Here is a 69,731-nt window from a genome sequence, read left to right as displayed (position 1 = left end):
CACTGCAGGATTCAGGTTGTTATTTTAACCGAAATAATTGAATTAATCTGAGATTCCATAATTGTTCCTTTTGTGGAGATAAACACATTTAATCTGAGCACACCAGCGTCTGCTCCTTAACGCGGAAGCCCTTGGTTTTCGCCCGTGCCTCGCGGTGGCTTTCGGCGAGGCGTCCGCCCAGCCCTGCCGCCCGCGCTGCCGCCCGCGCTGCCCCGATGCCGCGGCGCCCAGGGACCGCTGCCACCTCCAGCAGCCGGGTTTGGCATCCGCGGGGTTGGAGCTGGTTTGTGGGGACTGCACTACCCGACTGGCACCGTCACACTGCCCCGGCGAGAAGCGCGATGCTAGAAGGCCTCGCTGACGGGGACGTGCTGCGCTGGCGTCCGGGAAGGGCGCTGGGGGGGTGCTTTGGCGGTGCTGGTTGTTTTGGCCGTACGCTGGCTGGACCGCGACGGACGAGACGGCGAGCGCCAGCGTTTTGTTCTGTGGCTGCCGAGCCTGCGAGCTCCTGGCGAGCGGGTCCACAGGACGAGCAGAGCGGGCCCCGGCGTCCCCGCCGGGCGCTGCTCCCACGGCTGCCGGGGGCGGCAGCGCGGGAGCTGGGCGCTTGTCTGCGAGCTGCGCGGGTGCCACGGCCGCGGGGACAGATGTGCCGCAAGAGAGAAATTCTCACTGTCCTTCTTTAGAAGCGTTTTTAAAAATTCTTCTGCGTTTTGCATGATGCGCAGGCAGCTCCTCGGGTCCCTCGGAGCCCGGCGCGGCTGCAGGCCTTCCTGCAGAGCAGGAGCTCTGCTTTGAAGCTTGATTTTTCCTCCCGCGTCACGTGGGAGAAACCCCACGGCCGAGGCGGATGCCCGCGCGGGGGGACGAGGGAGCGCAGGGACTTGCTGCCGCGCTGTGCCCCGCCGCCCGCTCTCTTCCCCGCGTGCCGACCCGCGACCCGGGCGCTCGGCACGCACCGTGCCTCGCTCCATGCTCCCGTACGTTTGCGTCTGTGTTTTGACTGTTAGCAGCGTGCGTCTGCTCCCTGTTCCCATTTCTCCTGTAAGTGCATCGGCGCTGGAGCTTCGTGGGGCTCCGCTACGGAAGAAATGTTTTTATCTTAACAGCCTGTGACCCGGGAGGTTTATATATATGGGAGGACACTAACCTTTGGTCTAAATGTTTCATCCTTGTTCTCAGCTCAGAGAGGGCTTTTTATTTTCCTCTAAACCTCTGTGAAATACTTCTTGGACGTTTTAAGAGTCATTCACACATGGGATTTGAGAAGACACTTCCTTCTCCGGCAGTAGTGTTTCAGGTGCTTTTATACAAAAAGTACCATCAGGTGATTGTTTTTGTCCTTTCTAATTACATCTGTGCTGGGATGAAGCGCACGGGCAGCGGGGCTGGTCCTGCCTCCCAGGCGCGTGCCCTCCTCCCCGGCGAGCTGGGCCGGCTCGTGCCCACGCGCTCGGCCTCCGGGGAGCCCTCCAAACTGCATTTCTCGGCAGGAGGGGTGGAGAGGGTTTTCCCTCCCGGCCTCCCCGCAGGCTTTTCCCCTCAAATAGAGCACAGTTCAGCGGTCGCGACACCCCAATACACACGACACTCGGGCGGAAGGGGACAACCCAGGTGTCCCTCACCCTTAACCACCAGGTCTCTCTGGGAAAGAGACACAGCCCTTCTCCTCTGGCTGTGCAGAAAGGCAGCAGAGACCCGACAGAGCAGGCAAGGCCAGGGCTTGTCTATGGAGAAAGCACAGTAGCGGGAAGAGCATCCACTTCTTGCATCTCGAGAGGTTTGGATGCGAGAAGTGGCGACCTGCTGAACCTGGCCGCACCAGGGGACCTCCTGGCAGCGGGGAGCTCCAGGCCCCGCGGGAACTTGAATTTTGAGAGTGAAGCTTAAGCACCTCGGAAATTAAACTGCAGCCAGGTGGTGCTTTTGAGGATTGTACTTCTGAAATCAGGAACTTGAATTTCACCTGAGCTGCTCTTTGGGTCAAACTTGTCGCAGCTTCTGCCAAATGTTACATATAGTTTCAATCTATTAATTTGATGGGGTTTCCACCTGATTTGAGAGCTTCATTTTGTAGGAATGGGTATAAGCACATGCTTAAAAAATAAGCATATGCACAGATGCTCCTTTGAACTCGGGACCCCGAGAATATGTCACGAACTTTCCCCTAACTTGACCTGTGCCAACAGGAACAGCAGAAGCGTCATCTCCTAACCGTTACTCTATGCAATAATTTTGCTTATTGCTTTCCTTTTGCTTAAAGCTGCGTTGTAGCCAACAACCCAGAAAATTCCCAAGCCATTAGCACATCCCAAGGAGGAGAGCAATGACCACCTGCAGCCAAGGGGCAGGAGCCAGCCCACACTGCCAGGTCCCTTGCGAGCCAGCCCCAGGGATGCAGGGCTGGCAGTTGCCTGTATCACTGCCGAACGGAATACTAATTTCATGAGGGATTTATTGGAAACAAGACTTCAGATTGAATTATGGTGTAATTATGAACTGTTTTTGTGCGTGCTACAAGCCTGGGCAGCTTGCCACTGGGCACAATCCGCAGTGCATCAAGCAACCGCCGGAGAACCTGCCAGGGCTGCCAGCCCGCCCTGCTCCCTCAATTAAACACTCCTCCTGACTGCCAGTTACACAAATTAAACTGTTTTAGCCTCATTTACAATATCATAAGTGAAGAGCGACAGGCTGAAACCATCAAACACCCTCAGCTTTCAGCAGCCTTGTTCCTGCAACGACCATATGCTTGCGCACAGTTGTCTTTCTCAGCTGATCTGATACAGAATTAATTGACACCCAGATTTTAGCCTTAACATACCAGCTGTTAGCTGTAAAGCAACAATCAGCACAGTTCTTTAATCAGAAAATGGACTAGCTACCTTAAGGGTCTAATCTTTTTGACAGCTATGAGCGATTGCTTATGCTTACATGATCCAGACACAATTTTAGACGAAGTTGAAACACGACTAAATGTGCTGCTGGAAACATAAATCCCACTTCTTTTTCTTTTTGCATGGATGATGTTTGAGAGTTGGCCGAGAGGCAGATGTGGAGTCGGGAAATAAAGGACGGTGGCGAAAGCCGATGGCTCGGACTCTCAGCCGTGTGAACCCAGACCCCTCCACGGCCCACCCCGGTCCGGGTCCCGGTCCGGGTCCCACTGGCAAGCACCCTCCAGCCTTATATTTCTGTGAATGTTTGGGAAACCTTCCTGGACAGATCCTCGGGTGGTACGACACAGCACGAATGACTCAGCCCAGCTGGAAGACTGGGCTTGAGTTTGGCAAATGCATTTAACAAAGAATTACTGCTTTTAAAAAGCAATTGTATCACAGGATAAACTAAGCTGTAACGGCATAAATCTGAAAGGGAAACTGGCTTTCATAGTACTTGGACATCTGACATGGGGAGCTGATTTCTAAATTTGGACACCCAAGTCTTGACATATTTAGAAATATGATATTTCTTCTCTCCTTTTGTTTTTGCTGATCTTTTGTATTGCTTAGAATTATATTTTTTCCTTGAGTTCTAATAAAATGAGTTAAATAATTAATGCCACAATCCAATAACTGATTATAGAATTTTTTAAAAAATTGCATGTAGCACCGTTCACATACTAAATCTTTTTGATTAACGATTTTAAAGAAGGCTTGTTAAATCCATAATGTAAAAAGCACAGAGATGTAAGCCACTGAAGTAAAATGCTAAATTCTTTTTATGAGTAGTAATTTATTTTATAAACTTGATTCTTGATGTGTATATAGGAAATATTAACAACGAAAAATATTCTAAAGAAACTGCAAATAGAAACCTCCTCTTCCATACCCCCCTGAAATCTAGTTTATGTCCATAGGTGAATTGCTGCTGTGAAGCCACTGCAATTTGACTTTGTACAAAAAGGGTCATTGAACAGAAGGTCAGGCAGCTGGCCATTTCCATTTCAAAGATGCTATCAAAAGGGCAAGAGGCAGTTCATCCAGCAGCCCTTTAGCAAACAAGATTTTCTCCTTTCTCATTTATGATATTTTTTATGCTAAAATAGTTTATAGGCTACTGAGAGAAGGTCCTTGATTCATTTTCTTCGGAAGGAAAGTGGACTAAGTAGAGCTTGGAAAGGACTTTGGTTCAAGAAATCAGAGGAGCTTTTGAGTAATGAGGAGCCATTTGGTGTCCACTTATCAAGAGCCTGGCAGTAAGGCAATAAATCATTACGGGGACTCTGCGCTTCAGCTGAAGACAATTGGAAAGGTAGCTCTTTTATTACAAATTATGGCTTATCGCCTCTTTAATGGCAGGCCTCAGCTTTATGAATACCTGAACTTATTAATCAAGATAAACCAAACAAGTTTAGCGAAGTTTGGGGAAGGCGCGTGCCGACGCACCGCTGCGGGAAGCCCCCGGCGAGGTTGCCGCGCGGCCGGTGGCCGGAGGCACCGCGGCTCCCGCCGGCCACTTGCTGACAGCTCGAGTGATGCCGCTTCTTGAGGGAGCAGGGAATTGCCTCTCACCAGTGAGCAGCTAAAATTCGCCCATTAGAGCGGTTTAAGAAGAGGCCGTTCCTCTCCCCGCATTGGGTACGCTTGCACCGACGGGAAGCCCCGGGCCGGAGGCTCTGGCTGACAGCTTGCCCCGGCCGGCGGCTCTCGTGAGAGGGTCCCTGCTCGTAGCACGGCCGGTCGCTTCAAGAAAAATAGATGTATTTCTTACTCTCAGCCAAATATATTTATATATATATTTAAAATGATTTAAGCCCCAGGTTTTATGCTGCGTACCACTCTGCCTGCTGTCCCTAGCAAAAGTAAAGTACCTTCACACTGCAGCTTTGGGGTTTATTGCACAGAGTACATGAGGGAAGAAGGCTGTTCTAGTGATGTGCTTCGGAGCCAGAAATGCCGTCCTGCTGGTGTCCGTCACCCGCGGACGGGAAGCAGGAACACCCGCCTCCAGCACGCCGGCCTTGGCAGCGGCAAAATATAAATACTGAAATTTCAGAAAAGCAAATAAAACAACTTTTCTGTACAGATCAATGCGAGAATTTTAAGCTTCAGTAACTCACTATTTATCAATGGATAGAACAAAGCATGATTTATTTATAGGGCAAATTTCGAAAATGGGTTCCCACTGTAAATAGACTTCTGACCCATGCTTGGGCTCACACACGCAAAACAACTGATAACAGCCCTGAGCGCCAGCAAATCTCTGGTCGTGCTCCCAGTCCTGGCCGTGTCAGAGATAACGGAGTAAGCCTGCAGCTTTCCCCCTCACACAATATGCTCAAAAGTATGTCAGTGCAAGTTTAAAATATGTCACTGTAAAATGTTTGCCCAACACAGACCTGAGGCCCCATCGAGGTATCTGTGCTGTACCACTGCGCCCTGGTAATACGGGTGCTTCGTCACAGCAGGTCAGTCGTTACTGGGGCAAATCGGCCTCTCGCCCATGCGGAAATGCAGGTGCCTGTTGCCTGAAATTGGATGAGCTGTATATTCGATTATACAAACTAGTAAGTGAAGGCTTGAACTGCTGTAAAATGACATCACTCCACTGAGCTCAACAGGGCTTCATCCATTTCCATGAGATACATCTGGTCTGAAATGCCCTGGGACAACTCGGCCGGACACAGATGGTGCTGCAAGCGCCGTGGTTGCACGCCGTGGTGCTGCAGCAGCCACAGAGGTGCCACAAGCGTCTCCAGCGGGGCATTGCATTGCTTTGCATTGAGTTGCATTGTGCTGGGTCGTGTTGCGTTGGGTTGCATTGGGTTGCGTTGGGTTGGGTTGGGTTGGGTTGCATTGCGTTGGGTTGTGTTGCGTTGGGTTGTGCTGCCTTACGTTGCCTGGGCAGGGCTGCCGCGGGAGCCGCGGGGAGCACCCAGCGCCACACGGGACTCCTTGCACAGCCCCAAGCACAGCCAGCTACGGCCTGGCAGCAAGGTGCTGCCTTATCCGCGGGTGGAGGAGATCCGCGCTTCGGTAACGGAGGGCTGGGAAGATGGCAGAGAGAGAAATGAGTACATTTTTTGTGTTAGCCCTCTCTAGTCTTATGCCTGTTAACAACATTGACTGTGGAAAGTGAAGGTGAAGTATAGGATTTTAAATGCAGCTGTTGCAAGCCGTAATTCACGTAAGTAAATTTCAAACGTGTCTGCAGCGTGGCAGCAGTGATCAGCAGCGTGGGGCCATGTGGAAGTATGGCCACTAACCACCTTCAGAGAAGCAAAAGGCAAATTGCCAGTGAAATGGGAGCTGGAGAGGCGCCGCAGCCCCCGCGGGCTCCCCCGGCAGCCCGGCGTGAGCACGGTCGCGGTGCCGGCGGCGGAGGAAGGGCGCTTCGTGGGTCGTGTCTCCAGCCGCGCGGCGGCTGTCACCGCGGGCTTCGGCCCCAAAGGTTACGGTGAGACCAGACGCGGTGCTGGAGGGCGGACGCGGCCCTTCCCTGGAGGTAGCCTGCCCGCGCCGCTAATGATGCCGGCTCTTCTCCCAGGCAGGGGAGCAGCTGATGCTGCTATTGTTTCTCTGACAATAATACAGATTTTAGACTTACTGGTCACAGGCACATTTTTCTTCCTCTCTTCCTAACACAGCGTAAGCTACTTTGCCACCCCAGGGACCGGCTTAGCCGCAGCTCGCGGATGGGCTTGGTAGCCGAGTCGGTGAACCTGTGACCCTGGGTACTGCTGCAAACGCTCAAGTAAATTCAGAGGGGCCTCTGAGACCGCAGGTAATGCTGGGGCTCGGCGCTTCCCCTTGTCTCCGCTCCATTGTCACCGGCAACCTCTGTGCCTTGCGCCGAGCTCTTGCGCCTGCCTGCCAGGAAGGGAAAACGCCGGGATCCACAAGCCTCATTAGACCTGGGGGTGCTTTTTCCTTTATGGGGGTGAAGAACAAGGCACCTCCGGGATTGCTTCACAGCAATTATAAAATGAACTGTGTGAAAAATCCCTCGAGTAACTCATCAGCCCTCCTTTGACTTCGATTCGCACTGTGCAAGCACTGGAAATTGTTCTTCAGAGAGGCCTTCAGAGAGGCTTCCTGATCTCCCCAAGTTTTGACTCGTTGCCTTAAGGGGCATCTGCCTGGCATTGAGGTAAACCACCGGCATTTCCAGAGCCAAAGGTGCTGTGAACATCTAACTGCTCCTTTTGAGGCCTAGTAAAGTTTTACTCTTGAAGTTCCCCCACGGTTTGCTTTGGCACCCATCAAAGTCAATAGGAGTTTTGTAGACTGAACCATGCCCATGTGAAGGTGTTACTAGCCTGAAGAGGCAATCATTTTGAGGTTTCGTATTTTTAAAATATAAAACAAAAAGATCTTCCTCTCTGCAAAGCAATGACACGTCAGAGAACCATGGACGTATAACCAAGGATCTAAACCAAAAGTCTGTAAAGGAGAAAGCTAACAAGAGGCTGTAAAAAAGGGTCGATGAAGCTGTACAAAAGGGTAAATATTCTGATGGTTTCCTCTCTCGAATGCCTTGATATTAGGTTCAAAAAGAATTCTCCTGGTACATCTGGTGTTCAGAGTTTTCCAAGTAAATATTGCTTACCTCTGCGGTTAATCCAACATAGCATACTGGCTGCAGGTCTGAGCAGTTTGTGAAATTTCACCCCAAAATTTCAATCTTTTTCAGTGTGAATTCATGCAAGCTGCAGAGCTGGAACGATTGCTATTTCATTATATAAAATGAGAACATTAAACTTGACAGCAATTCCAGGGCATAAAATTTCAACAGGGCTGTGGAAGTGGTGCAGCAGCTATCTTCGACCTTTGATCCATCATAAATGAGGAAAGGGATGTTTGTCTGAGAGGGAAGAATGCCCGGTGTTTCTGGAGGCTGTTGCTGCCTTCATTAGCACAGCAGGCTCCTCGTCAGCTCTCCTCCTCCAGCACTGACTGTTGGGGCTCACGCACCCAACGAGGAGGTGTACCAAGAGGCACAAGGGCTAGCGTATGTCTGGTTTTGGGGTAGATATCTTCTCTTTTCACTTGGGAATCCCAGGCTGGAAAATTCGTGGAAAGCACGTGCCTTTCCAGGGCTGCACAAGCCCATGAGGAGGGGAGATGTGGGGTGGTGCAGGAATACTAAATACATCTGCATCAAGTCCTCTTGGGCAAGACGCATAGGACAAGCAGCAGGTTTACCAGATACACTGAGGAATCAGCCTGGTACGCTGGAGGGCAGCTGCAAACAGGACTGAGGAGGGATTCGCCCTGCGTGAGCACCAGTGCTAAGCCAAAGGCTCACTAAGTGCTACCTTGGAGTCCTGCTTCGCAGAGAGACACTTTTCAGAGCCTGGAGGAACTTGGCACCAAAAGCGTTAAGGAAACACAAAGTGCCAGGCACTTCAGATTTAGCTGAGAGCTGACGTAGGTCCAAGTTTCAGGGCATAAGTAACAAAGAAAGATCTAAATCTTTAATGTCCTCTGAAGTCCTCTTTTTTTCTAGTAGCTGGAGAAGCTACTCTGATAATGCTTCACCTGTGCTGATCAAAACCTTGTGGTACTCCATCCTCATTCTCTTGTCTGTTGTTCTCCAAAAGGCACCCATTTTGCTACCCCATGCCAAGCATCTAAACAGCTCGTCCCACAGACGTCACAGTCAGCAGTGTCATGACACTATATTTCCATTTGCCCTTTCAGAGCATCCCACTGGCAGGAATTCATTTTTCTTGGGTGATGGGCGACCGTTCCCCTCCCCATACTCACTGCAGTCGGAAATGTGGTGCTCCTATCACTGTTCAACAGGTATGTTGTGATACAAATGGAGAAAATAGCTCCAATGGTTTTGCTGTCTTTGCAAGGAGAGAGTGGGGAGAGGCATGAGGGTCTCGCACTGGAAGTGAGGCCAAGCCAGACAGCAGAGCTGCAGCCTCAGAAGAGCAGGCAGAGTTTATGGGACCTGTTCCCAGCTCCTAGGAGACTGGATCCGCAGACTGCAGTCACCCACGGTCACGTGCAGGCAGGAGGGACTGTGCAGAGATGCCGGTGGAAACACCCCAGGAAACACCTCCACGGTCTCTGGGGAAGGACTTGGCCCTGGCCAGGTGGTCTGCTGTGTCCCCTGCTCGCCCGCAGCTCTGCCCACCCGGCTCCACACTCACGGCTAACCACGCGCAAGGATGACTTCCTCCTCTTCATCCCTTCATCCTGCCAAGCAAAGATAACCACCTTCCCACAGACGCAGTGTTTCACCTCTCCGGCACCGCAGTGGGAATGAACCAAACCGTGTGAGGTGGCTTCAGGCACATCAGGGTGACTTGGTGGCACCTGTAGAGGGAAAGCAAGGGAAATTAGTTAAAATGGATTTAATGCTGGGTTTTGCCAGCAGGCCTGCTTTTGAGGATCTATAATCTAGCTCCTTGTGTTCATGCAAATTCTGTGAGCCTTGAAGTAGCTGAATTTGAAACATTTTTAATATCGCATCAAATATTTTACACGGTGCTAATGACAGATGTAATATCACAGTTAAAATAAATAATTGGCACTTTTAGAAGCACTATGTTATTTCAACTGTGTTCTTATGGTTCAGATATTTCTATGGAATAGTCATATTTTCTTCTGACACATTTACAAGTTGGGTTCAAAACGTATCATTACGAAATATGGTCAGCTGCATTAAAATTATAATTAAAAAATTGCTTTTCACCCTGACATGAAAAATTTAAAGCTGGTACCCAGGAACAAAGTACTTTAACCTATTGGATAAAAGGAAAGCAATGTATTATTTTAAAAGTGAATTATTTTTCAAGAGTTTATATTATAATGGTATAATGACATTTGTGGACCTTAAAGCAGAAATATTAATCCTCACAGTTAATTAGCTCTTAGAGGGGTTTTTACCTACACATACGTTACGAGTTGTAACTGTCCATTTCTGGGTTCACTGTGGGGGCACCTGAGGGAACGGGGGATCCAGCAGCCCCGAAATCGTCCCCGGCAGGGCCGAGGGCAGCGGCAGGTCGGCCCAGCCCCATGGGCGTCGAGGCCGGCCGGCTCCCTCCGGCCCCCGCCAGCCCTTCGTGGGGTCCCTCACTCCCATCTCACTGGTTTTGGGGTAACCCTCTCTAGCAGGACAGCCAGAACTATATAAAATGTGCAAAGTCCATTTTGGGTTGGTTTTTTTTTCCCATAATCACCAACTAAAAAATAAGAAAGGGGATTTTGCTCAAAAAAGGTTGCACAGAAAGGTTAATTGTGCGGGGACTTGGTGGGGAAATTACCCGTTTCAAGGGCAGTTCTCCTCGGGAGCTGCAAGCAGGAGGCAACGGTGGCCGAGCGCGGCCAGGGACCTCCAGCACCGGCTCGCGGGAAGTCTGGAAATGGAAATAAGCATGGAATTAGCCCAGCTGCTGCTGCTTAGTTAGCAAGTAAACTGCCAAGAGGGAGGGACTAGCGTTGTGAAAAGCTCAGGAAGAAGCTGCCGACTCCCGCCCTCGGGAGCTTTGCCACAGGCGGACAACACCAGCCAGACACAAGACGTGCCATCACACTGTGCGCATGCCAGCAGCCTCTGTACAGTAATTATAGAGATGTCTAGAAGTGTCATAATTACTGAGAGCTGTCAGAGCTTCCATTACAATCCCCTCTGTGCGCGAAGGGAGTCTGCGCTGCCTCGAGCAGCGGCGGGCTGCAAGGCTGCGTGCAAACTGCCGGGGCAGCTCTCTCGGTCGCGTCCACTCGGCCGCTTTCCGCTCTCGCTGGCCGCCGAGGTACCTCTAAAGCACCCGTTACGGCTGTGTTTGTTCGCTGAGAGAGTGGGAAAACAATTAGCTCTTCCAAATGGTATCTCGATGCTATACTCAGGTCTTGCAGACCTCCAAATGAATTGTAACAGGAAAGCCATTTCCAGAGGGCAACGGCGTGACGTTTGGGACATCACCAGATTCAATCTTAGCTGCTGGGTTTGAGAGCTCCAACTGCCTGCTCCACACAAACAGCGGGGCAATGTGTGACAGTCTGTGAACAGGGCTGGTCTTATAGCAGCAATTGTCGTTGGTGGAAAATATTTTTAGAGCTTTTACTTTTTTTTCCAAATTTCTTGAAAATTTTTTTCAGTTCAGAAATTTCAGGGGTAAATGCAAAAACTCCAGCAAACCTTCTTCCTGCTCTTTGTCATAAACTTTCATTACTGGCACACAAGAATATTTTCCAAGAAAAAAGCCTCCTGGTTCACTCAGGCGGGGCTGGTTGGGCTGTGGACTGCGCTCCCCCTCCTCTGACCTGGCGCTTGCCCATTTCACCACCTTCTTCCAAGGGCAGAAACGTTCTATCACAATTTATTCAGAGATAATTCTAGTGGCGCAAAGGGTTGTTTGAACGTGGGACAGTGTGCAATGTTTTTATGACAGTATCATACAAGCAGAAGAACTGGAGATAGTGGGTGAAAATAGAAGGTTTTTCTTGTAGGACTTCATGTTTCTATTCCTGTTCCATTACAGATCACACTTGGGTAAATACCATTTGATGCATGCTACCTTATGAGACTAGTATTTTAAACCATATGTTCAAACAGATTTATAGGACTCGGTTAAATCCATAAAAGTAAAAAGGAAATCTGATTTAAGGTTCTTGCTCCAGGTTTATTCCTCCAGTGTGTCTAAATAGAGCTTTCTTTCCATAGCAGTTTGCACTGATAGCAAAGCCCATTTCTGGGAGGAAAAGGCTCAATACATTGAATACTCTAGGACAATACGTGGCAAATAAGAGTCTGTTGAAGCTGACAAGTATGTTACATACTATGGAGACATAAGTAAAAACCATAGGCCATTTTCCTTTCTGGTCCACAGGAGAGTCACAAGCACAGCGAAGATCTAAAGACTCTTCAGCGCCTCTGGGAGCATCACATGAACGTCAGTGTTGACACTCACCATCAGGTATTTGCTGTCCTCTAAGCAGACTTTTGTTGGTCACTTCAATAAGCTCAAAATTAACTTTCAGATTAACAGCTGATAACCAAAAGGCATCAGTCTAAAGGTTTAGGGAAAAAAAACTAATGTTAGAGATCCCTTCCAGGTTACCTAGGGAGAAAAGGAGTGGGTGTTTGCTTGTGCTTTGTGGTGCCGTGTTGGTTTTTGGAGACGGTGTATTTGTCCCTGGTGAACGACTGTCCCAGCAGCGTGATGCCCCTCCGGCAGCGCTGCTGGCGGTGTCAGGATCCGGCCCTGCTGCTCACGGGGCTATTCCTGCCCAGGGCAGAGCTGGCCCAGGTGTCTCTCCCTGGCGGAGGTAGTTTGTCTCTGGCCTCAGAGAGGTGCTGGGTCCACACAAGCGGAGGTGAAGGGATCTTCGTGCTTGTTTACCGCGGGCTCTCGCCAGGCCCCGCGTGGGGAATTTAGAGGCAAAGGCATCCCGCAAGTGTCCGTTTCAACTCAGCCTAATTGGCTGTGGCCTTTCAATCAGGCACTTCATGAGGACACTTAGGAGTGTGCCTGCTCTTCTTCTACATGGGCAAACGGGAAATGATGTGAGCCACAGGTTGCGGAGGGACGGGCCACCGCGCTGCCATCATCAGCCCTCATCAATCACGGCGTCCAGCTCCGACACCGGCGAGCCGAAGCGCGGCTAACAAGGCTTGGCCGGTTAAAGGCCAGAACGGAGGGTATCACGAGTGTTAAAACACCCTGTTCGCTACACGTGAAGGTAAAGCAATCTCTATCCCAGTCGCCGGAGTCACTCAAGGCTTGCCTGTTGCTGACAAATGTGGACGGGCAGATATGTAAAGATGATGCGTCACGAGCCCTGCTCATGAGTTTACAGCAGAAGCCTCTGAAATCACATCAAACGTGTCAAGGGGTGACAGAACTACATCACACCAACTCTGGCAGTTTAATTTGGTGTCAGCTATTAGTGTTGACTTTCAGCGCTATTGCCGCTCAGTGTTTCTGCCAGCAAGGTGACATAGCCTCACAGACTGCTAAATTTCTTTGTTGTAAGAAATAGGGTTTGCTCACTGCACCGAAGTCCTCTAGTAGAGGAAATCCAGAAGGTCAGAAAACTGTTTTTCCAGGCTGCAGCGCTCCGTTTTGTGACCCAGACTTTTTGTTACATTATTTTTGGTTAAGTATTTGATTGTGTCACTACATGGAGAAAATGCCTATGTCAGAGTGCTGTTAGTTTCTTAATTATTCTCAGTTGTTTGGAAAGGTCGTCTGAGAGCTGAGTTTTCCGTTCGAAACCTTTTTCATGGCAGAATGGCATTTTTAAAATACTATTTTCAACAAACGCTTTCTTTGGAAACGGTTTGGGGACTGGCAATAAGTCCAAAATGGAAACGGAGGGCAGAAAGAACATCTGCATCTTCTAGAAGGAGTTAAAATGGCTGTTAGCAAACTAAATCTCTTTAAAAGTTTTCCATGCGAGCACCCACGTGTGAAGGTACCCGTCCGTACCCAGACACCCAGGAGCCTCTGCCCAGGGCGGAAACGGCCCGGAGGTACCCGGCGATGAGGAAAGTCAGAAGCGGTTAAAAGCACCCAGCGGAGGAGGGACAGGGATATCAAGATTTGGGATACTTCATTAACCCCCTGTTCGGGCGTCCTTCTGGTCATCACCGTCCTCCTGGCTGAGCAGCACTAGGCAGCCGGGAAGCAAATCCCACCGCCGCCGGCAGCGAAAGGCACAGCTGGTGGCCCCGCGAGCTGCGCCGGGAGCCCGAGCCGGCCAGCGCGTCCCGGTCCCCATGCGCGCGGCAGGACACACGCGTGCCCGCACGGGGCCACCTGCGCCCGCGCCCACTCCCACGGGCCGCTGCACGGCTTAATGCCAGCTTCAGGAAACGGGGCTGCTATTTGTCCTAGCAACCCCAAAATTGAGATGTCTAGATTTCAGCTTAACGTGAACTCCAGTAACAGCATGCTAAGCGGTGTCCTGGTTAGCAGCAGCCTGAAATCGAGGACCAGCACAGTGTGTGCCGGGCAAAGGCCCCGTCTCTGCCCCCTTTCCCGTCCGCGAAGGAGACTCGTCGGACCACGGAGGTCCCGCTAACGCAGGTGCCTCAGGGCGCAGGACCTCGCCGCCTCCCCGGGCAGTGCTGCTGCTGAAGGCTGGGGGGACGCACGCAGGTGTAAAGACAGCCACCATCAGCCTGGCTCAGACCCAAGCCTCTCTTTGCACCACGTCTTACACTGAGAGCGATTTTACTTTAAAATCAGGCTTACTCTTTCTCGTCAGTTCACTTAAAGCCAGCAGCTGACTCGAGCACGGAAAAGCTGGAGGAAGGCGCTGGTGGGTGACTCGGCTGGCGGCAGACCCCACCTCGGCCCGCTGCCGAAGCGCCCCTTCCCCTTGCTGGGTTACGGGCCGGTCCTGCCGGAAGCCCGGAGACCCGTGGGGGGGCCGGCGGGACCTAGGGACGCCCCAGCGCCGCCGCGGGGACGTGCGACCAGCACCGAACTCACCGAAGTCCTTCCTGCCGCGACTAGCCCACAGACTGCCTCGTGTCCCCGGGGGGCCGAGCGCCCGGGGCCAGCTCTCCCCCAGCGCTTCCTCGCGGTCGTCGCGACGGTCGCTTTAGGCTGGCTGCGGCCCTCCCAAAGCGGGAGAGGAGAAAGCCCAGCGCCGGCTGCGATGAGGTTGTTTAACGCACACTCTCTATCGTTCACAGCGTCCGCCTAAGCAGCACATAAGCCGCTGTGACACAGCAATACATCATTCAAAGCCAAAAGCCGCGCGCTCTGCACAGGGCAGGGGCGGACGGACGGCTCGCCGGGCGGGGAGAGAGCGTTTCCTCAGCTGCCTGTCGCCGGGTGAGGACAACAACGCTCTCAGCGCAGAGCGCACAGCCGAGAGCGATGAGGGCAGCAGCGCACAGCTGGCCTGAGCTCTTTAGCACCGAATATTTTAAAAACCTGAAAACATTTGTCGGGGTGGTTCAGCAAAATGCCTGGGCCACAGGAAAAAAAGGTTACGTTTATTAAAAGAGGAGCAAAGAAAACGGAGGACCGATCGCCTGTGGTAGGGAAGAGCGGCCAGTGCTGCATCCGGCTCAGGCTGCGCTAGGGGCTTCACCCAGGGGAAGCTGCGAGATCTGAAAAATTTGACAGCTCTTAACATCTCATGCAAACCCAGCCGAAGCCAATGCAAAGCTGCCGTGGCTTTCCGTAAGCTCTGGCTCAGGATGCCTTAATTACACCAGCCAGGTGCTGCTCTGCGCTGTAATGTCAGGTCCTTGGGCTGCGCTTGTCCTCAGGACCGAGCAAAGCACCGTGCGGAGGTGCCCAGCACCGCTGCCCCGTGTTACTGGGCGGGAGGCGGTGCACGGCACGGGGCCGGCTCCTCCGGGGACACCCCGCGGGTTCAGGGCACGGCTGCGTCTGCAGGCGAGGAGAGCCGAGCCCGTGGGGGCTGCGCGCGGGGTGGGCAGGGAGGTCACGGGCCTCGTCGCCTGCCGGGAGGCGCCCGGTCCCGCCAGACCTGCACCCCGGCTGCCCCCCCCCGCAGCCCCCCCCGCAGCCCCCACGGCCACCTTGGTCTACAGCCCAGGCACCGCTTCCTGCCCGGCCCCCACAAGCGGTGGAAACGAGGAGGAGGCAAAGCCGCGATCCGCCTGCTGTACCGGTCCGCAAAGGGCGAGCGTGACGGGAGAAAAGGCGGCACGATGGGACGCGGGGGAACGAGCTTCCCCTGCAGTCCGGAGAAAGCGATGTACGTGAAACCTCTGCAGCAGGCCTTTGGAGAGCAGGCGATCCCTCCGCCTCTGCAAGGAAGGGAGCGTGCACGCCCACGGCTCCCAGGACGTATTTTTATTTCATGTGAGGCATGAATTATCTCCCAGAGAAACCAGTTTACATTCAAGTTAGATGGGAATGGGTCTGAGTCAGGTTCCTGGTGACCTTTGAGCAAGCAGGAGAGCCTCAGCGAGTCCTGAGATAAAGCCCTAAAATAGAGCAAAATGATGGCTTCGAGCTTCTCGGAGGAATCCTTTGTAGTGCCATCCATATACCGACCTGCTCTCTGCTTAGCAGGAAGGGATTTGCATTTTCTGTATTCAACTCAGAGCTTTTAGTAAAAGTCCCCTGTTAAAAAGTCTCCTAAAAGCATGGTTAAAAATGGTTTAGGAATGAATTAGTGTATTACCATGCCGATCAGAGAAAAAGCCATGGAGCGGGGCCTAGCAAACGGGACAACAGGAAGAAACAAAGCTAATTGCCAGCGTGGGAGAGCCACGCGCACGCTCCTCGTAAGCTGTCGGTCTTAAACCCTCCGGATCAAAAAGTGATTAATCCTACAGACAAATGTAGCCTTGATGGCAGAGATGCACAAAATCCCCTAAACAGAGCGCTGCGGTGTTGCACTTACCGCTCCAAGGCCTCAATTAGAGGGTCTTTAGCGCTGGCCTTTCCCATCACGCTCCCGTGCGCTGGGAGGCTCCGGGGGAGGCTCCGGGGCCTCGGCCCCACCGGCCCCGGCCTCGCAGCCCCACGTCCCCGAGGCCACCGGCGCGCGGAGCCCTGGCTGACCGCAGCTTCCTCCACCACCACCGCGTCCTTCACACTAAGCAAAAACAAGGGTTTTCTGCGTTTCTGACCTCCGGGCAGAACCTTCTCATCCCCGGCTTTAATTTGATTATCTTCAAGGCATCGCCTATAAACATCTTCTTTTTCATTTGTACTTTTGCTTGCTCCTTGCTCATATTGACAAGCTGGTGGCACAGCCAGGCCGGCAGAGCCAGACCTGAGAGGGGGCACAGGCAGCGTGCGTGGGGAGGGCGTCACCCCCAGGCACCCGGGCCTGCCCGCCCCGCCGCCTTTCCTACCGCGGAATTCACACCGGGAAACAGAGCTTCACCGAAAGCTGGGACTGATTAGAGCTCATCAGGAACACCTTTTCTGTGAAAAATGTTGATGAAAATGAAAATATTCTTGACATTTTTTAACTTTTTTTGTATTTTCATATGATAATATCAACCCTCTGAAAAATGCACTTTGGGAAACCAAAAGATCTCCGGTTAAATGTGGCTGAACAAAAAGTCTTCCAAAATTATTTATGCATTTAAATGAAAATCTATATACTTACAATGAGAAGATTTTTTCTAGAAAAAAAATCCTTTTAAACAAAAAAAGCTTTAAACAAAAGCTTCTTTTCCCCTCTTTTAAAAATGTGAAAAGAATGTTTTGACTGGCTCGGCTGCTTTTCTTTTTTTAATTCAAGCCACCTCTTCTCTATTTCGTTAATCATTGTATTAAGTGAATCCTTTTAGGTCCATCAGTACATCGCTGGTACGATGCACTAAAAGGCCTTGCAAAACGCATCATGCTAAAAGCAGGGTGCTGTGAGACGCTCTGGGTACCGTACGGCAAGACGCAGGACTTGGAGCCTTGGCGTGAGAAGACACCCGTTGAACACGGTGCTTGTATGTCCGAGTTCGGGGGCCGGAGCAAACAGCCGTAAAGCTGGGGAGAGTCGGTCGCATACGTTCAGCGCGCGGGTTGTGCGGGGTGATCTGCGTGAAACAAAGGCGTCGTTCAGATGTTTCAGAGCTTCTCCGACACAAACCAGGACCTGCAGGCTGGTATCCAGGAGCCTGGGTCCGTGCGCTGTGAGATCCGGGACCCCACCGCAGCGACGTGCTGTTTCACGTCCAAACCGCCGCCAACCTCCTGAGCCGGCTGGGAAAGGCGGCGGCTCCCCGGGGAGGAGCAGGGGAGCGAATACCTTCCTGACCCCTCCAGTGGCTCATTTTATGCCGTGAAACATGAAATTTGATTACTCTTATCATTAGCTTAGCTCACATAGCTACAAATGTTATTAGTAGCCATAAAATTATCAAGGCCCTTTTAAAATCCATTTTTAAAGAGTGTGTGACATGTATTAGCAGATCTGAAATCCTGATTTCAAATACCCTCACTCGAACATCAGAAACAACACGTGGCGCTAAGCAGCAGCGACAGGCCCTGAGAAGCGCTAATGAAGGGCGTGCCATTGCCTAAGAGAAGCGTTACACATTATTAACACATTAGCCCACTAAGGCACTGTGCCAGCTGTAATAAGCAACCAATTTGGCATGCTAACTTAGATACACGGGATCATTCAGAAAATATTCCTCCACGTTTTTCCTCCCCGGTGGACAAACACGTGGCGCAACCTGCTCGTGTCTAGCTAACGCCCAGAAAAATCACTGCTCAGCTCTGCCCCGATTCCCAAACGCGGTCACTCCGCTGTTAACACCTGGACACTGATCTTCCTGACGCAAGGTCCGTTTCGCAAATTGGCTACATATATTCCACGTGCGTGGGAGCGTGGGAGGGATAAATCATATTCACCATTCACATTCATGAAATTCCAAGCACATGGGAAGTGCTGATGGCGTCCTCGGGGAGCCAGAAACAGCTTGTCAGGGATATCCAAGTAAAAGGGGTGCAAAATCAATTATGAAAGGAGGTGTTTCCTGCTCTAACAAGCTAATTACTGTACATCAAGTCACAAAGGGAAAACTGATGCTTTTTATTTTTTTAATGGAGGTGGTGTCAGATTAAATCAGCCCGGGAGGACCACTGAGCTTAATGTATTCCCTCAGCTGAGGCTCACTTTAACACATTTACATATGCAAACATGTTAATATTCTGTCTGAAGCCATGAAATAAGACTGACAGGGCAGAACCTAACAAAATGGTTAGATGACCCCGTTCCTTCAGCTTACTTGCATCATTTACGTTAGCTGGTAACTCCAGCTCAAGCTGAGAGTGATTTCTTGGGAGTCACTGCCGTAAAGCAGGAGCAGCCCAGAGGGGAAATGGCAGATCCTGCTGCCAGAAGAATCCATCTTAGCACCAAGCCAAATGTATAAATTGCTAATGAACTATTCCTCCTGGTCCAACACAGCGAGCAAAAGTCAAGATGGCTCATTCCCCCTGGGGCAGGAGATAGGTGAAGGCAGGTATTTGTTAAACGGCTTCCAGCTTATCTGCCAGGAGCAGGCAGATGTGTCGTGCCCTTTAGCACAGCTGGAATCAGAGCGAGGAGCAGCCGCCGCTGCCTCTCTCGGCCTGCGCCGCCCGCACGCCTGCCCGGGCTCCTCTCCGGCTGCTTCCCAGCGCTCGCGCAGAGCAAACAAGGTGCTTCCTTGCTCTCTCCTAGATGCACCTCTTCCCGTACGAACAGGAATCGGCACAACGCCGGGAGCAAGCGGCCCTGCAGAGAGCAGGTGAGGAAGGGTCGCATCCCCGCCTGCCTGCAGGACAGCTGACCAAGCCCAGCCCCGGGGCGCAGCGGCCCATCGCAGAGCGCTCGCCGAAAGCAGCTTTACCGCCTCGGCCGGACCCTCCAAGGCCGGGAGACGACAGCCCCTGCAGACAGCCGCCTCGAAGGGACGCGCACAGGCCTCTGCTCCGAGCCCGCTCGAGCTGGGCCGACAGGCACGTCCCGGCTCCCTCGCCATGGCTGCAGCCAGCTGGGTCGGGCTGCTCCCACCTCGGAGCTGGCTCGAGCGGAGACAGATGATCTGTGACATATTCTCTTACCTTTAACTATTCCCACATGGTCAGAGTGTTTCTGGGATATAGATAACAGGTCCAGTCTTGAAGTCTTTATCAGGGCCAGGGCGTCGCTGGTCCTGCAGCACCAGGTGTGCCGGGGCAGATGAGGAGCAGTCAGGTTTCTGTTCGTTCAGAGCAAGGCAGGGGAAATTTCTGTACCTGGAGGAGGTAACAGGCTGCCTTCCGTCGTGCTCTCTGGGCAGACTCTGGCCCTAAAAGAGCGGCAGCATCTCCCACAGCACAACATCCACCCGCAGAGCAAGCCAGGAGAGCAGGCGGCACCATCCAGAACGTCTTTTTGCTTCCACACTCACGTTGCTCCTTGGAGAGAGGAACACAATCAAGTTCTCCACTTTCTCTCATTCAAGTAAAAGCCCCAGCATGGCTTCGTCTAAGCACAAAGGCAGTAAGGATTCAAACTCTGGTCCAAGATGAAGCAAACGTTTGTTTATTTGCCTGCTGTCTTCTCCCCTACTGAGAAAGCATGGGCAACGCTAGGGAAACCATGTCTTTCATAAAGTGGATTGATGTCCTTGGAGCTGTTCAGCTCCTTCTTGAGGAAAATGCACAACTTGTGTCTTGCGCTCAGATGGATTCACTCACTTGTGGAATTTATCCCTTGATACCCTTGTCTGACACAAGCTTTCCTTCACGCACACATCTGCAGACAGCAATTTCCTATTGCAGATGCTGCCCATCACCTCCGTGCTCCTTTCCCCCTCACGAGGAATTCAGATGTAGGCGCTTACGAACGAGGCAGGACGGCCGACGGGGTCTGGCCTGGTTGCCGGTGCTTTAGCACGGGCCCAGAAGAGAGGCCTCAGGAGGGGGCAGAGAGGTCGGCCAGCCCTCTCCGACACCGGTGAAGGGCTCGCCGTGTCGCACGGCCCTTTTCTCTGGTCCTCGTCTTCCCGGCAGCGCCCTGCACGCCGAGCAGGGATGGGCAGTCCCTGTAGCGAAGCCGGATGGCTGAAAACCTCCCCACGTTCAGCCCGGGACAGCCCGTACTCCGCCAGGCAGGTGGGGACGGCTGCTGTGGGACGCGGGGTGCGAGGGCCGGCGGGAAAGCGGGAAATACAGGGGCTGGGAGCCGCCGGGCACGTCGCTGCTCACGGGGCAGCGCTCGCCTGCTCCTCCCCGGCAGACGCGGCCGAGCTGGGGCCTCGGGGGCTCCCTCGAGAGCCTCCGTTGGCCCCCCACACGCGGATGCGCTCTCCGGCGAAGCCTGCCTCCTCAATAAGGGGGAAAACAGAGAAAATGGAGACATGTGCTGGGAAGCTGTCAGCTTTATTGGATACATGCGGGTTCGGGGACCGAGCAGGGGTAGGACCTCAAGGAATCTGAGCTCAAAGAAATGAAGGCAACTTCAAAAGACACAAGCGGACTAGCAGAATCACTTGACAAGAATAATTTTTTGCTGGAGATACAATTGAAAACACCTGAGAATCAGATCAGGACTCAGCATATCTTCCTCGCTGGAATTCCAGCTGTTATTGATTCTGGACGCTAGATCTTAGGAAAGCTCCTCCGTAAACTCCTGACACTAGCCATTACAAGCGATCCCAGATGTGGAAGGATTTATGGGATCCTCACACTTTTAAATATGCACAGATTAAAGACAGCGCTAATTCTGAAGCTGGAGGGTGATCCCCGCTCAAGCCCGTGGCCTGCCCCCAAGGTCTCCACAGAGGGGACTGGGAAAAAACGAGTCCGTACATGCTACATTGCAATCCATGTGAAATGTCCAAGCACCTCCATCGGGAAAACTGGGGAGATCCACAAATTACCTGCAGTTTATAGTCCTTATCCTGAAGAGCTCTTTCTCGTGGCTGGGATGATCTCCCCGTGACCCAGCAGAAAGGAAGGGCACCTCGCAGTGAGACACCAGCAGAGCCCGAGTGCTGCAACAGCACTGCTGCCACCAGAACCGGTGCGTGCCCTTCAGCAGCAGCTCTTCTGAGCTGGAATTGCCCGTTCTGCGTCCTCCCTTCAGTTCTTCCACGCGCTGTTTTCAAACATAATTCTACAGAACAAGTTCACAGTTTGAAGGGGCCTTTCTGCCCTCTTCTGTCCCTGGGACAGTTCAAAATTTCAGTCGAGGCTGCAGTTCAGCTCCTGGTCACCAGCGCGAATTCGGCCGAGGCGGGGAGGCAAGGTGGAGGCGGAGGGTCGGCGTGGCCACAGGCGCCCGGGCAGGGCTTCGCCGCTCGCAGACCCCGGTCGGCAGGGCCGTCTGCCTTCGAAGTTTTCCTGTCCTGCAGCTTCCACCTGCAGATCCCGTGACAGAACGGGGAAAACTGAGGGACAGAAACTGTCAGTAATTGTGGAGTGGACAAAAATGTGGAATTTGCAAAACAAAAAATAATGTGAGAAACAAAGTTCCTCAGTGAATTAGGAAGAGCAGGACAAGAAATGCTTCAGGAACCTGGCGCATCTTCCAGCCGGCTCAGGGCCCAACGCGGGGCTGCTAACCTCACTAAAACCATTTCCATTGACCTAAGCCGATATGAGATCAGCCCCTTTGTGCCGCTGAAATAAATGAGGCTGTTCGCAGCGGTACCGGTTCAGCTGTGTCCACAGAAAAAGGGTTTTCTTCTGGGGCAAAAGGCATTCGTGTATCACCTCGACTGTGTATACGTGTGAGGATCCCTGCAAGCAGCGGTATCACTAAACACAGGTCAACGTTATATAATTTCCTTATTATTTGTCTTTAATAAAACAATGGTCTTTGAAGTAAAGAAATTGAAAGCAACCTGTTTGGAAAGCTGTGTGCGCAGCAGTTTGTGTTTTTTAATCTTGGATAATGAATGTGTCCAGCATCCTGTTTGCGTTCAAAACAGTTCTGAATTTTCTGTGAGGTCTCAAAAGCAATGATCAACACCAACATGTCTGTCACAGTAAACACCAACTGTTTAAAAGACCCCTACTTCATGGTCTGCGGAAGGATTTGATTTCCCACCTACTGAATGATGACAGACTTTATGACAGCGAATGTAAGACCTGTCACATGACGGGAGTCACTTTTGGGGTTAGTCCAGCATCTGACGCTATCGCAAAGCAACCGGTGCTTTACGCCTCCCCTGCGGCACCGCGCTCCCGTCTGCAGCCCGCGCGCGGAGCAGCCCCGGGCCGGACACAGAGACAGTCAGAATAAAGGAGAGACCCCACCATCTTCCCGTCAACACGTCAGCAGAGCTCGTGACGGGCGAGGCAGCGCTCCCAGGCCTGCTGCCCGGGTGGGGCGAGCGGCACAGCTGCCGCGCGGGGCTTTGAGCCCCCGCCGCCCCCGGCTCCCGCTGCCGCCGCCCCCCAAGAGGGATCCCCGCACCGGTGCCGTGGCAGCGATACCAGACGTGCTGCTCCAGCCCTTCGGAAGAGCAAAGCTCTGCCGCCGTGAACAAGCACTTGCGATGCGCTGCGGCGGTAAAGGATGCAGTTAGCCCCTCGCAGCAGAGAAAAGTAAGTGAAGACAGCAAGCAAGTGCATCCAACCCTCCCCGGTGTACCGAGGGCTATACCGTGTGCCCCCAAGCCCTGGCCGTGCCGTTCTCCGGCTGGCTGAGTCCTGCCACAGGGAAAAAGACGAGAGTGGTGCCTCAAGGCCCCCGGAGGGAGGAGAGGGGCAGGGAGCGGGACGCGGAGGTGCCCCAGCCGCTTCTGGGGCAGACGTCTGCCTTGGCTGAAGAGGCGCGTGAAGGAGGAAGGAGCCCTCTCTGGCTGCCTGTTAGAGATGATAGTTAAATATTTATGATGTCCAAATTAGCATAGTGAAAGCTCAATTCATCAATTTGTTCTGGTCTGTTGGTAAGCAGGGGAGGAGGCGGCGTCGAGGCGCCCGGCCGGAGACGCAGCCAAGGGCGGGAGACGGGGCCGGCCGCCTTCGCGCCAGGCCGCAGTGCGGCTCACTGCCGGGCGGGAGACCGGGGCCTCGCTGGACCGCAGCGGGGCCGGGGAAGGGGCTGGCGGCCCCCAGCCCAGCAGCGCAGGGAGCCCCTGTCCCCGCGGCCGCCTGCTGGGGGGCGCAGGGGGGGCGATGCCGCGGGACCCGCCGTGTCCTGCCGGGGGGCACAGGGAGGGCGATGCCACCGGACCCGCCGTGTCCTGCCGGGGGGCGCAGGGAGGGCGATGCCGCGGGACCCGCCGTGTCCTGCCGGGGGGCGCAGGGAGGGCGATGCCGCGGGACCCGCCGTGTCCTGCCGGGGGGCACAGGCCGGGCGATGCCGCAGGACCCACCGTGTCCGCCGGCGGCACGGGGAGGGCGCGGGCTGCCCGGTAAGGGTTAAGGCTCTTCAGGCCAAAATCTCCAACAGAAGGCAGGGTCGGCCGGGCTGAAACCCAAGCGCTAATGAGGGCTGCCCTCCAGCCCCGCGCCGCCTCCGGAGGCGAGCGCCCTGGCCGAGCGGGCCGGAGAGCGTTTAACATTTGAACTTCTCCTGCTTTCGGAGGCAGCAGGCCGTTTTGTCCCGGGGTCGCTGACCCCCGGCCCGCTCCCCACCCCCAGCCCCTCAGCTGCCTCCGGCCCTAATTGAATGACAGATGGTCGGCGGCGGCCCCGGTCCCGGCCCCGGCGGGGAGCGGCGCTGCCTCCGGCCGGCCGCCCTCGCCTCCCCGCACCCGCCCCGCCGCCGCGCAGCGCCCGGCCCGGCCCGGCCAGCGTCGCCCCGACGCCGGGCCGCCGAGGCCGCCGAGGCCGCCGGGGCCCGGGCCGGCTCCCGCGACCCGTCGAGGCCGGGCGGGGCTGGCGGGCGGCCCCCGCGCCGGCGGCCCGCCTCGGGGGGCGCCACAGGTGACGGCACGGAGGGGCCGAGCGCGGCTGCGGAGGGGACCGCGGAGCGGCGGCGGGGCCGGCGCCGGCCGCGCTGCCCCGCGGAGGCCGGGGGGGCCCTGGGGGGCCGCGGCCCTGCCGGCCCACGAGCAGCCCGCTGCAGCCCGCTGTCCCTTTAACAGCGAGCCGTGATTCCCGCAATTACCGGGATTACAAGGAAGGGGTTATCGATCCGCAGCCTGCGCTGTGTGATCGGCGCCCGGCGGCCCCCCCGGCCCACCGCGCCGACTGGAAGCACGAAGCCGTTTATAAATGTTTTATTCCGCCGATCGCCTCACCCTTGCTGCATAGTAACGCCGGCGGCATGGCGAGCGCCCCGCCGCGCTCCCCCTTCCCGGCCCGCCGCCCGCAACGGTCCCGGCGACATGCGGCAGCCCCCGATTTGTGTGTGCGAGTTTTAATTACAGCAGGGGCACCGGCGCGCGAGCCCGGGCGGGCGAGGGGCAGCGAGAGGCCCGCGCGGCGCCGCCGCTTCCGCCCGCGCCCTCCCGGATCGAAGCCTTCGATTGCGCCCGGCGCGATTTGCATACTGATTCCCCGTAGCTCCCGATCCATAACCAGCCAGGCAGCTATTCAAATGCAAGTAGCATCCCTAAATGCAGGGCTAGACTGACCAAAAAGCGCTGTCCAACAAGCAGAAGGAGAAGGGGGAAACCCTTCATTATTATTTCTACTTTTGTTCCTTTTAACCTTTAAAAGATCTAGCTGGAAGCTGTTTGTTTGTGACTGGGGATGCAAGGGAGAGAATTGATCCTGGACTGGATTTAAAGATGGAGCAAAATGGGGCGCTGGAGAGATTTTTGGTTGTCTTTTTTTATGGTTTTTGCTTTTACCTAAGCCACAACCTGAGGCTCTTTGGGGGGAAAGAGGGTCTGTCCTCTCTCCCACCCCTTCCTACACCAAAACCGTCTCGGCTCCTGCAGACCCAGGAAACGCACTAACTGCTGCCCGTGCCTCTGCCTCTGGTGCAGGTCGGGCTGAGGAAGAACGTGTAATTCTGGCTGTAAATTCTTGCTTGCGTTTAAGTTGGTGCAATAAAAGCTCTCCTACACCTTGCGAGGCTCTGGGGCTCGGTTTTCGGCCGGGACTGGCGCGGCAGCCGCGGCGCTTGCCTTTTTTCGTCTTCTTTTTCTTCTTCTCGTTCTCCCTTGAAATTATGCAGATAGATTTTTATTTTCACCCTTCTCCTCCTAGGGGCAAAGCGCGGAGGCGAGCGCCCAGCGGACGCCGGCGGCGCGGCGCGGCGGACGGCGGGGTAAGCGGCCCCGCGGGGCGCGGAGCGGGCCGAGGCCGCGCGGGCGGGCGGGCGGGGCGGGGCGGGGCGCGCAGCGGGCCGCGGGCGCGCAGCGGGCGGCGGGCGGCGCCGGCGGGGCCGGGGGGGGAGGGGGCGCGGATGCCAGGCGGCGCCCCGAGCCTTCCGCGCCCGCGGAGCGCCGCGCGCGGGCGGGGAAGGAGGGAGCCGCGGCGGCCCGGCGCCGTGGGGGGCTGCTCCGCGCCAGGTTCTCCGCGGGCGGTTCTGCCGCCGGCGCGGGGCGCGCTGCTGCCCGGAACGCGTTCGTGCCCGCCCGGTGAGCGCGGCCGCGGGCGCAGCGCGGCGCGGGGGGAGGCGGCGCGGGCGGCTGCGCTGCGCGGAGCGTGTGGCCGCTCGGGCGCTGCGCCGAGCCGTCAGGGGCGGGATGCGCCGGTGTCTCATTATTTAGCAGCAGCCAGAGGAAAGCTCGGGCGGTGCTGGGGAGCGAGCGGGCTCTTCCGCGCGCTGCGGCCTGTGCCCTGACCTCCGCCTCCCGGAGGCGACGGTCTCCCTCCGCGAGCGGCGGCGCGGCCCGGGCAGGGTGCTGGCGGCGCGGGCAGCGCGCACGTGGCGCCCCGCGACGGGGCGAGGGCCGGGCGGGAGTCCGCGGTGACGGGCTTCCCTTCTGATTCCCTTGGAAGCCGTTTGACGGCTGTAGATCTCTCTCTGGTTTGCTGCATCACCACAGCTCGCCCCTTAAAACAGTAACTCAAGATGTAAGTAAAAGTGTTTTCATTTTTATTGATCCTGCTAACGTCTTTCATTACCAACGTGCAACCACAACAAATGATTGCTCATTTGATACGGAGAATTTTATCGACGGTCTCCTCGGCCGGGGCGCGAATCCGAAATCCTGGCGGCGTCGGGAGCGGCGCAGCGCAGCCGCGCACCGGGAGGGAGCGCGCCCGCCCCGGGCACCGCCGCCGCCGCCGGGCCGCGCTCGCTGCCGCGGCCACGGGCTCTCGGCCCCACCGCTGCCGGGCCCGGCCCGGGGCAGCGCGGCCGCGGGCTGTGCCGCGGGCCGGGCCTGGGGCCCGTCGGCGACGAGGAGCGCGTCCCTCCGCGCTCAGCGGCGCAGCGCAGCCCGGGCCGCCTTCCCCGCCCGAAACAGGCTGCGGGCTTCGGGGGGGCGCAAACGCGCCCCCGCTTGCGCCGGGCCCGGCCAGGCTGCGCGCAGCCCCCGCGCGGCGCCGCCCGACGGGGCGCACGCGGCGGCGGCGCGGAGCAGCGCAGCGGCCCCGGGGCGCTGCGCGGCGGCGCGCGGAGCCTGCCCGCGGCTCGGGTCCGCCGGGGCTCGGCGCCCTGCCCGGCTTTTCCCCGCAGCGAGGGCCGGGCCGGGCCGGGCAGCAGCGCAGCGGCGCCGCGGGCTGCGCGACTCCCTCCCGGCGGCCGCACACGCCGCCGCCCGCCTCGAGCGGCTCGAAACGGCAGGATCTTCCTGCCTCCTCGTCGGCTTTTATTTTACTAAAAATAAAAACATCAAAAAAGCTAAAAGATCCCAAAGAAATAAATCGGCGTTTTGCTTGAAAAAAACACAAATAAAATAAGCAAGCCTTTCGGGTTAACAGGGTCGCTATTAATTCGGGGTTTGCAAACGATTTGAAACGGCGATTTCTGTTCCGTTTGCACGGTGTCTCTCAACGAACGGTGCGAAAGGCTTTTCAGCCACCAAACCAACCCTACCATTTTAACTCTCCTTTAGAATATTATTTTTGTCCTTAATACTGGAATGAGAGGCAAGTTTATGAGGGAGAGATTCAAAGAATTGGTTTTGATGCAAGAGACCTACAGTGAAATTAAACTAGGTGGAGTCTTTATTAAATGATTTTCGGTCTTCTGTTTTTTTATGAAAATAGAAGGCAGCACTTTGTCATTTTTAACAATGTAAGTAGCCAATAAATCTAATTTTCACATTGATTTCTGTAGAAATTAAGTGATATCTACAGTATCTGCTGTGAATTGTTTTTGGAAGCAAGTGCGACTTTCTCCTGGAGGAAGCTGTTTTTAAAAACAGTAATTGGGAAATTATTTCTAAAACATACTGCTTGCAGATGGCATCTTTTTAAATCACGGAGAAAAAAAAGATAAATAAGCTTGACCCGCAAATCTGAGTTGGCACCTAGACAAAGAGCTTTATAAAATGCGCGGAGGCGGGCGCGGGGCAGCACCGCGCGGGCGATGCCTTGCGCGGGTTAAGGAGCCCGGGACAGCTCGTGGGGCGCGGGCTGGCGTCCGAGGGAGGAAGGAGGGGGGAAACGGGAGCCACCATGTTCGCTCACGCACGTAGCTAATGAAGATCTCAGCGCCGAAACCCAGGGCGCCCCGAGCCGCCCTCGCTGATTAAAACGTGTCTCTGCCCTAATTGCTGAGCCGCGGCCACGTGCTGCCTCCGCGGCCGCCCCGCCCGGCCCGGCCCCCCCAGCCCCCCCGCGGCAGACGGCGTTTCCTTGGGGCTCGCCGAGAACATCGCCGAACAACCGGCGGGTTTTTTAATAGCATCTTTCCCTAAATAATAAACCAGATTAATAGTGTTCACTAAAGTGCTATTGATCTCTATTGTATTACGGTCCGGGTACGTATGTGTATTTGAATATATGGAACCATATATCCCTGCAGCGGTGGGCTGCTACACAGCACAAAGGTTCATTTTGTTTGGGGATTACAAACGCGTGTGCGCGACAGGACGGAGGGAGCGGCGCGCGTTTGCCCTCGCTCCCTTTTGAGTCGGGGGTGTGCGAGACACCCCGGCGCAGCCCCAGGGCCCGGCGGCGCCCCGCCGCTGCCGGCCCGCGCCGCACGGCCGGGCCCCGACGGCAGGGCCGGGGCCGACGGCAGAGTCGTGTCCGATGGCAGGGCCGGGGCCGACGGCAGGGCCGGGGCCGACGGCAGAGTCGTGTCCGATGGCAGGGCCGGGGCCGACGGCAGGGCCGGGGCCGAAGGTAGGGTCGGGCCGACGGCAGGGCCAGGGCCGACGGCAGGGCCGGGGCCGACGGCAGAGCCGGGGCCGACGGCAGGGCACCAGCCCCCTCACCGCGGGTCCCCACCGCCGGGAGGCGGGGAGCGGCAGCTGCGCCCCCCCCCACCGTTTACCCTCGGCTCTGCCCCGGCGGAGCGCCGGGGGCTCGGCCGGGCTCGGCCGCGGCCGCAGCTCGCGTGGCGCTGGTGGCGGTGCGGGGCTGGCGACCGAGCCCCGCGGAACGGGCAGCCGCGCACCCCGCGCCGTCGGGGCTCGACCCCTCTTCTTCGCAACCGGGGACGTCGGAGGAGGGACGGAAAGCGCCGGGGCGGAGGCGGCCGCGAGGGTCGCCGCGCCGGTTGCGCGCGGGCCGCCCCGCCGAGCCGTCGGGGGTCGCCGGGCCGGGGCTGGGGCGCGGAGAGCGGCCTCGGGGCCGCCGGGGCGCGGGGGGCAGAGCCGGGGCGGCCGAGCGCTGCCTCCGGAGAGCCCGCGGCGCAGAGTTCAGGCGCATTCCGCTCCCGGCAGTCATTTATCCGGTTTCATAAATAACGTCCTTATTATCTCCAGCCCCCTTAATTCATGCTCCTGTCCGCTTGATTGCGGGGTTTCAGCAGATAAAAAGTTTATAAGTTGGTCGGGTTCTTGTTTTCCTTTTTCCATCATTAACATCATTAATATAAGCTATCAATAACCCTGTCGTTTGGAGCATAGCTTCACAGTATTGATCCGCGCAGCTATTCATCTCTGCCATAGAAGACACGGAATAATTTTCGCATTACAGTAGCTTAGATTTGCTTTTAATTCATATTTAAAGCTGCAACTGGCTCTGCGGACCTCTCTGCGAAAGACTAGAGGCGCCTAATTAATAATAAGTTAGAAACGAAGGAAGGCACCAGCGGATAAATAATTAATACAGACATCTCTGTCTCTTTGAATATTGCTACTTTAAAAATTTAGACTTACCAGGGCCATACTGTAAGTCTGCAAGTTATATTGAGGAGATGATTTAAGAAAGCTTTTTTTTTTTTTTCCTGAAATACAATGCTAAATTATTCACGGTGTTTTGCAATCTTCCCTAAGTTCCTTCATTACCGGGCGCGGCGGCTTGCTCCGGGGGTGCGGGGAGCGCGGCGGCGAGGCCGGACCCGGCGGCCGCCCGCGGACGGGGCAGCGCCCTGCCGGCCTCGGGGCCCCCTGAGTGCCCCGCTCGGCCGCTTTCCTTCCCCAGCCGGGGGGAAACGCAGCCTCGACGGCGCAGCGCACCCCGGCCCGCCGCACCTGCCGAGCCGCCGCGGCGGGAGGCGAAGGGCTCCGGCCGGCCCGGTGCGATCCTTCGCCCGACGGCGGGGGCTTGCTGGCGGCGGGGGGGCACAAGCCCGGGCACCGCGTCGCTGCTGCCTGCGGGGCCCCTCGGGCAAAAGAGCCGCTTTAGCAAGGCGAGGGGCGAGAGAGCAGGCTGGGCCGGGGCGCAGAGCCGGGGCCCCGCACGCCCCGTCGGGGCCGAGCGCGGGGCTCCGCCGGGCCGGGGCGCAGCTGAGCCGGGGGGGCGGCGGAGGGGGGCCGGGGGGGGCCCCCGAGCCCACGCTCCTGCGGCCGGCCGGGTCCCTGCCCCGCTCGGCGCGGCCTTTGAAGCCCCGTGTCTGCGCGGGCCGCGGCAGCTGCCGGGCTGTGTCACCGAGCGGGGGAAAGTCCGCCGAGGCTGAACCCCGCCGCAGCTGCCGGCCCCGGCCGCCGCGGGGCCCCTCGGACACCGGCCGACCGCGCAGGCCGCCCCGCTCCGGCGGGGCCGCCCCGTCGGGGCGCTGCCCAGGCCGCTCCGCCGCAGCCCCGCTGCGCTGGGCGGTGCCGGGCGGGAGCCCACGGCCGTTTCCCCGTCCTCAGCGCGGATGCGGACCGCACACACGCGCGGCGCAAACAAGCCAAGTTGCGCTGCGAGCCCGCTCTGAGTATCTGCTGATCAAATAAAGACTTAAGGGCGGTAACGATTATTCTGTTAAATATATGGCACTTGACTGCACAAGCAGGAATTGATTAGCGCACCGAAATGATTTGTCTCCGACGCTCCCCACCCCCCGCCCTCCGCCCGCGGGGCCGGAGGCTCCCGGGAGCGGCCGTGACGGCGCGGCCAGTCCCGACGGGCCGGGGCGGCGGCGGGGCCCAGCGCCGGCGCCTCGCTCCCGGCCCGGCCCGCTGCGAGCCCGGGGGGGGCCGGGCCGGGTCCGCCGGGGAGCCGCAGCCCCGCGGGCGCGGGAGGACGGGGCGCCGGTCCTGCGCCCCTCTGCCCCGGCGGCTCTTTCGCACCAGGTTCACGTCGAAATTTAATGAATAAACGCCCACAGATTAAGACAATATAGATAGAAATATGGGGGGATGAATTAATCGTAAGTCTTTTCTAAGATTAGAAATTGCACCCCCGGACAAGGGCTGCCGTGCCAAAGAACTCCAGAAAAAAAAATTTTTACACTCCTTTCTCGAAGAAAAATTTGATTGAGTAATTTCCTACAAGCTCGGGGGAGTAAGTTATATTTGCTGTGATATTTGCTTTGGTAACTAACCGCCGAACGTGTGTAGATCAAATATTTGTAATTAAACTGTAAATTGTATACAGATATGAAGAATGAAGAAGCTGGCAACGTTTCGATTAGATTCGTGACATCATCCCGTGTTGGCCTGGGAAACAAACGCGGCCGTGCCTTTCCGTCCTGAAATGCTCGTGACAATTTTATTTTATTTAAATAAACAGTTCCTGCGATCATTAATTGGGTTTCAGGTCTATTTTTGCTTCACTCGCAGGTCCACCTTTCCTTATCTCTCCATGGCTGTGAGAAAGGGAGATAATGTTGCCGTTAACATCAGGTTTTCGGAGAGACGTGGCAGCTTTCGGGATGGGGGAGCGAGCGGAGCGGCACGAACCGCGCGGGATCGCGGCGGCATCTGCGGCGCGGAATGAAACATCGAGAAGTTTCAGGCAAGCAAGGAAAATAAACGGACGGTAGTAACGGATGCCTTTCGGAGAGGTGTTTAAATGGCTCTGAAGTCTGTCATAAAACCTCACAAATATGTGTATTTTTTATTTCAGGAAATAAATAAACCAGCTGTGGAAAACCTAACTTTATAGGGAAAAAAACCCCAAAAAAGGCAGCTCATCCTGTCTTCGAGGCCGGATGCTCAACACGCCTCGCAGATACAGCAGCCCGCCGTGAGCCCCGCCGCGGCCCGGCCCAGGGGAGCCCCGCGCCATCCCCGCCCGCGGGGCCCTGCGCAGGGCCGAGGCGGCGGCGCCCGGCGGGGCCGGTCCGGGCTCCTGGAGCGGAGGCGGCGGCCCCGCGCACCCAACGGGCGCCTGCCCACCCGCGGAGGCCGTGCCCGAGGCGGCGGGGATGGGCCGCGGGGCCGGGGCCGGGCAGAGCCCAGCGGTGCGGAGCGGAGCGGAGCGCTTTGCCCCCGGTCCTCATCCGCACCGTGGCGGCTCCGCCGAGGCAGCGCCGCCGGCCGCTTCTCCGGGGAAAGCGGCCCGGCCCCTCGGCGGGGGAGCGGCTCCGGCCCCGGGTGGCTCCGGCGGACGCGCGCCGCGGGGAAGCACCGCTCCCGGGGCTCCCGGGGCGCCGGGGCCCGGCTGCCGCCTCCCGCGGCTCGGTCCGTTAGCGCTAACGGGCGAACAATAGGCACATCTGCCCGCCCGGCCGCGGGGAGGGCCGCGCTACCGGGGGTCCTGGGGGGCTCCGTCCCCCGCCCCGCTCCCCTCGGGGTAAGCCGGCAGCGCTGCGCCCCGTCCCGCGCAGGGCCGCGCTCCGTCCCGCCCGCGCAGCACGGCGACGGCCGCGGGCACCTGCCGGGTCCCGCCGGCCCCAGCGCAGCGCCCCCGGCCCCGGCGCCCTTCCCGGGCCGCGAGCGTTGAGAGGCGCCGGGGCGAGGGGGGGGGCAGGAGGCACCGGGGGTGCCACCGCCGCTGCCCGGGCACGGCGCGGGCGGCTGTGGGGACACGGGGAGAGGGACACGGGTGTGAGGGGACAGACAGGGGCGTGCGAGGCACACGGGGGGGTGAGGGACAGGGCAGTGCGAGGGGACACATGGGGGCGTGTGAGGGGACACGGGGGTGCGAGGGGACACGGCGAGGGGACGCACACGGGTGTGAGGGGACACACGGGCGTCCGTGTGAGGCACACGGGTGTGAGGGGACACACGGGGGGGGGGGAGGCGCTGGGCGCGGCACGCCGGGCTCCCCGCCCCTCCCCCCCGTGCCCGGCCGTTGGCGGCGGGCGCTGCCCGGGCGCTGCGCTGCCCCGCGGCGCGCGGGAACCCGGAAGTTAATGCTGGCCGTCAGGGCGAGGGGCTCCTCGCTCACGAAAAACGCGCAGTCACCAAAGGGGCGGGGCGGGCGGCCTCACCGCCGGACCGCCCGCCGCGCTCCCCCGCCCCGGGAGGCGCGGGGCGGCACGGCACGGCACGGCACGGCACGGCACGGCACGGCACGGCGGGCGAGCGCCCACGCTGCCCGTGGCACCCGCGGGCCGGGGGGCAGCAGCGGCGGCGCCCCCCGCAGAGCAGAGGCCCACCCGGGGCAGAGCTGCGCTGGCGGCTCTGGGCGCCGCGGCCGGGGCTCGCCTCCTTAATAGCGGCGGTGACGTCACGGGGCAGGGGCGGTGCGCGGGCGGGGGCGGCGGGGGGCGGCGCGCGGGGCGGGGGGCGGGGGCGGCGCGCGGGGCCCGGCGCGCATGCGCCGCGCCGACCCGCGGCGCCGCTGCAGCAGCGGAGCGGTGGCCAAAGGCAGCGAGCCCAGTAAGAGACATGGCTAGAGATGGCGAGGGACGCGGCGAGGCACCCACCGGGGCTGCGGAGGCTGGCGTAAAAGGACGGGGGCCGTAAAACTGATCCGACGTCGTCTCAAAAAAAAATTACATAAACCACCAAAAAAAAAAAGAGAGCGAGCAACCAAGCAGCAGCAGCAGCAGCAGCAACAAAACCAAAAATACCGACAAAAGCCCGGCCGCCCCCGCCGAGCCGGTCCCCGCCGGGGGAGGCAGCCTGCATGCACCCGCCGTGAGGAGCTCCGAGGACCGCCCGGCCCACGCCGGGTAGATGTGCTGGCCGCCCGCCCGCCCGGGGAATGATGAACGCGCAGCTGGCGATGGAGAACATCGGCGACCTGCACGGCGTGAGCCATGAGCCGGTGCCCGCCACGGCCGAGCTCATGAGCGGCAGTCCCCACCACCGCAGCTCCGTGACCCACCGCAGCAACCACCTGCCGGGCCACCCTCGCTCCATGGGCATGGCGTCCATCCTCGACAGCGGCGACTACCACCACCACCACCGGCCCCCCGACCACGCTCTGACGGGACCCCTGCACCCCACCATGACCATGGCCTGCGAGACGCCCCCCGGCATGAGCATGAGCAGCACCTACACCACGTTAACCCCTTTGCAGCCTCTACCTCCCATCTCGACGGTCTCGGACAAGTTCCCTCACCACCACCACCACCACCACCACCACCACCACCCCCACCAGCGGATACCGGGCAACGTGAGCGGCAGCTTCACCCTCATGAGGGACGAGAGGGGTCTGGCGTCCATGAACAACCTCTACACCCCCTACCACAAGGATGTTACCGGCATGGGGCAAAGCCTCTCGCCTTTGTCCGGATCGGGCCTGGGGGGCATCCATAACTCCCAGCAGGCGCTGCCCCACTACGCCCACCCCAGCGCCACCATGCCCGCCGAGAAGATGCTCACCCCGAACGGCTTCGAAGCCCACCACCCCGCCATGCTGGCCAGGCACGGCGAGCAGCACCTCACCCCCACCTCGGCCGGCATGGTGCCCCTCAACGGCATCCCGCACCACCCCCACGCCCACCTCAACGCCCAGAGCCACGGCCAGATCCTGGCCTCCGCCCGGGAGCAGAACCCCTCCGTGGCCGGCTCGCAGGTCACCGCTGGAAGTAATTCAGGGCAAATGGAGGAGATCAATACCAAAGAGGTGGCCCAGAGGATCACCACCGAGCTCAAGCGGTACAGCATCCCCCAGGCCATCTTCGCCCAGCGGGTGCTGTGCCGCTCCCAGGGGACCCTCTCGGACCTGCTGCGGAACCCCAAGCCCTGGAGCAAGCTCAAATCCGGCCGGGAGACCTTCCGCAGGATGTGGAAGTGGCTCCAGGAGCCGGAGTTCCAGCGCATGTCTGCTCTGCGCCTGGCAGGTGAGCGGCGCCGGGCTGCGCGGCCCGCGGGCCCCACCGCGGCCCCGCCGCCCCCGGCCGCCCCCGCCGCGCCGCGCCGAACAAAGCCCGCGCCCGCGGGGGGGCCGCGCCGCGGCGGCCGCCGGTTCGGGAACGGCCCGGGCAGCGGCGGAGCCGGAGCCGCCGCCCCGGCCGGGCGGTGCGCGGCGGTGCGCGGCCCCGGCGCGGTGCGTGCGCCTCGGGGGATGCGCGCGGCGTGCGCGCTGCGCTGCGGTGCGCGGCGGGGGAAAGGCTCCCCGACTCGGCGCCCAGTCCTCACGCGTGTTCGTGTGCGCGTGTGTCCGTGCGCGCCCGGCACACCTCGCAGCTGCGCGGCACTGCGCGCTGGCGCTGCGGCCGGCCGCTCCGTGCGCGGCGTTTCCCTCTTTGTCCTTTCTACCGCGCGGCTTGCTCGCACGCGGACTGAGGCCGGCGGCGGAGGCAGGTCCCGGCGCAAACGCTTTAACCGGCGGCCGCCGGCGGGCCGGGCTCCGCGCGGCTCCGCGCTGCGCGCAGCGGCTCCGCGCGGGTGCGGGAGGGGAGCCCCGGCCCCGCGGGGGGAGCGGCTGCCCGGCGGGGCGGCAGCGGCTCCCGGCGGGGGCTGGGGGCGCCGGTGCGGGAGGCTGGCCGGTGCTCAGGGCCGATTTTAGCTCCGCGTCCCGTTTGTTTTAGATTAGGTGTTCTGGAAGAGTGTTGTTTTCCCAGAAACGATACGAGCCTGGCGTGTAACTGGTGGCCGAAGAGCAGAAGAAACGCAATTGGCTAAAATCGTTAGATTTTAACTGATTGCAATTATCATTAGCCCGTGGAGTTTGAATTTCGTGTGGACGCGTCTGCGTGTGCGAAGGAGCCGGTGTCGCGTCCCTGCGCCGCGCCGGGGCCTCCGAAATACCTCAGAACTGGCTGGTTCGGTCTATTCCTAGGGACCAGCCTCGGTATTGTCTGCGGGGGATCCGAGGGAGCAGGGTGTGTTTCCGTCCTGTTTTGTACCTGTTCTCCTCCTGCCTCCTCCCAAATCCGCCGACTCGTGCGCCCAGTACAGAGCCCGAGTTTAATATGCCGTGAGTGAGGGTTTGTTAATTAAGTGATAGGTCTCCATTAATTTGTCCCTGGAGAACGCGAGACAGTCGATCCGAGCTGGAGTCGGGGTCACTGATCCGTTTCATGGACAAAAATAAGGGAAAGGCCCAATCTCTCTCCTTTCCAGTACACAAATATTCCTGCGCTTTCGGCCGGAGCGACTGGGGGAACGGGGAGCCGCTGCCTGCTCACTGGGACCCAGCTGGGCCACAGCCTGCTCGCGGCCGGGTCTCAGCCAACCTGCTCGGGTTTGGAGCCGAAAGCAGCGCTAGAAAGGGAACCTAACGCGGACCTTTCCTCCACGCCGCAGCTGCTCCTCGCGGTGCACAGCCGTTGCTCTCCTCCCCTCCTGCAGAGCCAGTTTCAAAGGTCTGGTCTGCTGGAAAATGCCCTTTCCTCCTTCCCTTCCTCAACAACCACCCCCACGAGAAGCACACCCTCGTCTCGCTGGTGCTCGCCAGATGAGGAGGATGGAGTTGGTGTTTCCAATAGCCCCTTAACGATTGCTAAGGCGAACTTCCTTCGATTTGGAGTGTATTTTTACGACAATTCGCTCGACCTGAATCTCCACTCATTTGCATGGATCGATACTGGAAACGACCCCCGCGCGGGAGCCCGCCGGCATCCCCGCGCTGCGCGGCCGCCCGGGAGGCGCTGCCAGCCGGGGCTGCCGGGCCGCGGCGGCGGGCGGCCGCTCCGCGCAGCGCGGCGCCGCCTGCGCAGCCCGCTGCTCGCTCCAGCCGCCGCGGGGATAAGCGGATCCCGGTAATCCCGTTACAGAGACAAAGCCTCATTATCCCCCCCCTTTTTTTTTTCCGATCAAACCTGAAAGCGGCACCTTAGAGAAACGGCCTCCCCGGGGCCGCTCCGGGCTCGCGGCCCGGGGGGGGGGGGGGGGCCGCGGAGGGCTGCCCGCGGCCGCGCAGGGGCCGCCCCAGCCCCGCCTGCCTGCGGCCGCGCAGGGGCCGCCCCAGCCCCGCCTGCCCGCGGCGGCCCGGGGCAGCCGCGCCGCGCTGAGCCCCGCGGGGCGCCGGGCGCGGGGCAGCCCGCGGCACGTGCTCATTTGCATATCGGTGCGTCCCGACCAATGAGGGGCGGCCCCTGCCCCCCCCCCCCGCGCCCCCCCGCGGCGCTGAGCGGCCGGCGCAGGCTGCGCGCCGTGCTGCGGGCGCTGCTGGCGAGGCGATCCGCTGTAAATGCATCAACTATCGATTTTATTTTGTGCAGGTTTTAAATGTGTGATGATCTTGCTAAGTGGTAAAAATCTGCCCCGATTGATATTGATGTATGAACATCAATTCAAAATATCATAAATTACTCCGGCCGACGCAAATTAAATTTCACGTCCAAATTATAACTCACTCTCGAGCGTTTAGAGAATTACCAGGTAGATAAATACGCAGAGCCGAGCCCTCGCCGCCTTTATTCCCGCTCGGATTTCCTGCCGACAGCAGCCGGGAGGCGATGGGTCGGGGGGAGCCTGGTTGTTTTAGGCCCCACAGTCTTGCCCAGCACTTTATCTTCAGTATTTGCCCCTTCCAGCCATCCCTGGGGGTTCCCTGCCTCCCAGATTAGAGAAGCTCCGGCAAATAGAGGAAAAATTGGTAGTTACATGGAAGCAGGATTGAGGTCTTGACACTTCCTGGGCTGTCTCTTGAAATGTAAGCAGAACTGCTAATTGCAAAGCTGACCTCTTCCAGCCTCCATCTTATTCATCCCATCTTCCTTCTCCCCTCTGTTCTCTTTCCCTTTGTCTGTCCCCCTCGCACTCCCCCTCATCACTGAATATTTATCTATTTGCCCGTTTCGCTATTAGTTATTCTTGCAGGAGGCTTCCCACCCGCCCCTCGCCCTTACTGACATTTGAAAGGGCAGCGAAGGGATGCCAAAAAAATAAATGCAATTCAAAGAAGAGACAGAGGCCTTCTGCAGTCCGTCGCGATTTAAGGATAGATTTATTTCGGTTTATTTGAGAAGGGAGTAGAAAAATAAAAGAAAGACAGCCCAAACCGTCTCATGCAGTCCGGGAAAAAATAGCCGTCGCCGAGGTGTTTGGTTTCGGAACGGCGCCTGCCCGGGGCCGCTGCCCTGCGCGGGGCTCGGCGCGCCGCGGCCGCAGAAAGGCCGGCAGCAGGCGTCTGGCGACGGGGCAACCTCCGCGGGGCTGTCGGGGCCCCCGGCCCCCGCACGCCCCGCCCGAGGAGGCGGCAGAAGGGGCCGCGGGGCGCCCTCCCCGCGCCGGGCTCCCGCCGGCGGCGCTCGCTCCCCGGGCCCGGGCGCTGCGCGGGGCGGGCGCGCTGCTGCGCGGGGCGGAGAGGCGCGGAGGGCCGCCGCGGGCCGCGCCCCGGGCGCCGCACGCCCTTCCCCGTCTCCCTCCGCCATCCCCTCTTATCTGCGCTGCACCCGGGAGGCCGGCGAGAAATTCTCGCCAAATTAACTGCACAGGAATCAATACCGTCACCAGAGCGCTCCCCCGCCGCGCCGCCAGCCCCGCACGGCCGCTCGCAGCGCGCCCTCCGCCCGCCCCCGGGCGCCCCCGACGCGGCCGCGGCCTCGCACCGGCCCTCGGCACCGGCCCTCGGCACCGCGGGGGCTGCGGGCGGCCCGGGCCGGGCAGCGGCGGGGCCGGGGCCGGGCGCCCCGAGCAGCGGCGGCACAGGGCGGCCTCCCGCCGCGGAGCCGCGCTTGTTTGCCGGCCGCGTCCTTGTGCCGATTGATTTACAGCCGCCAGTCCGCGGCCGCGTTTGCTTTGCGTTAATGGTTACCAGCGGGGAGGCCGCCGCGCCGCTCCCGCCGCCGCCGCGCCGCCGCCACCCGCGTTCCTCCGCACCGGGCCGGGCCGGGCCATGCCACGACGGGCCGGGCCATGCCGGGCCGGGCGCAGCCCCGCGGCCCGTGCACGGCGCCCCCGGCCGCTGCTCGGCGTCGCCCCGCGCCGCTCGTGTCTGTTTGTTTGTTTTAATTAAGCGCCGCGTGGCGGAAGGCGGGGTGGGGTCGGGGGGGGAGCCCGATCCCCCGCGCTGCCATTTTGACCGAGAGCCGCGCCCGCCTCGAAATGGGAGCCGCTCCCGGCCCGCGCCCCGCCGCGGCGCCCCGCGGGCCCTTCCGCGGGCGGCGGGGCCGGGGCCGCCCCGCGCCGGGGCTCTGCAGCGGGCGCAGCCGTCGGGCCAAGGCGGCGGCGGCCCCCGCACGGTGCCCCGGGCCCCCGAGAGCGCCGGGGCCGGGCCCGCCCGACGGCCGACACCGCCGCGCCGGGAGCGCCGTCGGTTTCCGGGGGCTCTGCGCCACCTACTGACGGGCGGCGGCCGGAGCCGGGCCCCGCCGCCCCGGCCCCGCCGCCCCGCCCGGCCCCGCCGCCCCGCCACCGAGGCGGCGGCTCCCCCGCCGCACGTCGGGGGCCCGGGCTCGGCTGGCCGCGGCACCGCGGCGCTGGGCGGGCGCGGCGCGGCGGCCCCGGGGGCGGCGGACGGGGGCTTCCAGCCCGTGTTCCGCGGGGGCGCCCCGCGGGCAGCGCTTGCACGGGCCGCCGGGGCCGCCGGCTGCTTCGGCTCGGACTGAGCCGTCGCCGTCGGCGCGAGGCCGGGCCGCGCTTTCAGCACTGCGGACAGTTACCGCCGCCCCGGCCCCGCTCCCGGCTCCCTCCCGGCCCCGCTGCCCGGGGTCCCGGCGCCAGCCCGGCTGCGGGCGCCCCGTCGAAGCAGCCGCCGGCGGCGGCGGCGGAGCCAGCCGTCACCTCCCGGGCAGGGGCTGCCGGGCCGCGGGCGCTACGCCGGGCTCGGGCGGTTCCGCTCTGCAGTGTCGCCGTTGCCATCGCAGGTGAAGGGCCGCGCGGTGCCGGACGGCCGCACGCAGGCAGGGGGGCTGCGGTGCTGCAGGGCGCCCCGGGCCCGGGCCCCTGCCCGCCCGGCGCGGAGTTGGGTGCTCGGCCGCACGGCGGGGAGGGGAGGCTCGGTGCTGGGGCGGGGGGGAGGTACGGACTGCAGCCAGCCTGCGCCTCCGGGGGGCCCCCGGACCCGGCAGCGCTGGGGAAAGAGGGGTCAGGGGCTGGTGCCCGGGTCCCCGCCTGTAAGGAGGCAACAGGTCACCCCAGCAGGACTCTGGCGAGGGCAGCAAATGTCGCGGTGTGGCGGGGAAGGAAGGGCAATTTCCCTCAGCGGTGTAACCGAGTGATGCCGCCCGGGGCCCCCCGGCCGGAAGGGGCCAGGCGGTCCGGGCAGGAGGAAGAGGCAGGCGGGGTGCCGGCAGAGGTGCTCCTGCGGCGCCGGGCGGTGCCGGCCGAGGGTGCTGCGGCTGGCTGGGACCGCGCAGGGGGCGGAGGGCGGGGTGCTGCGCCGCAGCGGCATGCGGGCCCTTGCGCACCGTGCTTGTAGGTAGTCGGGGCAGTATGTTTATTAAATTGACGCAAGATTTTCTAGAAATACACAGAGCAGTCAGGATCCATCTGTGTATATGTCTGCATGCATCTGAATTAAATCATAGCTCATGCTTTGTCTTGAATAGCTCATGCCTGTCGCCCTGTAACACAAGAACCCCACGCACCCCAAACCGAGGGACAGGCTCATTTCAAGAGAGACCTAAGATGACTCTTGCATGCAGAATCTGTCGCTAACGTGCTTCTGACTTTTGTCTGAAGAATATTGGCATCAAGGAGATTTCTTTCCTTAGTGCTGAATCGGGACCTAGCATGGCAGCAGCTTGGGTACCTTCCTGAGTACCATCTTCATCCGTGATCAAATCGACAAATGTCAGTTCTTACTTCAAATATTAATCTATCTGGATAAATCATATACTGATAGAAAATCGACCGATTCTTACAGAAATTCTTCCAAAATGCATCTTACTTGAGCCATTTGGTTTAAGACGAAGTCGCTTTTACGAGGCTAAAAGAATAATTTTCCGGAACAATTTATTAGAACAACAGTAGCTTTGATTTTATCCCGTTTCAGGGTAGCAGGAGGTCTCAGCGGTAACGTTTTCCGTACAACGGCAACGGCAGTTAGCGTGCGGTGGACTGACGTGCCGCGAGCCTCGCACCAGCGTCCCGAGCCCGTCCGGACGCTGCAGCAGGCGCGTCGCTGCGCACAGGCGTTTCCCGGCGGGCGGGAGCGGTGCTGCCGCTGCGGGCCGCGCGCTGCCAAACGGGGGGCGGGGCCGTTCCCGCGCGCTGCCAAACGGGGGGCGGGGCCGTTCCCGCGCGCTGCCGGTGCGGGAGCCGCAGCCGCAGCCGCCTGGTCAGGGCGGCCGGAGCCGGAGCGCGGCGGTGCTCCCGCAGGTGCTGCCGCGGCTCGGGGGCGCCCCGCGGCCGGGAAGCGGCTTCCCAGACGCGGCAGGGGCGCGGCGCAGCGCCGTTCCCCGCTCCGCGGGCTGCGGTGCCCCCGGGGCTGCGGGGAGCGGGCGGGGCGGGGCGGAGCGGGCCGGGCGGGGCGGAGCGGGGCGGGGCGGGCGGAGCGGAGCGGGGCGGGCGGGCGTTCCCGGCAGGTAGGGGCGGAGCGGGGCGGGCGGGCTGTCCCCGGCGGCGCAGGCGGGCGGTTCCCGGCGGTGCGGAGCGGAGCGGAGCGGAGCGGCAAGGCAAGGTCTGGCGCTCCCCGGCAGTGCGGAGCGGCGGGGCGGTCAGGCGCGGGGCGGTCGGGCGCTCCCCGGCGGGGCGGAGCGGACAGGCGCTGCCCGTCGCGGAGGCACGGTGCGATGCGGCACCTAAGGGAGCGCGGAGCGGCGCGGTGGGGCGCGGAGCGGCGCTGCCCGGTGGGGAGGCGCGGAGCGGAACGGGGCGGCGCTGCCCGGTGGGGAGGCGCGGAGCGGCGCGGTGCAGCGCGGAGCGGCGCTGCCTGGTTAGGAGGCGCGGAGCGGCGCGGAGCGGCGCGGTGGGGCGCTGCCGTCGGGGCGCTGCGGCGGCCGCCGCGGGCGCGGCCGTGGGGCGCGGGCGCCATCTCGGGGGCGGCCGGGGCAGCGCGCCGCAGCGCCTAACATGATTAAAACATTGATGCAGTCACAGAAATCGTTCATTAAGGCAATTTAATCTTTGCTATTAAATGTCCTTCCAATTCATTTGGGGTAATTAAGATGCGGTTAAAGTGATTAAATTCTAATTACTTATGCTAGACAGGGAAATATTTGTCACAGTAATATGGTTAACTAAAGACCCAGCTGAAGAAATTTAGCGTTTACTTTAAATGATATCGCAGGAAAATCGGGTGTTTCCCCGTGATTACTCCACTTAGCATATTCCGGAGCGGTGCTGTCAGCTCCTTCAGGCGGCCACGGATCGGCCGACACTGCGCGTTTGTGCAAACCCCCAAATCCCGAGCTGTTGAGTCAGCGCTGCTTGGTCTGGTTCACTTCATTATTCCGGCAGCAGCAGATTAACGTCACTCATTTTCATACAGCGCACGGGCGTGAGGTGTTTACCAGTCGCAGCCTCAGCTGGATCTGTGTGTTGCCAGGCTGAAGTCAGCCCGTGAGCTGCCTTTGTGGAAACAGATTTTTAAGTTTTCTCATGGTATAAAAAGACAAAAGAGGAATATTGCCCGGGTTTTAGTGGGATACACTGCACTCTCAATAACTGTAAATGCCAACCGCTAGAAAGACAAGGTGCACAGTGCTGAACCGTGCCAGGACCAGTAGGAAACACCATAATATAATTCAGCGAGTGTTCAGACATTTCGGTGCAGTCCGTGCTCTCTGCAGCTGGGAGGAGGTTTGGGGGAGCAACCGGCGTGCTGCGTTGCCAGCGCAGGCTTTCAGCATTGACAAGGGAGCGGTCGTGTCCTAACGGGGGGGAAGCTTTTGGGGACCCCCATGTAGTATCGATGCTATATGTGCACCTTGCCAAATGGTGGAATATTAGAGTAAATGGCCCAGAGCAGCTGTGGTTGTTCTTCCAGGCCAAACAGCTTCTCCTGCTTTTAGTGCATGTGGTGAAGCCTGCGCTCAGTTAGTGTGGGTCTTACAGGTCCCTACTTTTATTCCCGTGTTCCCCCAAATACTAAGTTTTTGGCAATTAGGAGACCCCTGTCATCTGCGCGTCTCTGCACAATGTTATTCACGTGATAAGGATGGCACTTATCACACTTGCGTTGTTATCACCGTGTGTTATTATCGCTATAAATTTGCCGTGAACCTTCGACTCCTTGCTGCCCGGCGCTCCTCCAGCCAGCGCGATCAGGACGCTCTCCGCTGCGCGCAGCCGTCAGCGTTTCAGCCGCCGGGGGAAGTTCCTCTGCCTGCTCCCCGCGAAGGCCGACCCGCCATCGGACCATCGCCGGAGGTTCTCTAGCTTGTACCGGTGACGGGTTCTCTCTCTCTGGAAATGTTACTGGATGTTTTGTGATGTTTCAAAACCAGAAGCAGGTGCTTTAGAAAGAGATTCGCAGTTTCTTAGTGGGCCGAGCTCAGGCTCTGCCTCGGGCAGCTCCCAGGCCCGGGAGTCCTCAGAAAATGCGTGTGAGGAGGAGGGTCTAGAAGGTTTTTTGTTATTGTCGCTGTCTGAGATACGTCCTGTTTGCCTGGACTTGGGGTGGTTGAGAGATTTGGCTTTACAAAAGGAGGGGGAAAGATGACACTCACAAGTTTTGAGAACCCTCCCAGGTCTCCCTGCAGCACCCCCGTGCCCCGCGCGGCCGAGGCGGGACGCAGTGCCCTCGCTGGCGCTCCTTCGAGAGGGGCTGCGTGCCGCTCGGGGCCTTCCCGCGGCGGGAGCCACGGCTGCTCCCGGCTGCAGCGGGAGCCTGGCGGCCTGCGAACGCCCCGGCGCTGGGTCCCGCAGAGAAGCGCGCGCAGGTGCTCTCCTCCTGCCCGGCCGCAGCACGTGCAGCGCTGAGGAGTAGCAAGGGCGAGGCGGCGCGGGAGGCGAGCTCGGCGTGGTGGGGCGGCCGTTAAGACCGGAGGCCCCCGGCTCCATGCTGAGTGTGTCCCCGGACACGGTGCCGTGGGCAGGCTCCGGCAAGCAGCAGTCACCTGTGGCCACCGGTGGCCCGGGCCGGGTTGGGAACGTGACCTGCCGCCCGGAGGGGAAAGGCCCTGGATGCCGCTGCCGGGCCCGGGGCCACCGGGCACCGCTGCACCCGCTCGCTGCCGGCTGCCGAGGGGCGACGCCTCTCCCGCTGGCTGCTCTGGGCCTGCCTTGGGCACGAAGAAGGGTGAAAAGGCGTCCCTGAGGTGTCCCCGGCCATAACCCCGTGCGGCCGCCGCGGCCGAGGGGACACCGGGCTCCCGGGGGCAGGTCTGGACCCCCTACGTGCACCTCCTCCTTCTCAGCCCCTGGCGCTTTCCCACCCGCGGGCGAGCGGGCTCGCTGACGGCGGCACCCCGGGCTGCTCACCGCGTCCTCCACTGCCAGCGTCAGCCACAGAGCCGGGGCGGGGGGTTTGGCCACCTCCCGTTTTCTGTCGCTGTTCCCCCTGCCCCGGTGTGAGTTTTCCAGCAAAGCAGCCAGCTGGACTTGTGGTGGTGTTTCGTTAGGTACCAAGAGAAGAGAGCAGGAAACAGGCTGCCCCAGAGTCCTCTTGGTTCCATGCTTTGCTTTCGCCATTACAGGAAAGGAAATTTTACGTTCGTAGCGCACAGTATGCGTGCGTACAGAGGGCTCCTGGAGGTGGGCGGTGTGGAAACTGATTTTTTCTTCTTGGATTTTAAAAAGAAATACACCCACTGGGGATAACAGACTAGGTGGAGCGTTGAGGTTAATACCCGTGCTTGTCGTAACCTTGGCTTTTGGACTGGCAGAACAGCACAGATCACCTCTAAGGCAGCCAAAACAGCCTCTTCTGCATCTCAAGCCGATGATCTGATTAGTGCATGTTCGTAGGGGACACGATCCTCCTCGCCCCTCAGTCGGAGCAGGACTGGTCCCTTCCTGGGGCACGCAGGCAGCCCAGCCGCACGTTTAGGAAGGAGGTGGAGAGAGCGGTGACAGATGGCGCGGCTCCAGCGGGCAGCGGTGAGGCTGCGAGTCCTGCGCCGCTCACGGGCAGCCGGGCCTTAATAAGATGTACAAACCTGACAAGGTTTGGCACGGTAATGCAGCAAAATCCCTCGGGCGGCTTGGAAGGAACAAAGGGAGACAAAAATAGATGGATGGGCTGTATCGGGAGAATTGCAAGCGTCAAAAATATGCATTGCTCAGGGCAGAGGAAGATGGAAGCGAGTGGAGGAGGCCAGGGCTCAGCGCTGGATTTCCAGGGCTCCTTCTGGCACTGATAATATTGCACCGCCGTATCTGCACGCGTGTCGCTGGAGTCAGGGACTCTTGCTTTAGAGTCTGCTTTGCTTTTTTCTTAACCAGACTTTCTTAAGGCTCTTTCAAAAGGCATCTCAAGAGGCATCACCCAGCTGGGGCAGCCCAGAGACAAAACGCGTGGTCCTTCTCCTGGGGAGGGGCGCGGGCATGGATGTGCACGCGTCTGCCGCGGGACGCCTGCCCCTGGAGCGCCTTCAGCAGAAACGCAGCGCCCCAGGGCTCTGGGCAAAGCCCTTCGCCTGAGCTGGGTTTCTGTGCTGCCTGGGAGGAGTGCCTCCACCCTGCTCTTGGGAAGTGCACGTTAAGGACATCAGTGCAAATTACTTTCATAATCTTCTGCTACATAAAATAAAATGCTTATAAAGGTGTGCGATAAACAATTCTGAAGACAGGCTCTGCTGTTTATCCAAAAAAGGGTTTAATTCAGTCTTTGGGAAGCTACTGACTTCAGTGAATACCCTTGCCTGCTTTAAAGAAAGGAAGATTTGGCCAAAATAGGTGTAGCTGCTTGGTCTGAAGGCAGCCCTGGCCGCGTGCAGGCCGGGGTCGCTGCGGGGGACGGCTCTGGCGTCCGTCAGCCCCTACAGCGTAGGCAGCCGGGCTCTGCGCCTGCGCGGGGCAGTCTCTCACGTTGGAGCGGGTTTTATCCTGCGGTGTACATTTGTTCTCTGGCAAGCTGAAAGCTACAATTTATTATTAAAATTGATTGGCTCCAATGCAGGGAAAACGATCGTCAGGAAACCCTATTACAGTTTTTCATTATCACCATTATTTATTTTTAAGTGCTATTAATATTCCTGGGTCTGGACAAGGCGGAAGATGAAAGGCGATATCCACCCTTGCTGCTCACAGCACGGGGCCTGGCAGTGCTGTTTGCAAGAGCTCCTTAAGCAGTTGGGCGTATTTGAAATGTTTGCCCTTAACCTGCCTCTCATGAAGGAGGAGAGCTGAAAGGGAAATTGTTTTTGTATCACCTGAGTGTGTACCGGATTTTGAGAATGTTCCCAGCCTCTCTCGGGACAAAAAATGGTCTGCAGGCAACAGCTCAGGAGAGGAATGACAGGCAAGAGCCTTCCCTTGCAATGGCCAACACGGTGCTCACCAGGCGTCCCGGGGTGCCGAAGAGCCAAGGGTCGAGACTCAGCTCCGCTGTGCTGCTTTGCTACCCGCAGCGGATGCCTCTCTCTTTTACCTGCTGAGGCTGTGCTGTTTCATATATATGTTCAGTAAGGATCGCACCTGCTGCTCATGGGTCTCCCATGCTGCAGATGAGGTCCCGGACTGCAGCAGAGTCAGTATCTCGCTCTCTCTGGACCAACAAGTCAATAGTCCTTAATTCAAAGTAGAAGAAATCCAGCTTGGCGGTAAGGAGGATAATCTGTCTTATTCTGTAGGCTTTGGCCTAGACCAGCGCGTATTTTCACCTATTCCGGACGGCCCTGACCGTAGCCTTAGGAGACCAGAAGTCCTGTGTGGTGGCTGTTGGGGACCTGAGTGCGTGCCGTGCTGGGACCTGAGTGCGTGCCGTGCTGCCCGGGGCAGGGCGGGCTGCCCTGGTCTTGCGGGGCGGCGGGAGCCGCCGGGCTCGCTCTGCTCTGGGCCTGCTGTGCAGCCCGGTCTGCAGATGAGAACCTGCAGTTTTGAAGTTGTCCAAGGAGCAAGGGAGGCGGAATAGTTTGTTCTGAAAACCTGAGCTGCCGATCTGCTTTATTTGGCTGGAAATCCCGTCAGTGAGGCGCTGCAAACACGGAGCCTCGGCTGCCGCGGCAGCGAGCTGTGGGCAGGGGCAGGGGCAGGGGCAGGGGCAGGGGCAGGGAGCTGCTCTCCCGCAGCCCACGCGTGGGCGAGCCGGACACCCGTGAGGTGCCCGAGGCCAGCGCCGGCCCGCCGGGGCTCAGCCTTCTCATACGGCGAACACGCACAGCCAGCAGCGTGCAGAGCGTTGCAGGGCTCTGCGCGGGGAAGGGGCTCTGCGTCTGTCCGAGCTCCCGCAGGAGCACCACAACGCGCGGGAGCTCTGCGCATTAAGAAGAACCAGAGGAGAAGGGGAAGTATTTAATAACAGATAACGATATTTAATAACCGTTCATCTTAATGAGCTTAGGATTTAGGCTAGCTCTGGGTGGCTTTGGTGGGGCTAAGGTTTCGCCGGCGGCCTGGGAAGCCAGGAGGGAAGGGGACCTCCAGCAGAGGTGCTGGCGAGGTGCCGGGTTCGGCCGCCGGCTCTGCCCCCGGTTCTGCTGGCGTTGGTCCCTCGCTCCTCCCTGTGCGCCCACGCACAGCCCGTCGGAGGAGAGCGGGGCTGGGGTCCGTGCCGGGGCTCAGCCGCCCGCCGGCGAGTGGCTCCCGGCCCCAGCAATGCGCTCGGTGCTCCGTACCGCGACGCAGCCTTCGATGGCGTTACCACGTGCGGTTTCTGCGCAGGCCCCGAGCTCCGCTGCCGCGCGGGACGGGGTGCCGGTCCCGCTCCGGGCTGCGCAGGGAGGGAGGCTGCCGTCCGCGGGAGCGAGAGCAGCAGGGAGCGCAGGGCGAGCAGCGCTTCGCGGGGCGAAGGCGGGCAGGTGCTGCCTGGGGAGCTGGGCTTTACCCCGGGTGAGGCTGGGCGAGTGTTAGACCATGCGGCTCAGTGGCCACCGCCTGCGCCCGCTTTCCAGGGTCCTGCCCGGCCCCTGCTCCCTGGCTGGCAGCAGCGCGGCCGGCGCTCGGGCAGGGCTGGAGCCAGCGTCACCCGGCCGTCAGCAAGGCCCTGTGCAGACAATATTTGCTCCGAAAATACAGACCACGGGCATCTCAGGTCGGGCTTGTGAGCTAAAAGTGGGCCATTTTGCCTTTATGCTGCTCGCACCTTAGTACTGCCTTTGCAGATCTGGGGGAGCAGCTCATCGTAGAAAACACAGCCGGGAGGGACTGCAAGAGCTCACGTAGCTCACCCTTCGCCCCATGCCACTGCAGGGGCTGGGGAAACAGCTGTATTTCGCTTGGCAAACATTCAGATGGCAGTGAAAAGCCCACCAGGGAGTGAATTATATTATATTCAGAAGACATAGGTCTGAGGACTGAGGTACAGGACCGTGCACCCCAAACTAAGAGGGGAAGATACAGCGTTGCCTAGCCAGCTAGCCACCTGGGGAGCCCTGGCCGTCCCGTGGCACGCCATCGCACGGCCAGACTTTGCAGAGAGTTGAAACATTAAGAAGGTCCAAAAGCAGTAATGGTGGTGGTCCTGTCAGTTTTCTGGGGTGCCTTCCCTGGAGCAGAGGCGCCTTGAGTGGTGCCTTCAACACAGAGCTCCGGAGGAGGCTGCTGCTTGGTGGGAAGCTGGGGGGATCTCTCTCGGTTACTGCAGGAAGACTTTTTTCCCACCAGTGGAAAAGTATGTTACACAGTCGCTATAATCCAGCCTAGGGTAAGGCAGCGTGAGGCACTTTGTTTTCTTTTCATTGATACAAAGCCAAGGCTGAGTGTTTTGTGTCACTATAAATTAACTTAAATCGATTTTGGCTATTACAGGGAAGACTGAGTTTTAAAATCTGCACCCCATTTCCCATGTAATATTTAATTGGCTTTACCAGTTATCTGCGCAGCGAAGTGCTGGACAAACAGGAGATAAGTAGAAATCTCCAGGAATTTGCAAAATACCAGAATTGGCTTATTTGTATTGTAGACTTCATAACATTTATTTTTTCTCCCCATCGGTGAATACTTTTTTCTTACCTCTGTCATCTTAGCAGCAGTAAATTTGAGGTCTCAAATGCAACTGAAGTTTAGGAACGAGGCATTTTGCAACCCAAGGAACATTTTCTAGGGAAATAATTATTTAGGAATATTAAATTCCAGGAGATGAACATACCAAACTCAAGAAGACATCAAGTTAAGCTACTTAGTTTCACAGTGCACATTTGTTTTTTGTTATGCTCTATGATTTCAGAGAACTCTTGTCCTATTTTATGGTTGAAACCTCAGAGGTTTATTTGGCTAGTTAAACTGGCTTTGTGTTTACTGCTGGGCGTGTAACTCATGACGTGGTGGTTCCTGCTGAAGCATTATCCAGTGCCGACTCGCACCTCACTCTTTGTGTCGTTAGGATTTTGTGAGAAATGATGATCTCTTCTCTGGACAGTATGGGCGGGCCAAACCTGGAATTTGTGTAGTCGCTGAGAAGGAAAGCACTGTGAGAAGGCGTTGACTGTGAGGCAGGGCAAATATTATCCAGGTTTCATTTGTCCCCTTTCCTGCAGCAGCACATTAGCAGGGACAGAGCTAACGGCGGAGGCTGAGGTTGGCGCGGAAGGAGGGCTGAGGGTCTGCGGCTGCTTCTGCAGGGAGCTTCTCCTTGTCAAATGTTCGCAGATGCTTAAATGATAGATTTTCCTTTAATCTCTTCTTCACACCTCATCTTCTACTTTCTAATATTTATTGGTAAATAATGGACTGTTCTTGCAAAGGTGATTTTAACCCTTGAGTTATCAATGTTTGCTTTCAATCAGCATGCACAGTTTTTCACAGGAACTGATTTATGCGCCGAGTTCACTAGCTTAACTTTGGTGAGGTCTTGCTGGTATGAAGGAACTATTTTTCAGCCCAGAAGTTATGTATAATCTTAGGAGTCAGGATGTGACCTCAAAGGACGCTTTAAAGGTTTTCAGATAAAAATAACTGTAGAAGATATGATTTTGGCATCTCAGTCCGTTTGATCAATGTGTCATTGCTTATGAAAGACACTAGCTGGAATATATATTGTTAGGAAGCTCTTCAAAAGCTCGTCCACTAAGAGAAGGAAAATGCTCTTGTTTCCTGGCTCGTGGGGGCTCACCGAGGTCAGGACCAGCAGGGCCAAACCCTGGGGGTGGTAGAAGTTGCCATCACTTGAATTTTCCTGCCTGATCTGTGCAACTGCTACTTCTGTAAGTGCAAAAGGTGGATGACTACTTTTATATCTTCCTTAAGCAATTAAATCCTCATGCCAGCACTGGCTCGGAGTAGCAATAAAGGATGCAGTAAGGACCTTTGTAAAGTAATTTGCTGTTTTCAGCCCAATAACCATGGAACTGGTGGAGATACTGCAAAAAATTCCTGGTATAGTCAACTGTGCTCTCCACAGAAACGAGGACTAGCAGGCACAGAGGCAGACCATCCATATTATCTTCAGAATACCTCTAAGTCAGCATTAAGGGACGTTGTTATGGAAAGAAGGGGAAACAGACAACTTCAGGCTCTTCCAAAAGTGAGACAGACCAATCTGTCCTCCCAAGGAAACCTTCTGTCCTAGCTAAATGCTGGCAGTGTGGGTTGGCGGGCAGTCAGAGGCTGGCGGGGAGACTCGGGATTGCTCTCCCACCCCTTAGGTTCTGCCTAGCAGGTGATCTGCAAGGCAGATTTAAAATTTCAAATGCCATTGAATAATGTAGCGTAAAATAACACTGTGAAAAGGAAAGAAGGGAAGATTAGATGAAATTATAGGGAAGTTCTATAAGGAAGATTTACTCTACCGTTGTTCTGCATGTCAAAATGTGGTTTAGTTTGTTCAAAATACATAATCACCTGAGCATGTAAGACTGTAATAGAAGCCTGTTCTCTCCCAGTTCTTCGTTTCTCTGCCAATAAAACGATACAGAAATGGGTTGACAACAAAGAACTGTAGATAGGTGGAGGGAAGAGAAGAGCGGTGCTTAGGAGCCCCGTCTCCTCTGGGGCGGTGAGCTGTTTTGCCGGGAGAGACGGGACAGCTATCCGAGGTGCCCGCGAGGTGCGTGGTGTTAGCTCCCCTGTGTGGGGGCACCAAGAGATGTCCCCCAAGAGGCCTTCAGTTTAGGCCCTTTGGATTCACATCCACTAATAGTTTGTGCTCTCCCAACCAAATGCACTCGCTCCCATGTACTATGTTTGAATGTCCCCCAGGGACCTTAACCAAGAGCAAGGAATGACCCCGGGATATCAGTCGGTGTCTTCACAGAGCCTCAGAAATGGGTGAAATGGGGGTAGGATAGTGGAGCTAGCAGAGGTTCGTAAGGACACCCATGTTAATTTTAGCAGGGCCAAGTGGCTAAAACGTAAAATGTGTAACGCTGTATGTGAGTACACCTAGGCAGACCTGTGAAATCTGCATGCAAGAGCATGTCTTAGCCATGTCACATGTTCTCTCCCAATTTGGAAGCCGAAATGAAGGGTCTTTTTTTTCAAGTTTGTCGTTTATGGCATTCACAATGACTCCTCTGTGAGACCGCTAACCACTGCTCCCCTTTCTTGCAGCGTGCAAGAGGAAAGAACAAGAGCATGGGAAGGATAGAGGAAATACCCCCAAAAAGCCTCGGTTGGTCTTCACGGATGTCCAGCGTCGGACTCTACATGCAATATTCAAGGAAAATAAGCGTCCATCCAAAGAATTACAAATCACCATTTCCCAGCAGCTAGGGTTGGAGCTGAGCACCGTCAGCAACTTTTTCATGAATGCACGGAGGAGGAGTCTGGATAAGTGGCAAGACGAGGGCAGCTCCAATTCAGGCAACTCATCTTCTTCATCAAGCACTTGTACCAAAGCATGAAGGAATAACCACAAACTAAACCTCGGTGGAAAAGCTTTAAAAATAAATAAATAAATAAAGACAGACCAGGACCTCAAGATAGCAGGTTTATACTTAAAACTATTTGAAAAAAATGTTATTTATAAGTCCAAAGAAACCAAAGACTTATTTCACCTGCATTATGACTTTATTCTAAGACACACACTTTAGTAGGACGACGACTTGCAAAAAAATAAGAAGAAAGAAGAAAAGGAAATGGATGAAACGGAACACAAAGAGAAAAGGAATAAACCACTGGTCTTACACCTTCGCCCATGACCATTTTCACCGTTCTTGGCTGTTTAGTGGTTTGGAGCATAGTGATTTCTTGTCATTGAATGGACATCTTTTCAGATATGGCTCTTCATTTCCACAGCAATTGCCATGAAGGTGTAGAGTGTATCCGTACTGTGTACACGCCGGTGGCTAGGGACTTAGTCAGGGCTGGTCTTCAGAGAGGGTTGTGCGGTAGCATGACCGACAAAGCGTGGAGTCGTCTGAATCCATTTGAACGGTAGTGTGGTTTTTGCTGTTTCGTTGTTTGAACTTAGCTGGTGCAACGCCTGGAAACAAGTTCAAACTAGGCAAAGAAATTTGAATGATACCTAAACCAGTGCATTCTCTTTGTTTGTTAAGGAATGTTCAGATTTAAAAAAGGAAAACTATTCCATCCATAAAAAATCGACTAGCTACCAAAGAACACATTTAATAATTATATTGCAGGTATTTTATTGCAATGATTTTAATATTCCAAAGCTATTTTTACACAAAATACTATGTAGAGTTATAGGTATAAACTAATCTAACTGTATAACACATAAAACTAGTAATCAAGACTGTTATTTGGAATTAGTTAAACCACATCACTGTTTGTTTTCATGATTGGCAAGAAAGAATGTCATCTAAGGAGTTTGTACCCCATGTCAAAGCACAGATACTGATAAGGGGATGCTGCTTCTGTTGAAGTCATGGGCATTTTTGCTGTTGACTTCAGCAGAAGCAAAAAAAAAAAGGGGGGCCTTTACAGTTTTGTGTGAGATAGCGTGGTAGCTCTCGAGTGTGCACCCCTTTATTACTGTCCCAGGCTGATCCTGCTGGAAGCCCCTTGAACAACCACCTCTCCAAACCGTGTCTCCTATGTAAAACAGCTCAGCTCTGCCACCTAGCCTGCAAATGTGAGACTTAAGACAGCTGGTGTGCAAAAATTAAAAGTATGGAAAACAGTAAAACCGCAAGGCCCAGCACCTGATCAAGACCCGTTGACATTAGTGAGCTTTTTTTTCCCCTACCTTTAATAAGGAAAGGAATAGGAATAGGTTGGAAGACTCTTGGTCTTTTCCTATTGAAAAAGTAGTGCAGCATCAGTGAACTTTAGCGGGAACAGCTCCAACGGGAGCCCCAATAGTGCTTTTAGGAGGCCAAATTACGGTTCCATTGAAGTCAATAGCAAAATTCCCATGGCACCAAGATACAGCCTGTTGTTTGTGGCTTCGTATCTGTGTGTAACAGGCTGAGCTTTTCCTCTTGTGCATTCTTTCTTGCTCATCTGTTAATCAGGTTAATGCATGAAATAGTTTAAAATTTATAATTGAAAAGGTTTAAACGCTCTGTTGCTAACAGAACTTTAGACAATAAATCATCCGGTCCTTACTCTGATAAAATTAAAAAGAAAAGCGTGCAACATCTGCATATTAAATTTTAGTATAAGGGGAAAAGAGACTTTAAAAACCATACACATGCCTGTTAGATTTCTAACTGGTATTTCAAACTACTGTAGTAATTCTAAGTACATTAAATTAGAAAGTAACCAAATATGCAGGTATATGTCCCATTGCAAGAATGAGAAATAGGTAATCTTACTTATACTCTATTTAAAAAAAAAAGAAGAAAAAGAAAAATTCAAGGTAAACTAGAATCCAGCCAACATCAACAATAGCAGATACCGTCTTTTGTGGAGTCCACGCAGAACACTAGAGACACCACAGTTAGGCAGCTGTGTAGCACCACTTATTTCCCAAGGCAACAGGGTCTAGTCACGTTTCAGGGTATACAGTTAATTGCCAGGAAGTGTTTAAAGTACAACTGAAGTATCTCTTCATTAAAATAAAGTCAAATGGAAATGGGATTTTTGACACCAAATATTTCTCCACATTTTTCTGTGTTAAACCCACCTTAAGATTGACAAAGCAAACGTAGTCTGTGAGTTTTCAGAGTCTCTAGCTTACCTTAAATTTTAGCAAACTTTCTTTTAAAGTGTCCCAGTCCCACTGAGATATAATTGGCATGGAAATATTAATAAGCTCACATATAAAGTATCCTATAAATGCAGTCTCATTAGTGTAAGATTAATAAAGGACAGTGATAACTAATGTTTTAGTTTTTTCCAGCAAAACACTGCTTTGTAACTTACTTATAGTTTCATAAATAAAGCCTTATTTATTTAAAACTTGAGAATTTAAAAATGCAGGGAAATTCAAAGTACATTACCACGTTTTTTAGTATTTCCATTGTATCGTCTTTAGAGACTACTTGCTGAAACCAAAGAGAACTTTCATACCAGCATTAAATTTGCACCCAATATGCAATTTCAGGATCTCTGATACACACACACAAGCCCCTGATTCTGTCTGTGCGTGTGTACACACACACGCGCGCGCGCACACACACACACTTACTTTTGTGTGGGTGTATATATGGATACATGCACACACATATATCCACACACACTAAAACTGATGCACAAGTTATAGTCTTTAAGTGGATTTTTTACACATCTGTTTAAGTACGTATAAACTTTTTGTTTTCCTATAAGCCATTGAGAACAAAACCACTCTTCCCATAAGCAATACGCGCCTCATACTCTGAATAGATGAAGATCACACTTTTCTTTAATTACTTGCAAAACATGAAGCAAATAACTATGGAGCTGTTCATGCTAATTGTGAAGCTGTTTTACCTCCGAGCAGACTGCCCCATGCATTGACTGAAGCATGGACAGGTTATTTAGTGCACCCGGTTTTTATCATCGTCATTTCTTAGCAAGTCATCCACGAAGGTGAATTTTTTCTGAAGTTACACTTAAAATTATACAGAAAATCCTGTCTCCATCTTATTAATGATATTCTTTCCGTTTGCTTTGATAAAGTCAGGACTTCATTCCTGACAAAACGAAAATTAGTTTTGAATTCCAAAAAAAGGACCTAAATCCCAACGAGAGCAGTTAGGAGAGGGAGCAAAACCCGGCGTAGCCTGGGCCCGTCGGGAGAGCGGGCTCGCGCCCGCGCTGCCGTGGCCGGTGCCAGGGCGTCGGGACGTGCACGCCGCTCGCGGGGCGCCTCCAGAAATGGCCGTAGCGACCCACGAGGGGAGGCTGCAAAGAGGTGAAGCGCCTAAATCCCTGCACACTGGAAACTGCGTTATTAGCTTTCCAGGAAAAAAAAATCAGAACAACCAGTACTGCTGCTTGTGACCCCCCAGTGCTTTCCAGGGGCCTCATCCTCCTCTCCTTACTCAGGTAAAGCAAAACTACCCGGAAAGAGCCACCAGCGGGCTTTCTGCTTGCGGCTTTGGTCCTGCTCCATCTGACGCCAGAAGCAAACGTGCGTTGGGGTTTCGGTGGGCTGCAGCGGTCGCGCCGGCCCCGCTCCGGCACGGCCCCGCTCCGGCACGGCCCCACGGCTCGGGCGGCCCCGCGGCTTTCCTGGGAAGGATCTGGGCCCGCGGCCGCCGTGCCCGCAGGCAGTCCGCCCGAGGTGGGCTGCCGCTCCTTGGGGGGCTAGGAAACACCGCTCATCTTCTTATACCAAAGAGTCTTAGGACACTTCTCCTCACCTGAGTTGTAAACAAGGCATTTTTACCCTGAGAAATGGTCCTTCTTTCTACTACGCTTCCTTCTATCCTCCTCCTCTTCCTCCTCCTTTGTACGTAAGGATGAAAACTATGCATTTAGCAAACAAAGAGAAAGCACTTATCCTTTTCTATCGAGCTGCGTTTGGGTGCATTCAAAGGTCCAGAGGCTAATTTTGAGACTTTGCTTAGCCTTCTGGTTTATTATTGTGGTGTGGTTAGCTTTACAATACATTTGGTAACTATTTGCTAAAGACAAAGAAGCAAAAGGTAAGGAATAGCTACTTCCACGTGTTAAAAAAAAAAGAAAAAAAGAAAAAAAAAGTGTGTAAAGATCTACTATTTATAGTGTGAACCAAAGACGCTACCTCACTCGATTTCCATTGGTGATTTTAATCACATTGATGATACCAAAGAATACCAAAGATTTTTCATGCACGGCCTTGGTCTGCGAAGGGAACTCATCCTCCTTCTTACAACCCTCCCATCCCCAGCCCCCTTCCTCAACCTTCACTCAGTGTGTAAACTTGTCTTCATTCGTAATAATAACGATCCTAACCTTACGAATACTTCTCGTACTACAACTGCTACTACTGACGATTATAAGGATAATAATAATAATAATAATAATAATAAAGCTCTAGGCAAACATGTTGCAAACTTTGTAAACTCATAGGACGAGTGCCTTGCTTGAACCAAAGTGTTAAACCGCTGTTGACCTCTTTATCTCTCACCTTATACTCTTTGAATACCTCAGCCTGTTAGAAAGGCCACTAATGAAAAAAAAGGAATAATTCTTCACCGTGGTGCTTTTTGCCGTGCAACCATGCAATGAAACTTTCTTTGATACCAAAGGAAAATGTTTTTTTCCACTTTCTTGCTGACAAACCAAAGGTTCCTTCTTCTTTCCCCTTGAAGGCAGCTTGAGTCCCTCGACCCAGACAGGCCGTGCATTGCTTTTACCAATTCCTCCAAATACCTCATAGTAATAAATCTTTAGGGTTATGTTGTATAGAGAGTCTATGTGATAAGGCAGAACTTACTAGTTTGATAATTGTTAAGGTTACTTAAAAAAAAGCTTTATAATTCTTATTTATTTTGTAGGGGTTGTTTTGTTTGTACGTTTCTTTTTTATGGTTTTGTTTGGGTTTGGGTTTCTTCTTTTTTTTGGCAGAACTTCTCTGTTATACTCAAGGAAGATCTTATTCCTGGAAACGTTTCAAAGTGGGTAAAGACCGCTGTTTGCAGTGAATGCAAGAAAGGGAAAAATGGCTTCGTTTTCTTTCGTTTAAATTAGGATGCTTTGTGTTTGCTAGTCAGTGTTCTTTTCACAGGGTAAAAAAATATTCTCTGCTGTGATAAATGGTTCCTATTTTTTCTCTATAATGTGCTGTGATTTTTAATTTAATTACATTTTGTATACGCTTATTTAATCAGTGCTTTAATTTATGACTATGTAGTTTAAAAAAAAATTGTATATAGTAGATTCAAAGATGGCCAAAGCTTTATGTTACAATCTTTTCATCCTCGACGCTGAGGCGACCTGAAGGCGAGTGCTTCTCTTGGCTGCAGGGTGTTTCTTCAGGCTCGCCGTGGCGTGCACTTCCACGCGTGGTACAAACACTGCCAGGTTATCTCCCCGGGCCTCCCCCCAGACCTGTACATGCCAAAATGAGTGTTTCAAGGTAGTACTTTTGTCACTTAGGAAGAGAAAGGCATTATGAGTGTGTTTTTCCTTTAATTTATTTGTCTTTTTCTAGGAAGGTTACTTTGCAGGTAAGACCTGCGCATCCAAAGAGTTTAAAAGTTGTTTAATGTTTAAAAAGCACTGGCATTTGTGAGAGACTTTGCTGAGTTTTCGTTTCTTTAGTTGCCATTCGCACGGGTAGAGCAAGTAGCGGGCGTGAGACTTGGGCGCGAAGCTGACTTGCCTCTGGAAGGGCCCCGCCGGCGGGGCGCGGGCCGGCGGGGGCTGCCGGGTCGGGCCGGGGGCTGCTCCCGGCGCCCGGCCGAGTCCGTCCCGCGCGCCACGCCGCTGGGTGCAGCCTCGAAGGGGAAAAAGCAGTTTTGGGTTAAAAACAAAAAAGGAATGACAATGATAATTCTGCAAAGCTGATGATGGCATCACGGCACAGAAAATAGGATGCCACTCACCTGCGTTTTGTTCTGCGTAAATAATAGGTTCTGTTGCAACTGAATGTCGTGTGCTGACGGGATTTGTGACGGCTGTAAATATTCTTTTCCTGCACAGTGGGTAAGCTCAAGGCGTACGTTGCTTTCGTTGGGGGAATCGGAAGGGTTGAGGGAGGGAAGGACAAGGGCAGGGTTTGAGCTTTTGGTCAGAAGTTACACTTTCTAGATACATTTTTATACTTGGAGTATTGAAATGGGGCAATAAAGATGCTCTGAAATGCAGGATCATTAAATGGTCTGTTGGTAAGCATTGGCTAAATGTCTGCTTTTAGTACATAAACTGATGCCGTGCAATGAGTTATGTTTCACATGAAGGGGGGAGTCGAAGTGTTAGTCTGTTAATCCAGCATTAGCTATTAAACACTGGACAGAACTGTACTTAGGAGAAATGTTTTCTTCTTCTGTTTTCGTGGTTGATTTGTCATGGTATGTTCTGCATTTATTGCATAATCATTGTGGAATCATTTTAGTTTGCAGTATGAACCAAACAACAGTATTAAATGAAAATAAACTTTAAAGCATTGTCTTTTACTTGCTTTGGTAGTTGTCTTCATAACCCTTGTGTCCACTGTCCAGCCCAAGCTAAACGAGGAGCCGCTGCGACCCGGGGGGCCCCGCGGGGCCGAGGCGCTGCGCAGCGGCCCCTCGCCCCGGCCCCCGCTGCGCTTCCCCCCCCTCCCTGCACCCCGGGCCTGGCCGCGGTCCCAGCGCAGGGCAGTTTCCGTGTCCGAGTCAGCGTGATCGCGCGTCGCGCAGAGAGGGCACCAAAGACAATCATCAGGTCCAAGGTCGGTAGAGGTAGGAAATCTTCCAAGAGCAGGAGGGAGTTCTTCCAGAGCAATGAAAAAAATAAAGAAAAAGAAAAAAATGAAAACAAAGAGAAGATTTTGCTAAAAGACGACATTGCTGTCATTTTTAGTTTGCCCGTTAGAAAGCAGTAGTAGTTTATGCGTTGCATCTGCATTTCAGACTAAGTGATTATTGTACCTAATTACAGTTGATTGCTGATATTTCCTCAATCTCTCTCTTAGTCAAGCGCTTCTTCTTCTGTATTTTTGTGTGTAGCGACAAGTGTAATGCGCTAGGCATTATTCTGGTTGGTTTATGAGTATCTCCTGTACTGCGTTAAGATTTAAGTTACTTTTTTTAAGCTTTGCTACTGTTCTCACTTTATGCCGTGCAATATCATCTGCTGTGTTTGCTAAGCAAAAAAAAGGAAAAAGAAAAAAAAAAAGAAAAAAGCAAGTGATGATGTCATCATGCTTTTCAGTGTTACAATGTTTCAGCGTTTATGTAGTCACAAAAATGTAGTAAATAAAAGGTTGGATTTTCCAGCACTTTAAATTTAGACATTTCTCGCCTTCTTTTGTCTCGCAACGCAGAAGCCTCCGCCGGGAGGCGGCAGCGGACCCGCCGGGCGCCGTGGCCGGGCCGCCCCCTCGGGCGGGGCAGCGACCGCCGCCCCCGCGCCTCCGGCTGCGCAGCGGGGCGCAGGCGCGGGGGGGGGCAGCACCGCACCGGCACCGGGGCGGCCCCGCAGCGCCGTCGGGGGCCGCGCTGCTGCCGGCTCGAGGCGCGGAGCCGGGGCGCGGGGGGGCAGAGCGGGGGGGGGGGTTGGACGGCGGTCGCGGCAGCGCGGAGTCCTGACCCCCGGGAGGGGCAGGGCGGGGCGGTCCCTAGGGGACGCGGGGGCCGGTTGTTTGCAGCGCGGGTGCGGTTTGTGCTAGGCGCGTTGCTCTAATTGAGGAGAAAGCATTAACAAAACAAGCGAAGCGGCTAATCCGGGTTCCCTGCGTGTTGTCCGAGGGTATGGATGTCCCCCAGCTGATTCACCGAGGTGTTGCCTTTTGTGCGATGGAGCCCGCCCCAGGCCCGCAGGATCGATAGTTAATTGTTTAAAGGGATATTGTATTCCTTTCCTGTCACCGTTGTTAATGCCTGCGCCCTCCGTAATCCCGCGGGGTCTTTCTGTGCGGGTCTGATGGCAGAGATCACCCTTCGCTCGGGGGCGGCGGGAGGAGAGTCCCCGCCCGGAAGATGCAGCAACGCATTGAACCGTTTTCTCGCCGTCTCCTGATGGAGTGATGAAGCGTACGCCACAAAATTTAACAGGGTTTTGTGGCAAACTGGGCTGCACTGCGGAGAGGAGGATTAGACCTTCGTCTTTGTCCCATAAATCACGGCATCAGCTGCATTTATTCTGATGGTTGGTCTGGGCTCTGCTGGCAGCATTTTATCCATGGCGCTGCCTGCACGTCGTGCCCTGGCGCGCGGTTTCTTTTCACTGCTACGCCAAGAGAGAGGCACTAAAACGCGTCTGGTCCAAGGCCTCCCCATGGGTTCGATGTCCCTCTGCTGTCCCCTCGCCCAGCGCGCCCCGGCCGGCGTTGGGGTCACGCTCGGCAGCCGCCTCAATCCCCTCGGCTCCGCTTTGGGCCGCGGGCCACGGGGAACAGCGCGGGAGCGCTGCCGCCGCCGCCGTGCACTGAGCAGTGGCGTGAGGCGACTGCAAGCGCGGAGGGGCCAGCAGAGCCCCCGTGGCCCCCTCGACCGGGCTGCTGCCGCCGTTACGTCCCCGGGAGGCAGTCGCTGGTCGCAGTCGCTGGTTGCAGTCGCTGGTCGCAGTCACCGGACGAGTCGGGAGGGCCCTGTCACACCCACGCAGCTGGGAGCCAGGATGCAGTTATTTCTGTACAGGAAAAAGTCCTTTGTAAAAATGGTCTATTCATCAAGCGAAATAGCTTCCTGTCCAAGGGAGGCGCCCGGAGCCTGGTTCTCAACGGTGCTTTTGATGCTAATTATCACTTACGGTTAAGATGACTGGGAGAGAAAAGGCATCGCAGTTAGCAGGTAAAGTAGTCCTGGTGATGAAGAACTGCTGCAATGCTTAAAACGTAAACATTTCCTGGGCGTGAGGCCCTCGGCGGCTGCTGACACCCACGCTGCCGGCGGCTCGGGGCGCCGCGGGGCTTTCGCCATCGGCCTGCCCTGCTCGGCCCAAAGCGGCCGCTTGCAGCCACGCGGACGGACGGAGGGCGAGGAGGCGAGGTGGCTTACTCACGTTACTCGCATCTCCCTGGCGATGCACAGGAATTCAATCTTGGCATGGCATTAAATCAAGTCCGTGACACGGCTCAAAGGATCCTGCTTTAATCGCCCGTTAGGCCGCGGACATCATTAGTTACTCATTATGATGTGTTGATACCGGCTTTCTGTGCAACGCGGTTATGTACAGGCGCTATCAGACACTTTGCTCATCAAACGGGATGTCGATACCTTAACATCTTAATGAGTTACAGTCAATAGCCATTGCAATAAAGCTCGTGTTTTCTCATGATTTCATCTGCCCTCAGGGTTTTGATGAAAACAGCAGCTTTTTCCATGTAATTGAGGAAGTGTGGAAATCCCACGTAGGAATCAACCACTGCCAGCCAGACTCTGTCTCCAAGCTGCTAGTGCGCTAAAGATTACAAGAATTAGTCATTTTAATGTAGATTTTGGATATGGTTTCTTCTTCATTTCACAAACAGTCACCAAGCGGTATAATTATCGAGTAAAGACGTGCTTAAAATACCCCAGAGTGCCTTTGAAAATGCTGCAAGCAAATCGCCTGCCTGCAGAGGTCTGGGATGGAGAGCGAGCACCGCTCGCGGACGAGCGCTGGTGCGGGTGAACGGGCAGAGCAGCAAGGATTTCTTAGTTACTGCATCGGCAAAATACTAAATCCTGTGCTGGAACATGCAAGTGGGAGTATGAAAGGAGCCAAAACGGGCTACTGTTACCGGTGTTATTTCAGGTTCGGGTTTTGCAAGCGTAAGCCTGCGGACTTCCCTGAGCTATGGTGAGGCAGCATCTGCTTCGGCGAAGCAGATTTTGCCAGTGGTTAAATGAGCACGAGCGGCGTGCCAGAGCCCCGCGGAGGGGAGCGCTCGGCTCCCCAGCTCCAGGGCCACCTTTAGTTTCTGCTGTGAGAAAAATGTTCACGTATCAGCAGCAGGCAGAAGCTGGATGGCTGCTGGGAGGAGCTGAAGCAGTGTGCCCGGGAGACAGGACAACTCTCTTTTTCCATCACAGCTTTCTGCTGCCCGTGGGGACGAGACTAGGGGTCAAGTCGGGCTGCGCCCGGGAGATTTTCTTTGCCATCGAGATTCCCGTCCCGCTCGCCCCTTCGGAGGCAGCGAGCCCTGACCTCGTGGCGGTACGTCACTAGCTGCAATTTCTTAATCTTTTTTCCCTGAACGGACGTAATCGCCGATTACACGTGAGAACTACAGATATGAAGACTTTGATTGGGGCATCTCTTACGTTACGTGTCCAGGTGGATTCTGGAGGTTTCTGTGCTGGATTCGCAGGAGGACGACTCCGCGGCGGGCTGGCGATGGCCCCCCGCTTTCCCCACCAGATTTGTCCTCCGTCGCCCTTCCATGGTTTCCCAAGCCCTCCGGCAGCAGCGGGATGCCGGGGGGGGGGGGGGGGTGAGCTCTGCCCCCGCCGTGCCCGGTGCCCCTGTGGCGGGTGTGAATACTCTCAGTGAAACGTGGAAAGCGGGGCGCTTCCCGCTGAAACGCAGCTCGGCGATACCCGTGGCGCTTCCCACGGCGAGAGAGCCAAGGCTGCAGTCTGGGACTGCAAACCACATCCAGACTGTCTTTTATTCCAAAAACCTCTTTTGTGCAGGGAAAGACAGCAGAGGCTTCCTGGGTCTAATTTAAACCCTGGATTAGACATTTCTTTGCTGTTTATGGTAGGGAAAGACTGCAGCTATTGGATTCATGGGGATTAGAGAAAATTTGTCATATTCTTAGCAGCTGCTGAAAATAGAAAACGAGCCGCCGTGGTTCGCGCTGGGAAGCGGCAGCCGCCTCCGGCCGCGGGGCCGGGCAGCCCGGGCGAGCGGAGAGGGCCGGCGCCGCGATGGGCCGGGCCGGGGCAGCTCCCGGCGAGCGAGGTGTGCGCGGAGCAGGTGAGCGACGGGCTCGGGAGCTGCCCGGGGTGGGAGCCCGCAGGGAAACGCGGCCGAACGCGTGCCCCCGTGCCAGGAGGGAGACCACCGTCCCCCCCCGTGCAGACCTCGCCGAGGTGCCGCCAGCGTGGCGTGCGCGCACAGGCCGGGGGCACGCCGCTGCGGGGCTGCGGGTAGTGAAAAATCAGTACCATGAGTTTTGAGGGTTTGATTCATGATGTTAGCGTTTGGGATTAGTAGTAGTTTTCTCAAGTTAGCAGAGGTTCGCGTGCACCCGAGGCAGGAGGTCGGTGCCCGGCGCCAGGCTGACCGCGAGCGCCCCGAGTCTTTCAGCTCGCGCTGGGCTCTGCCCCGGCCGGGGGCTGGCCGTGTTTTCAGCTCGCTCTCTCCCAAAGGGAGGCCCAGCTAGGACGAGGCAAACAGCTCACAAGCAAAGTGTCGTTCACAGTAAGTGGCAAAAATTGTTTCTTAATATCTTTTTAATTAGAGTGTATATTGTGGTGGTAATGACGTAGTATCCATCTGTCAGCTTAAGAGCTGATTCAATTTTAGACTAAGAAGGGTCATCGATATGGGGATGTGCATTAAAAACATGAGCAATCTGGGTTATACAGCCCTGCTTTTTCGAAGCGCTCGATCTCGGAAGAGCTCTGGCTTGCTCCTCGTTTATGCCGCACGTCTTTAGCACCGCGCCTCGCTTGCCGAGCACTAAGGCGCAGGGAGCCGTGTGCCGGGCGGCAGAGGCGCAGGCACGCTTCGCCTGGGTGTTAGCACTGCCGCGGGCACGGCCAGGGAAGGAACAACACCCAAAATGCCGGTGAGGAAGCCACAGCTTTCGTCAGGGGTCGGCTTCCTCGGGGTGAGAAACGTGCCAGCGTTTCTGTGCCGTAGCTGTTCCTCTGCTGTGGTTCCCTCACCGTTTGGTCCTTTCCTCCTCAAGCTCAGCGTTCATTCGGCGCCTGGGGCTGCTCGTACGGTGTCTTCCCCGCTGTCTCCCCAGGCCTTGCAAGGGGAGCGGTACCTGCCGTGGGGACGGGCGTCTGCTGGAGGACGTGGGCCCCGCAGGAGGCGGCTCTAGGGGCTGGGGCCGTCCCGCGCCGGCCAGCGGGGCAGAGCCCCGACGTGGGCCGGGTTCCCGGGTGTCGCTGGGGTGAGAGCAGTGCTTCGCGGGAAGCTCCCGCCGGTGGCCTCTCGGAGGGCCTTTCCGAAAGCCGTCCCCTCCGGGCTCTCCAAAACGCCTGGGGCGCAGCGAGGGCCCTCCCCCACCTGCCACCAGGCTGCTCCGAGGGGTGTTCCCCCTCCGTACATTGACAAAGTGGCAATAATTCAGGTCGTTCAAGAAAGCACCGGGGTGGGGTAACATCTAGGGCCTCACGTAACCTCCTGGATGTCGAGCAGGCAGCAGAGCCAGAGGGGTGCCGGCAGCGGCGGTCGGCGCGTTGCTGACTTCAGTCGCCGTTCAAACGGAGCTGTAAATCTCTGTGGTCCCCCAGGCTGCCCGCAGATGGGAGTGAGTCCCCTTAGCCCTGGAGGAGGAACTAGCCACAGCTGGCACCTGCATGTGGGTCCAGCGCCCGTGTCGCGGTGGTTTTGGGACAGGACGATCACACCCGTTCGGTACGAGCGAGCACCTCGCTCCTCTCTGCCGAGAGCCGCCACCCCGCCGCGCGCGAGGAGCCCTCAGCCGGACCGCGGCTCACCCCCCGAGGCCCCGGCGGTGCGACCGAGTGTGGCTGCACCCCCCGTAGCCCCCCCGGGGGCGGAGAAGGCCGCCCGTGGCTCGGAGGTAAGCTGGCAAAGCCTTGGGGGAACCGGGCGGGAGAGGCGCGGAGCAGCGGGCGTTGGACACCGGAGGGGGCTTCGGCCCCGGGAGCGGGCGGCGGGGCAGGAGGGCCGAGCTGGCCGCGGCGGGAGCAAAACACTGGAGGAGGTGTCTAATTAAATCATGGGAGAGGTTTCAGGGGCTGAAAGCACACAGCTAAGGGTTTTGCCGGGGTCTTAATAGTGATGCCTCAGTTTCCCTTCTTCGACATAAAGAGAAATATTTGCCTCCTATGGAGAGTGCTGACGAGCTTAATTCAGTCTTGCTTGTAAAGTGCATGTGCACTTAGGGGAAAGGTGCTATAAAAATCACAGGATGTGATTACCCTGCTCTGCCTGGCAAGGTGGCACTCCGCTTTACGTACCATGCTGCTGGTGATATATCTCCCTCTGGCTGACAGCAAAAGCAATTAATGCATGTAAAACAAAATAGACTGTTTAGGGGGGCTGTGCTCTGTGTGGTCTGTACACACACGATGACAAATCTAAATTTGAAAAGTTGGAAAAGTCAGTGTTTTTAAAGGGCTTTAGTGCAAAAACATGTATGTGACCTCTGAGCCATAACAGGAAAAGGGCTGTTCCTCAAGTAATACTTCCTTTATTCCTGATGCTTTTTTTATAACCCCTTGCTATTAATTTTTCAATTTTCCTGGAATTTTGTAAGTTAGCAAACTGTACTTTAACACTGTTCACCTATTTCAGATTTTCTTGATTGGATTGAAAAGAATCTGGAACCAACCTCAGAGGCCGCCGGAGTCAAGCGAAGTCAATGGGACGGCTGCCAAGAAGGGGCCTGCAAGTTAAACCAGCATGGGAGAGGTTAGGGTAGTGTTTATTTTTGGAAAATCCAGATTATAATTTAGAACAAACCTCTAATTCTGATTCTGTATTTATACATGTCAAAAATACTGCTCAGGGCAGAGTATTCCAAGCAACATGTTCTCCCTTAGGTTGCCTGGCCCCAGCACAGCTGACCTTCTCACACAGCATGGTATTTTAAGCTTTAACACTCTCTTTTCACATGCTGAAATGCAGGGACACTTTATTGCCTGCTCCTTTGTCAAATGTGAGTGAAAAGGTGAGTGCTCCAAACTACCACACCAAGCAAGAAATCATACAGTTGCGACATGGGAAAAAACAAATTGCTCTGAAGGTGTTAAGCTCTTTACTGGTAGTTACTGTGAATCCGTGTTTCCTGTCTGTGTCTCCCTGCCCGTGTTTCTATGCTCTACTCTTTGACAGTACTTATTTAATTTTATTCTTATTTTTGTGCCGTCTTTGCATGACCAGTGATGCTTAAAAAAAGCACAGAGTAAACATCAAGAGTCATAGCTAACTCTCTAACATTTTTAATATACTGCTTACTGTGTATTTGATTTGCATTTTACTATGAGGAAAATGAGTTCTAACAAACTTCTGGAAAAGCTGACAAAGCAATAATTTAATAGCAAGCCATGAATAATTTTTTTTTTTAAAGTATGGCCATTAGGCAGTTCCCTTTTTTATTGTCTGAGTACCTGTTTCCATCCTGTCTTTCCAGGATACAACCTCTTTCATGCAAATAATATTCCTTCCTGTGCCTGCTGCAAGTGGCACCCGATGGGGCCTCATTGCTCGAGCGAGACTCTCCGCGCCATGAAAAATGAACAGTTAATCCCAGCTCCTTCGGTAGGTGAACGCTGCCTTTCCCAGGCACGCGCGCGGGGAAGCCGGCGTCCCTGTGGGGCAGCAGCGGCTCCTCGGCCGGGGCCGCGGGAGCAGCACACCGGTACCGCGGGGTGCACGCTGCCTCGGGTTTCACCCAAACCCTCTGGAAGGATGAGGCAGGGCCCAGCGTCTGCGGAAAGGCTGAAAAAACACGGCTTTGCCTTCATGGGATCCTCAGTCCGTGTCGCTCCTCTTTCCAAGCGGGCTGCCGGGGTCCCTGGCAGTCCCCGGGCACTGCAGACGCGGACGGAGCCGGAGAGGCCAGGGAGTACTGCTGGCTCGTCGGAGCGCACCTGCCTCCCTTTCCTACCTTCACGTAATGGTTTTATCCACAGCTTAAACTGTTTTTTTCTCTAGTTTCCTTATTCCTAGTTTGCCAATTTTTCTCCTAGTGACTGCACTACTGAAAGTGTGTATTCCCTCACCTCTGAGAAGCACAAGGGAATAGCTGATTTTTTTCAACACAACTGTAGCTTCTTTTCTATTCTGCAGAGGCTTAAATGTATCATTTTATAAAAAAATTTTAGCTTACTCCTTTGCTAAGTAATATGCGTCTAACTAAAACTGATTAACACCTGTGGTACCTTTGGCATTGCAGCAATGACCCCCAAAAAGCTGCAGTTTCAACTCAGATTTCCTTTGTAAATCATTCCCGTTGAAAATTCGGGTGAAAACTGAGGGGCAGCTGTGCCAGCGAGACCAGGCAGGTTCAGCTTGTGCGACTAGCGCAGGCTTAAGCCGTATTCACGCCGCGCGGGTACTGCACGGCCGTGGGAGGTTTTGGAGAGCTACGGCACGGTGGGATGCCCGCGATCAAAACTGCAAGTCCTGCAGTGCGATGAAAACCGCCCTCCTCGTCCCAGCGGGAACGCCGCAGAGGAGCCGGGGCAGGCGAAGGGCCGGGAGCAGGCGGTCGGGGGTGGCCCAGGGCGAGCGGCGGGAGCCCGGCGCTGCGCAAAGGCGTCCTCGTCCCCGGCTCGCCACCCGGCACCTCCCACTAGCAAGGCGTCTAGCTGAAGAAAAAGAAAAGTGAGTCTCAGTACAAAGTTTCTTTTATTGGTCAAGCAAAAAAAGAACGAAAGCATTAAACGTGCGTCGTGGTTGCCTTGGTGAAACAAAGCTGAGGAAGGACTTTAAATGCATCATGCATTTCTTGCTGGAACTTTAGTGCTAATAGTTGATGACAGTTTGTTATTGGCTCTAGACAGTGGAAAAAGTAGTTTCAATGACAGCAAACAAACCCAGGAAAACCCTCCCCTTTTCTTCAAATCAGATCAAAGAAATGGGCTCTTATCACCACCATTTGTGACTAAGGCCCTGCTTCTGCAACGTGATCCATGCGTGCAAATCCCACACAGAGCTGGTGCCAGAATTAGAGCACTTATTTGACATGTCAGTTGAGAAGCGAAACAAGTGTGTTCTGTACTCATCTTTTTTTTTTTTTTTTGTAAAAACAATTAACTTTGAAACAAGGGCTTTGATTGCTCGCTCTCTGAGGTCATCTTTACATTGATGTAATTCTATAGACTGCAGTGGAACCGCTGCTGCCTTGCGCTGGTGTAAGCAAGGGAACAATACAGCCCTGTGTTTTTGAGGCAGAGAAGTCGCTTATGTTCTGTGCAAAGAAAGAAACCTGGTTAAACAACTTAAAGGAAAAATAAATTAACCAAGAAGAAATTCAGAAGGAGCCAAAAGCAATATAAGCAGACATACAGCTGCAGTGTTCTAACTGTATCGCTAGTTTAAAAAAAATACATACCCTAATTAAGTAAAGATTTACCTTGCTCCGAAAGTGTGCCAATAAATATGTACCAGGATCTTTTTCATCTTCAAGTTTTAATTGATATGTGAAGGTGAGCAACTTAATCATTTACTGCAATTTTGTTTAATTTTTCAGTACACATACAGCACTTCATGCCTCTGAGATCCTTGAATAAATGTCAACTTCCTTTCACCTCCAAATAATGTTATACAACATGAGAATAAATCAACTTTAAGAATTAAAGTTATAATTCAACTAGTGTAGCCAGTGTGATGTAGCAAAGAAAGCAGAACCCAATATAGCCGGAGCTGAAATCCTAGCTCCCTTGTACAAAGCAGAGCTGACCTTTGTATGTGGGCCAAGGATTTCACCATTGATGGCACTTGCCAGGCACCAATATATTTTTTTAAGTAGAAAAGTATAATGAGGCCTTTCAGTGTTTAATACTCTTTTTTTTTTTCCGTAGTTGCTATTATGCAACTACATAAAGTGAGGGTATGCCCTCACTAGACTCCTGAAAAGATTAACTGTTTTGGCTGAGCTGCACTAAAGTTTGCAAACGTTACCCTTGGGGTGATGTGGGCTTGGTCTTGATCGGTGAACTTGGGTTTGCTAGGAGAGAGCAACTGGGCCCCCAAGGCTGATACAACCAGCTCTGTCCGTCAGGGAGCTGAGCATGTTCTTCCCTGGCGACTATACATTTATATTGGTCCTGAGTAGCTAATGAGAGTGGAATTTTAGGGAAATATTTTCATTTAAAAATGAACCAAGAAAAGCTTGGGAACCAGTGAAACTTGACTCTGTGTACATACTTCTGTGAATCTGTGTACATACTTCTCTACTGAAAAACTGGTTCAGATGACCCTCTTTGTGTGCAACCCTTTCTATTCAGTGCTATCTGCATTCAGTCTTTACTATTAACACTTAGTAATGTGCCGCTAAATGGTTGTGAATAGACCAAAAGGGCTCTGGCTAGTAACTATGCAACTACAATTTTTAGAAGGAGGCCATGGCAGTTTTGCAATAGCTCTGGCATTTACCTAATAAACCCCAGCTCACTGACCACTTTAGTAAATGATATGCAACTTCTCTTGTAAACCATACACGTGGTTACATTAAATATTGCCCTGTATTTAATAACATGCTGTTTTCCTGCCCTACTCCCTTGTACGCCTAGCAGGAGTTACGGAATTAATTCAGCCTGGGTGGAACCGCAGGCTGGACTTGTTCGAGCAAGGTAATCCCTCCTCTGTGAAAAGGAGTTATCCTTTTCATTTACAGTGCGCGTGGAAAGTCCTCTGTAATTTCCATGCGCTCGGCACGGCAGCTGTAGCAACCCTTGCGCACGCTGCGTCCGTGCTCGCCGTGTCGGCTTTGTCCCCGGCTGTAATTGCGGGAGACGCGCGGGCGGCCCTTCGGAGGGACGCGGCTCCCCGACCGCCCCGCCGGGCCTTTCTGCGAAATGGGCGGTAACGCGGCGAGGACGCGCCGGGAGTCCTGCTGGGAGCACGCGCTCAAAGGCCTGCCTGGAAGAGGAGAGACGGATGACAAGGCTGCAGAAACTGGCGAGAAAAAACCGTCAAAAAGGTTGTGGTGGTGCAAGCTCCAGGTGAGGGGCCTGTAGCGGCGGAGGCACGTGGGAGGGCAGGTGGCATGAACATGAGGTCCCGTGTGGCTGCGAGGGCTGCCCAAGCTGGGAGCAGTTGGCTGGGGCTCTTTTTTGGGGGGACAGTGACAGACCGTGATGGGGAGCAGTCCTGCTGGGCGCGGGAGCAGGAGAGGGAAGGCAAAACACGGCCGAGGCATC

General features: G+C 56.0%; 1 protein-coding gene and 1 long non-coding RNA gene across 3 annotated transcripts in view; both read left to right on the top strand.

Annotated features, from left to right (window-relative positions):
* The first annotated feature begins 33,243 nt into the window (after positions 1-33,243).
* ONECUT1 (one cut homeobox 1) lies at positions 33,244-54,322 on the top strand. The gene is made up of 2 exons (XM_026104759.2): positions 33,244-34,739; positions 51,322-54,322. The coding sequence occupies exons 1-2, from the start codon at positions 33,656-33,658 to the stop codon at positions 51,612-51,614; spliced, it is 1,377 nt and encodes a 458-aa protein (XP_025960544.2). The 5' UTR covers positions 33,244-33,655; the 3' UTR covers positions 51,615-54,322.
* A 14,225-nt stretch (positions 54,323-68,547) lies between these two features.
* Positions 68,548-69,731, top strand: part of LOC135329355 (uncharacterized) — a 4,094-nt gene continuing 2,910 nt past the window's right edge. For both annotated transcript variants that reach the window (XR_010390771.1, XR_010390770.1), the window contains exon 1: positions 68,548-69,533. This is a non-coding gene — a long non-coding RNA (uncharacterized LOC135329355). The remainder of the gene's footprint in view (positions 69,534-69,731) is intronic.

This window comes from Dromaius novaehollandiae, chromosome 10 (genome assembly GCF_036370855.1).
Source record: "Dromaius novaehollandiae isolate bDroNov1 chromosome 10, bDroNov1.hap1, whole genome shotgun sequence".
Taxonomy (NCBI): Eukaryota; Metazoa; Chordata; class Aves; order Casuariiformes; family Dromaiidae; genus Dromaius; species Dromaius novaehollandiae.
This window is presented reverse-complemented; position numbering and strand designations above follow the sequence as displayed.

Excerpts from the sequence above, each read along its gene's own strand:
- ONECUT1 (XM_026104759.2), top strand. The coding sequence starts at position 33,656 with ATGATGAACGCGCAGCTGGCGATGGAGAACATCGGCGACCTGCACGGC. Across the intron at positions 34,740-51,321 it reads GTCTGCTCTGCGCCTGGCAG|CGTGCAAGAGGAAAGAACAA; the intron begins GTGAGCGGCGCC and ends CCTTTCTTGCAG.